General features: G+C 36.7%; 5 protein-coding genes and 1 long non-coding RNA gene across 10 annotated transcripts; 4 read left to right on the top strand and 2 right to left on the bottom strand.

Annotated features, from left to right (window-relative positions):
* Positions 1-168: 168 nt before the first annotated feature.
* LOC125475995 lies at positions 169-2,953 on the top strand. The gene is made up of 2 exons (XR_007257344.1): positions 169-537; positions 651-2,953. It is a non-coding gene; the product is annotated as an uncharacterized LOC125475995 (long non-coding RNA).
* A 6,450-nt stretch (positions 2,954-9,403) lies between these two features.
* On the top strand, positions 9,404-10,225 carry LOC103939725 (uncharacterized protein At5g65660). The gene is made up of 2 exons (XM_009349835.3): positions 9,404-9,773; positions 9,875-10,225. Exons 1-2 carry the CDS (start codon positions 9,561-9,563, stop codon positions 10,019-10,021), a joined length of 360 nt encoding a protein of 119 aa, XP_009348110.2. The 5' UTR covers positions 9,404-9,560; the 3' UTR covers positions 10,022-10,225.
* Positions 10,226-15,511: 5,286 nt separating this feature from the next.
* LOC108866623 (auxin-responsive protein IAA8-like) lies at positions 15,512-20,469 on the top strand. Of its 5 annotated transcripts, XM_048581534.1 has the most exons (8): positions 15,512-15,564; positions 15,698-15,763; positions 16,603-17,051; positions 17,150-17,367; positions 17,471-17,697; positions 17,812-17,950; positions 19,359-19,420; positions 20,067-20,469. In XM_048581534.1, the coding sequence occupies exons 3-8, from the start codon at positions 16,644-16,646 to the stop codon at positions 20,102-20,104; spliced, it is 1,092 nt and encodes a 363-aa protein (XP_048437491.1). In that variant the 5' UTR covers positions 15,512-15,564; positions 15,698-15,763; positions 16,603-16,643; the 3' UTR covers positions 20,105-20,469. The 5 variants fall into 5 exon arrangements, with proteins under 5 accessions (XP_048437491.1, XP_048437490.1, XP_048437493.1 ...); XM_048581533.1 differs by lacking the exon at positions 15,698-15,763 and having other exon boundaries at positions 15,540-15,697; XM_048581536.1 differs by lacking the exon at positions 15,512-15,564 and having other exon boundaries at positions 15,606-15,785.
* A 29,377-nt stretch (positions 20,470-49,846) lies between these two features.
* Positions 49,847-52,856, top strand: LOC103956173 (E3 ubiquitin-protein ligase WAV3). Its single transcript, XM_009368118.3, has 2 exons — positions 49,847-50,659; positions 50,768-52,856. The coding sequence occupies exons 1-2, from the start codon at positions 50,318-50,320 to the stop codon at positions 52,682-52,684; spliced, it is 2,259 nt and encodes a 752-aa protein (XP_009366393.2). The 5' UTR covers positions 49,847-50,317; the 3' UTR covers positions 52,685-52,856.
* Positions 52,857-59,280: 6,424 nt separating this feature from the next.
* LOC125476038 (glutamyl-tRNA reductase 1, chloroplastic-like) lies at positions 59,281-62,474 on the bottom strand. Its single transcript, XM_048581750.1, has 3 exons — positions 62,450-62,474; positions 60,961-61,208; positions 59,281-60,722 (listed from the first exon to the last, which is right to left on the bottom strand). Exons 1-3 carry the CDS (start codon positions 62,472-62,474, stop codon positions 59,592-59,594), a joined length of 1,404 nt encoding a protein of 467 aa, XP_048437707.1. The 3' UTR covers positions 59,281-59,591.
* A 5,154-nt stretch (positions 62,475-67,628) lies between these two features.
* Positions 67,629-70,418, bottom strand: LOC125475993 (glutamyl-tRNA reductase 1, chloroplastic-like). The gene is made up of 3 exons (XM_048581530.1): positions 70,096-70,418; positions 69,309-69,550; positions 67,629-69,070 (listed from the first exon to the last, which is right to left on the bottom strand). Exons 1-3 carry the CDS (start codon positions 70,358-70,360, stop codon positions 67,940-67,942), a joined length of 1,638 nt encoding a protein of 545 aa, XP_048437487.1. The 5' UTR covers positions 70,361-70,418; the 3' UTR covers positions 67,629-67,939.
* Positions 70,419-72,089: the final 1,671 nt, after the last annotated feature.

The following is a 72,089-nucleotide window of genomic DNA, read 5'->3' as shown; positions in this document are numbered from 1 at the left end:
AAACTTCAAAGACCTAGATCACTCTTCTCATTTTCCAAAGGTTGGTTTGCATAGTATGAAATGTACCACAAAAGAATTGGAAAGTACAAAGCTGCATTTGTACGAAGCAATTTCGAATAATCAAACTGTACCACATTTATATTGTAGTACATTTAAATCCACTAGCGTAATTTGCTTTCTTTTATATGTATGGTTAAACAAGAAGATTTGTACTAGAAAGACACCTTTGTTCATGTAGTACAATGGAGTGAAAGTAGTACGCAACTAAGTTCTAAGTTGTGCGATATATTAGCAGTGTAAGGCAGGGAAGTTGTACAGAAATAAGTCTAGAGCCATGACGAAGAGAACAAGTGTTGCAGTATATGCCAAAGCGGTAGAGGGGTTCTGTAGGAGTGACCTGAGATCACATATGGCGCTATGTGTTGCGCTTGATGTGTTCTCAGGTCGCCCCTGCGGCACCTTCTCTGCCACATGAATGCACTACTGTTGATCTGCTGAATGTCCAGTCATGATGGACCCGAGGTGCTACATCAAAAGGTGAGAAAGTTCTATCATGTTTCGGTGTATTGAAAAATGTAAGAAACATTGCTAACTTTACTCTCGACTACATGCATCGATTGTTCTACCACTACTGTAACACAAATTTGAAGCTCATACTGTAAGTACGTGTTGGTGCTCACAAAAGAAAGTCAAATCTATTCCTACCTGGATAAATCAGTGACTGAATCAATATCCTTACAGCTGACTTGATGGCTAGTAGCTCTCCTTCCCCAACTTTCCGAGGATAAAACATTAGTTATCTTGGTAGACTGATGATGTTGCTTATCCAGATTGACTATTCATACTCTGAGCATTATTTGACTGTCATTTGATCTTTATACTGCCATGTTACTATTAAAGTTCATGCCAGAGAATACAGTATGAATTGACTAGCAATCTGTCGTAATCCAGTCAAGCGTATTGTTCAACCATACAACTGAGAAATTTGAGAGTGAAACTACAGTAATAACTCTATTACCCTAATTATTGCACACAGTTAGAGTTTGCTTATTTATAATTACATCTTAATACGTTACTACTCTTCGGGGTGTTATTACTGTAGAGGGTCACCTGAGTTATACAAATGCATAGAGTCACCCTATGAGTTTAATTGGATATGTTATTACTATTGCAGCAGTTTGCTATTATCCCCTATGGAATCAATAGTCAAGTATACAGTCTACAATTTGTCAACAGTATAACTCGTCATATAGCTCTTTCCCACTCTCCCATGTAAATGGGTCTCGAGTTCTTTTATTGTAATGCGTTGATTGAAATATTGACAGTTAAGTCTGAAAAATTGGCTCCAAAAAAAAAAAAAAAAAAAAAAAAAAAACCAATCATTGCAAAAAGGTTTGAAAAAATCAAATGGTAATTTTTTTTAAAGATCAGAAAAACACAGAAATGAAATTTGATATTTGAATTGAATGGCCTATCTGATGTTTATTAAATTCAAATATCAGAATGAGGGCTTTGTTGCAATTTTTGAACATAAAAGTTAAAAAATACAATTTCGAAGGTTCTACTCTGTAAAATGTTAGTACTTCACTCCATTTTTACTAGGTGTACCCGCGTGTGCACCCTCAATTTTCAAATTGACCTGCTTTTACAGAAGTGCTCAAAATTCAGGGGTTACTCAATTTCATGTTTCAAATTGTATTTGAATTGCAGTCCATCACTCCATTGGAGTGCTTGAGTGCTCCAGTGTTTGAATTTTCTTTCAAGCAGTATCTGAATTGCTAGAGTGCTTCAATGTTCAAATTTGAAATTGTTTTCAAATTGTTGTCAGTTTTAGTTTTCATTTTGTTTGTTATATCTTTCACATTTCTTTCATTTTTTCTCATTTATCTCATATATTTTTCTTTTATTTATAGGGCAAAAAAAAAAAAAAAAAAGTAATAGTTAAAAAATTAAGGCAAATGTAAATGACGCTTTACCGCAATAGAGAACACTTATGCGTATGTATTCCTAGTACAAGTTCGATCTCTACTAATTTTTTTTTCCTTATATAATTAATAATTTAACCTACTAATCACTATTGTTTGTCAAAAAAAAAAAAAAATGTTATCAAGCTCTTTTCTTCGAAGCGGTTACCCAGGCCTTGATAGAGTAAAAACTGGTTTGGTATTGTTGTGCTTTGAAAAAAAAACTGATTCTGATGTGTTGTAAGAATAAACAGCTATGAAATAAAGCAATAGAGTGTTTGGTAAACATTTTTGTAACAGTGCTTTTGAAAAAGAAAAAAAAAACAGTATTATAGTGTTTGATAAACTTTCATATAAAACAAATGTGAAAAAAAAACTAGTTTTTCAAAACTGAGTTTTGCAGTTTTGTGTTTTTAACTTTTTTTCACCAAAAACTATGAAAAAAAAACTAAAACTGAATGTTTACCAAACATAAAAAAGCGTTTATAACTACTTTTTCCAAAATCAACTAAGCATTAAACTAGGGCTAAGCACAGTGGGTTATTTGCTCATCTCTAGGACTGCAAGTCTCAAGCCAACCACCAACCACCAACCTCCAAGGGGTTCCAAACTCTGCAAGGCCTCGCTTTGTGTCATAAGTGGAAGTCGATGCAGCTCAATTTATGGAAGTTGAGAGGGACAAGGACCTAATATTTTCAAGACACACCCATCATCCGTGTTATATAATATAAGGATGAGCATTATCTCTAGAATCTCTTTACGGGAATTTTAAGAATTTTCATATTATGACTGTTCATTATATATCATATAGTCAGTTTTTTGTTAAATACTATTGTGTTTAATTTTAATTCAAAAAATTCATGATCACATGATGTACGATAAACGATTAGAATGTGAGAATTCTAAAGATTCCTACAATTTGGGTCAGGACGATATACAAATCCATGTAATATTATATTATAATATAATATAATAATGATTCCACATTATTTTATCTGTAACTTTACAGGACCCACACATTTCTCCGGTTATTAATTAGTAACAAAAAGAGAGGGAAAAAAAAATCTCATTTTTATTGGGTAGGAAAAATACGGTATGAAAAGTAGATTACTTTCTAGGCACCACTCTTTTTCACGAGAAATATTGTAGAATACTCAGAACATGATTTAGCATATAACATATCATAAGAGAGGGACACTTAAAAAAAAAAAAATTCTTCATTTATACTATAATATGTGATGTACCGATTTATCTTTTAGGTACTTAAAAAAATATATCCTCTCTCACAAACCCCATGCATTTGGAGAATGACTTGTATAGAATGATTCCTTGTCACATAGTTTTTCAGTTAATAACACATTCTTATGTATAAGCTTTTTTTTTACATGATAACATATTAAATTGAGATGCTAAAGTTTTTTTTTTCTGGGGGAAATATGGCAACTATGTAATTACTAATTAGCAATGTTATTGATCACACTGAATGTAATAGTGTGGGAGTGAACAAGAATTCGTGAATTATGCTTCTCTTACATGCGGAGGTTGTTGAAATACAAAAAGAAATGGTTGTACAGCAGCCGCTTCAAACACACAAGCATGGTTTTGTATGGAAATGAATCATCTTCGGATCCCTTTCATCAAATTAATCAATTCAAATCTTTAAAATTTAATCCAATGACTACAAATAGAGAATCATTTTAAAAGTTATAATAATTTTAATCATTTGATTAAATTTTAATGATTTGAATTAAATAATTAGGTGGATTTGATAGAAGAGATCCGGATATTTCCGTTTTGTATAACAAGTAATAATGGAAATAATGCAAAGGATAGGATAACGTCTTTTCATACATCTGCTGCAATGTGACAGGTTCTAAATTTCTAATCGAGAAATGACAACCATTTCTTTTTACTTTTTAATTATTAAATTATGCAAATCAAACGACAACAAATATAATTAAACAAGAGATCCCCATTTCTGAAACAGCGCACTTACGAGTATCCTTTCAGTTTCAAGTCTAATGACAACTTTTTTAAAATTTCAATCATTTCTACAGACTATCAGCCAACAGTGGAAAAATCGGTTGGATATTTAATTAGCATCGTCAATTTTATTAGAGGGGCGACGTTTACCTGCACAGTTTATATCCTCAACTAATATTTAATATGATTGATTTTCAGAAATGGTTGACAGATTACTTCTGTTCCGCATCAGATCTAAACTCATTCTAGATACACAAAAGTTTGTTTTGTAAATACACAAAAGTGTGAATTTGGAACTGTGTTTATATAATCTTCTTGTTGGTAAATGAATTTATCTCTTACCTTCCAAAGAAAAAAAAAAAAAAACTCATTCTAGATTGGATGAGAGATGGAAGTTTATTTTTTGGTTGAAAATTTTTTACACTTGCATGTGTGAATAGCTCGACCGTCTCTGAGTAGAAGTAGCTATCATGCTAAAATAGTTTATTGGTTGTATTCTTCTATGTGCTTAGAAATTACAATGCTTACATGGAGGGCATATCGAGTAATTATAAGTTAATTATGTCTTTTTTTGTGAATACAGGCATTTCAACTCGCAAACAATTTCGGTCGAGTGAGTAGAATAGATATGGTGGTGTCTGGTGAATAAACTGCTGACTTCTATACTTGAGGGACTACGACCAAGGAAAGAACATGTCTTGCCTTGGGTTCTAGAACCTAAAGATAAGGTAACCTAGATCACGGCGAAATTCAATAACTGGCTTAGCTTTCACTGTGCCGAACAAGGTTAACTTGGTAACATCTCACTTTGCCGAGAAAGCTATGAGATGACCTCTTTAGGAGAATTGGAAACTCTTCATCTGCCAAGTCTTGAATAGGTACCCAATTAACCAGAAGCAGTGATGTTCACTTGTCTGAATTGAATATGCTCCTAGATCACTTGCTTGTACGACTTCAGTGATATTTACTTATCTGAACTGAAGGTGTTTTCTCAGAAGTGTGAGAAGTGTTTCGCTTAGAGCGTTTGAATTGTTTATTGTGTTGAAGGGGGGTTTTCTCATATTGCGCGATGTCTTATATTTATAAGATTGAATTGCTCAGTCATGCAGCTCTCCCTGATAACACCAATCATTTCCAGGCTGACTAATTTCAGATAAAAAATCATGTGGTCGTTATCATGCTTCTTAATCAGAAGACTTTCTTTTCCAACTTGTTTGTCCATATGCATCCATACAATCATAAAGCAAATTAGAATACAATTGCAATCCTACAACTGAATCATTATCCCGCGTTTTTCCATCCTTATTTGTTTACCAATTCAATTCTTGCTTGCTGACCAACCAATTCAATCCTTTATCCAAACTTTACTCACCAAACCATTAGCAATAGCATGCATGATCTTAACTAAGCTCCTAATTAGGTGGCCTCGACCTCACATTATGTTCCAACCAACACCTTACAAATCTCAACCTATCCCGACTCAATTTGGATTATACCAATATCCTAAATCAAATGTGTTTGCCCTCAAACACCTTGTCCAGGTAATTATCAATAAAATATTAGGATAATGAGCACTCGTGCTTAACCACATGATTACTATACAAAGGAGAAACAAAACATTAGCCATATGTACTGCATCGTGATCGTAATAATTACTTAAATAATGTCGTTTTGATAGGGTGGTGTAAAATGTAAAGGGTTATTATACAAAATGGTACATAAGATTTGCATGATCAATAGAAATGGTCCCTGAGATTGAAAATCAATAGAAATGATCCTTGAGATTGTCCTCTATCCATGATTTTGGTCATTCCGTTAAAAACTCTTTGAATAATTTTCAAAACTTCGTAACTCAATCGACTCTTAACCAAATTCGTCCCATAATATATCAAAATGAAGATAAGAAAGTGTAGAATAAGATTATACCTATTTGGAAGTCCAATGATTGCCTGAGATGGCCGGAAAATAGCCTGAAAGGTGGCTGGTCCTCAGGAAAATTGGAAAACTCGCCGGAAACTGGATAAACTTCAAACGTTCATAACTTCTTCAATACTCAACGAAATCGAGTGATTCAAAAATGAAAATCATACTTCTTGACGAGACGAAGAGAATGGTATCTTCCTTTACTGCTAACTCACCGTGGTTTGGCGGAAAAACTGCTTGAAAGTGGCTAACTCGAAAATGGTTAGCCACTTTGAAAAGGTATCATTCTCTTCGTCTCATCAAATTTTCATTTCTGAATCACTCGATTTGGTTAAGTATTGAAGAAGTTATGAACGTTTAAAGTTTACCCAGTTTCCGACGAGTTTTCCAGTTTTCCTGCGGACCAGTCACCTTTCAAGCTATTTTCCGGCCATCTCTGGCAACCATTGGGCTTCCAAATAGGTATAATCATATTCTTCACTTTCCTATCTTCATTTTGATATATTATGGGTCGAATTTGGTTAAGAAACGATTGAGTTACAAAGTTTTGAAAATTGCCCAAAATCGTTTTTAACGGAAAGACCAAAATCATTGATGATAGACAATCTCAGAAACCATTTCTATTGATTTTCAATCTCAGAAACCATTTCTATTGATCATGCAAATCTCAGGAACATTTTGTATAATAACCCAAATGTTGCATCTTGTATAATAACCCAAATGTAAATGACAACAAGTGGGGCAGACTGGGCAGTAACATCAACGTAGAAATATGACTCTTTTCACTAGCCGCCGCGACCACCACCACGGCTTGTCAAATTACCATCATCGCCATGGGAATTATTCAGAGTCTCGTGGGCTCACCATCATAAGGGCTTCACTAGAATTGAGTTGAGTTCTTTTCGGGAGTATTAAAAACTATCTCCTCGTAAAGACATGTTGGTTGCTATGACATGCTGGAGATACTTTGTGACGCACGAAAATTTGTCACATAAAAATAGAGTATGTGAGGATTTTTAAACATTCGTGTGATTCGTGGCCAAATAATTCTTCAACATCTTCGTGGCGAGCCAGTCATCACGCTTTTAAGCATTATATATCATGACTAAAGTAGGCGTCACATATTGACATTTTATTTTTTTAGGTCATGACCAACTCGTCTCTTAAATTTTTTTAAACAATTTATGATATTAAAAGCGGGAAATAAATATAAGCAATTTACTAAAACTCTAAATGTAACGAAACTTCACTCGTTGTCACATATAATATCTCAGGGTGACAAATCAAATCGTCACATTAGGCAGACTATGTACAAACATAACAAACGGATATGCCCATTTACTCTTACCTGAAATAGACTCTTCCATCACCTCAACACCAGCCATTCACCGATTCTGATTCTCCCTCTTCCGTGACTAAGTTAGTCAGAACCCATCTCTCTCCGTATCTCACCCTGTAATTATCTCTAACCTCTCTCTCCCGATCCGCCTTCTAACGCTTTCTGCCGTAACACCACTAGAAAGGGTGACAAATTAGACTTGCGGAGATTGGCTTTGCCAACAACATAGATTTGGGGGGTGTTGTTGAAGACAATCTCAGACATCCTTTTTGGTGTCGTACCCAATAGTAAGAGTAAGAAGGGACTTAGAGATGACACTCGTGATATAAATAATAACCAATTGATCTTGTTGAATTCAAAGATAGTAGTCATGATTGGGAATTTGAGGAATAGTTTCGTTTTCTTTGGCTTGCGTTTAGGGTCGGCAATTTGAGATGGAGGGAGAAGGTGAGAGCTATCCACAAATTTTCAAAGATTTAGGCCAGTAAGACAGGGCTTCATCTGACGAAGCCATGGGAGGTAATTGGTTTCAATGAGTTGGACAAAGTGGGTGGTGTTAGAGCTAGAGAGGGATGAAAAAACAATGAGAAGATGCAAGAAACCCTAGAGAGCTAAGGGAGAGGGGCCAACCGGAGGGTGGATGAAAATTTTGAAAAATCCTACGATTGGCTAATACCTGGTAGAATTATGACTCTTTGTATTAATCAATGAATAATAGTACAATATGGTTAAAACAATTTCTTTGTGAAAGAAATCCTACACTAATTACAATTGGTAATTACTTGATAAACAAAAAAGGTAACTAAAAAATGGATTTTGGAGTTTACGATCCTACTCTAAACAATCAAAACATAAAGTAACTTATAGGGCAAGTGCAGGTGACATAATATAATCAAGATTCAAGGACTTTAATGTAAACTAAGGCAACAAACATCTCACATCTGAATAATTAGTGTATGTATACAATTCTTATCGTACTTCTTTGATCATTTTCTAATACCTGGCAAGCTAGGTAGCCATAAACTTCTACGGTCAATTCTATCCATGGGTCAGTGCTTTCCTTGTCAACATTTAAGTGCTTATTAGAGGCCTCAACGATACGTAAGTTTATGCAGTGTGGTTCATCAATCATCTCTAGACGATCTAGCTAGCAAGCAAATGATTGATTTGTATAAAGTACTTCTCCGTTGTTACGCAATATCAATCATAAAACATACTATAAAAGACCATTTAATCATTTGTAGATATATATCAAACAAATTAACAGTATTTGTAACAAGTGAAATATTCATGATAAACTCTATTTATTCATCAAATAACATTTATAAAACAAACAGTTTTGATTATAAAATTTAACTTGGTGCTATATTAAAATCTTTTAACTTTCCTTTGCGTATTAGTTCACTTCATCTCTTTTAAAAGAGTAGAGTCGTATATCATCTTATATGTTGTTGTGGCGCATATTTATGATATTTAACAACCTTTGAAAATTAAATCGATGTATGTATGTCAATTCTTTCTCTCAATCAGCACATACTTAGATAAACTATAATAATAAATAAAATAATTGTAACCTTTAAACCACTAAGCCCTAAATTATATATCTGTGTTGATCATCCTATCTAGTAAGACTCATGTCTTGATTAGATTCGATCGCAACACACTTACTATTACTTTACTGGTGTTGATTAGTTCTACTTTATTTACCAACTCATATTTTCTTCCCTAAATTACAAAGGAAAACTAATGAAAAGGGTTTGAAAACTTTGAGTTTTAACGATAATGACAAAATAAAGGGTAAAGTGAATAGTACCAAAATTGACTTTTTAGTGTAAAAATGTGATTTTTTGTTAAAATAAAGAGTACCAGGAGCTTTTTTTTTAAGTTCTCAAATTATAATATGTTGATCATCCTATCTAGTAAGACTCATGTCTTGATTAGATTCGATCGCAATACACTTACTATTACTTTACTCGTTTTGATTAGTTCTACTTTGTTCAAGAACTCATATTTTCTTCCCTAAACCGCCTAAAGAAACTTTTTCCTTTTATGTTTTTTAATCGATGATATTGCATGCTTTTTCAAAACCTAAATTGTGTCCCTTTCCGTACTGAATCACGTAATAGAGTACTAGTAAAGCGTACGAGCACTAGTGCCATTATCACTTGTATATTATACTAAGACCCTATCCACCCACAGACGCACATCTAATCTCCATCTCATCCCCAACAAAATTATCATAAGCGGCACTTACACACACTTTGCATATATAAATCAAAACCCACCTCATCATTCATTACTGCTTTTTTAGGTCATAAAAACCCAGAGGAGAAAGGAAGCAGTAGGCAAGTATGGAGCAAAACGATGGAGTTCCAACTCCATCTCTAGATTTTCCTGTTGGCTTGGCGCTGCTTCTGTTGCTGTTATTGAGCGTCAGTGCCTTCTTCTTGTGTTGCCTACACTGGGACAAGGTTCGGTCCCTATTTCTATCCTCGGTGGAAGAAGGCAGCCCTGACGATCATATCCTACCAGACTTAGATCAGAAACCTCCTCGTCCAAACATGGTACGTACGTACATAAGTCAATCTGTGCCTCTTTTTTCTATAAAAATTAAATTCAAGTTTTGTGTTTTGATTGGTTTTATAATTTGTACCTCATTTGATAGACGGAAAAGCAAAAACAGCAGAAGAGCCTGACAGTGCTGATGCCTGGAGAACAGGTGCCCAAGTTCATAGCAATTGCTTGTCCATGTCAGCCTCCGGTAATGGAGAAGCTTTCTGTGGTTGTGCAGAAGCCTACCCTTTTTCAGTGATGATGCTACTGTATATAACTAGTTACTGAGTAGTGTTACCTCCTCAGTTCAAGTTAGTTTTGTTCTGTTTTTAGCATTTTGGAGTACCCAAAAGTTGAAAATTGGAGAAGTATATATGGTTTTGTACTCGAAACATTATACTGCGGATCAATTACATATAGTTTGAGGCTTGAGCATAACCTTAACCTCCCCTTTTGTTCTTAATTTTGGTTACTTAATTAGATTTTTTTTTTTCCTAAATACATGAAAACCAACCAAGAGGCATTTAGTGAGATATTAAAAGATTTTAATTTAATTTGTAAGGTAGCGCTCAAGGATTAATCAGTTAGAAAGTTAATGCAACATTATTACAAGATTTGAATTTAAGATCACTTATAAGTGAAAAATAATATCATTAGACCATGATAATAAACGGCTAAACCAATAATAACCAAATGATTGTTAAATGGTTTAAATCATGAGATAACACCGTGTTCGTCTACTCTGGTCACAATTAATTATACTTTCAATTTGAGAACTTCGTAATGTTTCTGAGCTCCTTTGAATTTGTAAAACTAAAAATGCATCAGTAGTTTTTCCTTCGAGAGTTCGAAGTTGGCCTAACCGGAACATAAACCATAAGCGAATCAAGTCAATCAACATAATGTAGAAAGTGTGTGGCTGTGAGTTTTCACAGAAAACTTTATCTTGTATTTGGTTTGTTTTCCTCATGTAATAGTTCTATTTTTTAATTGTTTTAAAAAGAAACCATCTAATAGTTTCGCCATAACAGTCTACCATTCCGGGTCATGTAATAATTTTTAGAGTTCCTAGAGGATCTCTGTAAGTTGTGTTTCTTCATCTTTCAAACAAAATCAAAAGGAAAGAGCCCAACCAAGTGGGTTGATAGCGTATTATTATCTCCTCCCCTACTGTTATGAAATGAACAGTTACTATCTCATCCAAATGGTCAAGGCATTTAGCCTGGAATTAGATCCTAAGGTATTAGATACTGTTCTATACGGCTACTTGCAAAGCCCAATTTGGAATGTTTTTAAGGCCCAATTTGCAATCTTGCCCAACACGTGGCACACTAATGAACAAAATCCAACTAAGGAGTTGAAGTTTAGGAGAAAGAGTAATACTGAGTATGGAGATCACATTTTCTCTACCACATCGGTGTACCATATGGTGTGATAAGTGATATATACGTTTTACATAAAGTAATGAATTTGTTTAATGAGTAATGCTACACTAGCCACATACTTGTACTTTTATTTGTACCACCTTTCTAATAGAGGTAGAGTCCACCAATACATGTGGGTCTCATATTTAATAGAGAGAGTACATATGATAGTACATATATGTAGTAAGAGTATCATTTTTTGTTAATTAATTGGATGGTAGTGTTATGCTATTTGACACATCACGTGATACATCTACGCGATACAAACATACACTTTTAACCACTTGAGATAACATGATGAACATCATCATTTGACAATTTTGGTTAGCAACCTTCTCCAAGGTGAAAAGTAAGGTAAACGTGGTCCATCTAAGAGCCTTGTTGCTGCCAAGACAAGTTTAATTTGTACTCTTATGATCATTTTTCTGGCAAAATGACAATTTTGAAGGACAAACATATCTAATGTGCTGCCAAACATTATCATATGACAAAAAAATTGATGTTAACAACGACTTTTGCTTCGTGCATGAAGTTTTTTGAAAGAATAAATAACAAAACAAAAACATGAAGGTGGTGAGATGGTGCTTTCTCAATTTCATGAAGGAGTCAATGAAAATTGTGATATATATATTCTGGCTATTGCCGGCATTTTATCTTTAGAAGTAGTCGTTAGATGAAATTGTAATCGTTGCTTAATACTTAGAAGTTATTCTCTCAAGTTTTATTTTTCTCTTTACCATTTCTGACTTAGGAATGGGAGGCTTTGGTTGACACCCTTTTTTTCAGGATGTTCATTAATTAGGCTAACCGTGTTTATTTTCTTGGAGGTGGAATTTCATCAAATTAGCCGTGTACAAAATTTACATCCACATCTGGCTGTTGGGCTTAAGACGTGAGTCAACCTACTTGAATACCATAAATGGAGTTCACTATAAAACCGATTGACAATATAGAGACTTTTAGTTATATTATTGGACGTTTGAGATCTTTAGTTTAGTTTTGAGATATAATATTTTGAAGTTGTGAGATTTTAAATTTAAGTTCTGAGGTTGTTTAATGATGATTATCTTATAAATTGATAGGTTTACAAACTTTTTGTAATACTTTGATAAGATTGTGAATTTTTCATTTAGTAGTAAATTCATGATAAACCGAAAATCAAACTAAATCAAACTGCAACATTAGTGAATCAATTGCATCAATTTAATCCCTTGTGGTTTGAAATTTTGACAAATCCAGTTGTGCTGTTTATTTTTTCTTTTTTTTGAACAAACTATATTTTCTACATTAAAAATGAAATCGTGAGCTAAATTTCGTAATAAGTTAGCAAAAAGATGAGTTGTTAGTTCGAAATTTGGATCCAAAACCGAGATACTTCAAACCGCGCCCGAATCACCCTTGTCATGGACTAGATTGTACCTTTCACGCGCCATATGGTGCGGGAGCCGAGAAGAGTGTGGCGGGTGAAGAAAGGAGGTTATGTGTCGCGTTCTGAGGCCGGCAATACAAAAATAAAAGGCGCTTTCTTTGTCCCCCAACACATCATTTCGTTTGGCCCATGTTTTTCTCTGTCCCCCTCTAATTCTCTCTCACGCCCTCTCCTCTCCTACGTAACTTAATTACTATTATTGTTATATTAAATGATTTCTAATTATGTAATTCCACTTGCTCGCCTAGTTTTTTTTTCCCAATATTCTTTGCCCATACAGGCATTTACAAAAATAAAATTACAAATTATGATGGAGGTTTCCCACATTTGCCCTTTTATAATGCAAGGTGGGACCCTGTTTGGGTAGGGCATGTGAATGCAGCCTTGGGTGTGGATCCATTGGAAGTCAAGTCATGCATGTGAGTGTGCGAGAAGGAATTACATCACATCATAACACCATTACAGTAATATAAAGACAACTTTTTTTTATTCACATGTTCTAATTTTATTGAAACGATAAGTGATTTTGTACTCGTATTATATTCTTGTTTATTGATATGAGGTATAACGTAGCGGTATAATCGTGTCATATGAGGTGGGTTTATGGTTTTAAAGTAGGAGTTTGGATGTAACATGGGGCAATAAGGAGGGGAATCTCTTGTTTAGAATAGGAGAGAATAGTAGGGAAAGCAATGAGTGGGGTAGTTAAACTTGAATTATGAAATGTTTGGCTATTGTATTTGATATGAAGGTGTTTGCTTTTGGTTTGCATTTCGTAATGACTACATATGTTTCCATGTTTAATGGCAATTAAGCCCTAATGATTTGCTTGTTAAGAACTACAAAGTGTGCACATCTATATAATTTGTTGACTAAATAATTTCATATTTTATTGGGTTTTGCATCGATAATCTTTACAAAGTGAATTATAATATCCGATCATAAGCAAGGAGTTTCGTGAATCGGCAACGAATTGAACTACTTTTGTTTAAGAACTCCTTCACAATTTTGCGGAGCCAAGTATCTGTCTTGAAATAATAGAAGCATATAATGCGTGCTCAATATGTCTATAATTTTTTATATCCATACTAATTTAGAGTAATATTAGGTAGATTTATTAGACCACATTTGCAAACCATGTCACATATGTACCAATAGAAAATAAGCAAGTTAATCAACACTTAAGTAATAATTCAATCATCAACAGAATTCACTATTTCGAATTATACAGAGAAAAAGACAAAAGAAAGTGTGAAAAAAAAAAGACAAAAGAAAGGGAAAAGTGCGTATACAAATAGCAGAAGTTTGTGATAGTATTTTACTTACTCAAGTAATGAGAGTAAACACGTTAATCAATATAAAGTAATAATTCAATCATCAACAGCTATATCATATGATTTACTTTAAATTGACAGTTTCGTAGCATTATCCAACAAAATATGAGGTGTTTTTTTTTTTTTTAATTAAGGGGGATGGCCTCTGGTATCTGGATATTGGAGGGCAGTATGATTACACAGCCATGCCACTAATTCTCAGTTAAAGTTAGAGCATGGTTTAGTGGGTAAAAGTGGTATTTATGCAGCACCCCACGCTCGATGAAAGAAAAGGAATCACTGCCCAGAAATTGTAAGACAGTATGATTCCTCCATATATATCTGTGTATGGTGTTGCTGCTGGTAGTGCTAAGTAGTTGTCAAGCTCAGCAGTGCACACACTCACGCACACATCCTCACGCTCACAGAATATATCTGCTTTGCTTTATTAGGACCGTATGATGTGATCTGATGCGTACCAAAAACTCATCCCATCTTTTATATTTGGATTCAGCCTCAGCATCCGCCATTTGCATGGACTATTGGGCATGCACTCTCTTGTTTATGCTATCCGAATTTTAGGGAAGAGAAATAGGATATTGCATTTTTATAATTTGGAAATGCGTGTAGTAGGTTGGTTCCAGAGAGTTTTTTTAGGAAAAAAATAATTGAAAAGATGCGTAGTATTCATATTTTAAGCGTCAAATAAATAAATAAATTCATGTTGGTTAGTAATGCTTTTGTAAAATAAATTTCAAGATGATGGTGGTGGTAGTAGAGTGGTTGTGGCAATAGTGGGGTATGGGGCAATGATGGTGGGAGTGGTGGTGGTGGCGGCGATAGTGTTACAAGGTGATTGTGTTAACAAAAGTTGTAAGAGATGTTTGTAGCAATGATGGTTATGGTGGCGGAGAAGGTGACAAATGTGGTGACCCTAGTGGATGGTGAAGAATGTGGTGGTGCTGGTGGCGGCGATGGTTGTGGGTGGTGAGACAATGGAGGTGTTAGTGGCCATGATGGCTAAACGATAAGATAATTATGCAAAATTTACTTAAAGACTTGTCAGCCGAAATGATCCATAAAATTAACTTAACTCTTCAATTTGGTCTTTACAATATTAATCAATAAATGTTTTTAGCACATTACAGAAAATCAGAAGAAATCCTAATGGTAGAACTACATTGATGCTTCGCATTCAAAGTCAACTAGAAGATTATCGATTTTTATTCTTAGGAGATAAATTAAGGAGTTAGGTTAATCTCATAATCATTTCAACTATAAACCTTTCTCTGAACTATGTGAAGAGAAGGATTCAAGTAAAGAGATTCAAGCATAGAGAGTAAGATACTATTTTAGTCAACTTAACTAAAATCAGATTACAGACGACATTTTGTCACATTGATAAAAAAAAAAAGTGTTACTTTTACACTACAGTGTTGGTTCGAACCATTATCTCCTAATCTACAACTAATCTAAAAAATATATCGTATGACATAAAAAATAAAAAATAAAAAATAAAAACCGAAAACCAGATTATGGTGACACTTTGTTTTATTAATGTGTGTTATTTTAATACAGGGAGAGAGACACACATCAGACTGCTTCTCTTACTTTGTGCCGTATGGAGGGTCCTTAGGTCTTTCTCTCTCTCTCTCTCTCTCTGACTCTCTGTGACTCTCAGCTTCCTGTCAGCCAAATCAAAGACCTGTTCTTCAATCCAAAATTTGTTTTGCTTTTTCTTCAGCCACTGATCCACCCAGTCGTTTCAGGTATACTCGCCGTAGTCTCCAATCACCTCCGCCGAATCGTTCCATTTTTCCGAATTTTGGTTTCTGGTAATCTTCACTTCCAGTGACTGTGAGTCACAGTGAGTTCTCTTCTTTTTTGTTTGTTTTGATTTCAGCTCTCTCTTTCTTTCTTTTCCCTGGTTTTGGGTATCTCAGACTTTGAAGGGAAGAACTGGTTTTTCATTTTTATTTCTGGGTCTCTCTCTGTCTCTTGTTTTGAAATTTTCTTTTTATTTACTTGCATTGAATTTCCCCACAAAACCCTTTATTTGTTTATGGCACACAGTCATTCAACGCTCATCAATTGAATTTTTTTTTATTTTCTAATTATATATCAAAGTTCTATAACCATTTGTCCTGAAATCTGAAAACCCACCATCAATTTACTTTATTTTATTTTATTTTATAATTCCTGGTTGTGGCTGTGATTTGGTTTCTGAATCTCTGTAGATATGATGATTGCAACTTGATCAGTAGATTACTCTTTAATTTTCTTCAGTTTTCTGACCTGCATGTAAATATTGATAAAATCTTCAGCTTCACACTATTTAATTTTTTAATGTATCCACTGATTAATTGTTATATGAGAATATGCTGAAGTTATCATTGTAAATTATTTTGCGGGCTTGCTTGTAAGTATGGTTCCTGTGCAGAAAACAAGATTATTTGTATTTTAAGGGATGCTTGATTATTTGTATCCACTGATTAATTGAATCTTTCGGCTACTTGTGGCGGATTTGTTTTCTCATCAAGGGTGGACTGCTGTTGTTAAATGCATTAGTTTTCGTTCTTCTTGGTCCTTTTTCAGGATTCTCAGAGTTCTTTTATTTCTGATTAACGTCTGTTTTATGGTCGTTTTTCTGAAGATATTTCATTCCATTTAGCAGGTTTCAAGTATAAATTGAGTGATTTTGCATTGTGAATTGTGATGTCTCCGCCACTGCTTGGTGTTGATGAGGAGGAGGGTCAGAGCGATGTTACATTGTTGGCTTCTTCGGGTTCTATGGAGAGTGTATGCCAGAACAGTTTGGAACTGAAGGAGCGAAATTACATGGGATTGTCTGATTGCTCTTCGGTAGACAGTTCGAAGGTCTCTGCTGTCTCTGATGGAAGTAAAAGTAGTCTGCATTTGAAGGCTACAGAACTTAGACTTGGGCTTCCTGGATCCCAGTCTCCTGAGAGAAACTCAGAGGCGAGGGTAATCTCCACTCAACTTGATGAGAAGCCCTTGTTCCCGTTGCATCCTCTAAAGGATGGCCACCATTCTTCATTGCAGAAAACAGTTGTTTCGGGAAACAAGAGAGGTTTCTCCGATGCTATGGATGAGTTCTCAGAGGTAAAAACAACTGGTTTGCTTGAAGAGAGAATTGGATATGTTTATTTATTTATTTATTTATTATGTCTAGCTTGACGATCACCTGATTTGTGATGCAGGGGAAATATGCTAATTCAGAGGTAAACCTGTTACTGTCACCCAGACCTTCTCCAAACTTTGGACTGAAATCTGGTTCTGCTCTTGAGAACCTTGGGACTCAACCACCCAAAACAAAAGAGGTGGCACCAGCAAAGGTAGTACAAGAGAGGCCTCATGCTGTCAACGAAAGCAGACCGAATCATAACGAAAATAGTACTAGCGGTGCACCTGCTTCCAAGTAAGTGCGAGAAAATTGTCGTACCACTGAAATTTATTTGGCAGAAAATTTGTACTTTGGCCTTGCAAGATGATAATGGAGTCTCAGCTTCCTTATATATCAGGGCGCAGGTTGTGGGTTGGCCACCTATAAGATCATTTAGGAAGAACTCATTGGCCAGTACATCAAAAAACACTGAGGAAGTAGATGGAAAATCGGGCCCTGGTGCTCTGTTTGTCAAAGTCAGCTTGGACGGTGCACCTTATTTGAGGAAAGTAGATTTGAAAAATTACTCTGCATACCAGGACCTTTCTTCTGCTCTTGAAAAGATGTTCCGCTGTTTTACCATAGGTGAGCAGTTGCGAACATTCAATGTTTACAGATGTCTTTGCGAAATATGAGTTTAAGTAGAAAGCTTCTGCATTTTGTATGGATCCAGTTACTGCTATGTTGGTATGATTTCAGGTCAATATGGGTCTCATGGAGCTCCAGGCAGAGAGATTAGCGAAAGCAAGCTGAAAGATCTGCTTCATGGCTCAGAATATGTTCTAACTTACGAGGACAAAGATGGTGACTGGATGCTCGTGGGCGATGTTCCTTGGGAGTAAGTTCTCATTCATCTGCACATTTGTTTTTCTACTAAGTTCATTTTGTTATGTACATAATTGACTTGCCAATGATACAAAAAATCTTAAATCTCAAAAACTGCCCCTTTACAACTTAACTTTTGCATAGGCTGGCAATGGAGTTACATTTTGTATTAAGTAGCACGGATTTACATTACTTTTTTGGTAAGGGTTACGTTAGTTTGGCTATAATTTAAAGGGAGCTGTTATCTGCACTCCGCTCTAGTAAAAAATATAATGGCGGGAGGAGTGCAGGATGAGTATTTTTGAGTGCTAATAACATACTCAATATAAAATCCGAATTGATTTTGAAATTTTGCAAGTCAATGAACTAGTGAAGGTTTTTTTACTTTTTTTTTTGTTTTGTTTTTGTTTTTTTTTTTTTGAGCAAAATGGTGGACTTTCATGGATAGGTAGGTATTTTCGTCGATTGTTTATACGAGCTTCTATATGCTGCATACAGCATGCACGTAACTTCTATGCGCACATTAAACTTGTTTTATTGGAACCCTAGATTAGGACATCAGTTTGATATAACTTGGGATGGCTTGAACTTGAATAACATGTGGAAAACTTATAAACTATGACTGATGGAGGTGAAATGTGATATTGTAATGTGTAACCCATAGAACTTGATGTTAGTCGTTATTTATCGTCATTGAGGGGGACTCTTGTTAAGCAATGCAATTAAAGTATATCTGAAGCATCATAAAGACGTGAATGTAGATGTAGTTGCATTTACCTTGTCAACCATCAACTTATATAGATGTAGATGCAGTTTACTTCCTTTGTCCGCCATCTATTGAAGTGAATAAGGCAGCGTCACCAAGAATGGCATCGTTGTTATAACTATGAGTTATAAGCCAACATGTCAAGATGTTAGTTTAGATATTCATAGGCATAATTTTCCAAAAATTCAGACAGTCATAATAATTATTTTATTTCTGTAATATATGGAAACTCTTATTTGCATCGTAATGAGAGAGAAAATTAGCTTTATCAACTATTGAAAACAGGTTTTGCATTATAGCGCAAAAAGGAATACAAAGTTCTGCCATGCTATAGTTATCAAGGAACTTCTTAACCATTAATAAGATAGATTGTTTCTTATTCTAAGGAGGTGATCTGTTTTCTTTTGTAGCGCTGACCTCTCATGGTCATAACTAGGTGTGATTGTAATGTTTCAAAATGTGGGCATCATGGTGAGCTTTAATGTGTTGCCATGCATGGACGGTTTATGTTACGATGTGCCGCATCTATTTATTTACCATTTTGCTTTGATGAAGTTAAAATATGTTTAAGTGTAATGTTGATTTTGAATATGTACCAGGGCTTTTTAATATTTTATTGCCTTAAAGTCTGATTCAAAATATGGACTTTTGACAGCATGTTCATTGATACCTGCAAAAGGATGAGGATTATGAAGAGCTCTGATGCCATCGGCCTAGGTGCGCATATTATATTCTATTATATTCCATGGATTATCATTAATCAGGATCACAGAATTAAGACAGCCCTTCACTTTCCCCTACGATTGAGATTTGCACTTTACTGATTTTATTCCATCTATAATCCCAAAGAAAACATAGGTTATCCAGGGAGTTTAGTTTTGTCTGTAAATTCGGAACGTTTCCTTGTTAGGATTGCAATGGTCGAACTAATTGGGTGCTGATTATGGTGTTAGTTTTCATTAGTACATAATTGAAAACAAATAATTAGGATTGAAGTTTCAAATACTACAGGGTAACAGGAAGGAGTACATCCAGTATGCTGTTTTATTTATTCAAGTTTTATTTAGCAGATAAGCACAACAAAGTTCGCTCTCATTTCACCTGTATGTTTCGTAACTTCAGCCTTCTAAGATTTTACACTATCGATCTTAACCACATTTAGATTACAAAAACTAAGTTTCTTTTATAAGAAATTGGGCCATGCTTATTGCTTAATTATCGTTTCTTGTGATATGCTCCGTATTCAACCTTATTCTAGTATGTAGAGGGGTGCAGGGTACATCGGTGAGTTTGAATATAGCATATGCATATTCCACAGTATCCTTGTCGTCTTTGTATTTATTTTTGTTCATTTTATGTACAGCACCAAGGGCCATGGAGAAGTGCAGGAACAGGAACTAGCCGGTAATATACATTGTGATGTCTTCCATCCAACAGTCTGGAATGAAGGCAATGCCTAAAACCACGGCAACCAGATAAATCGGAGTGCAAGGATTTGTAGATCTTTGGGCTGGACGGGACATCACAGGTGGCTGGTCTTACTATCTTAATACTACATCTGTGTTTTTTGTTTACCGTGGATTCATGTTTCCGAGCGTTCTGTTTCTAACTTATTTACGTTATCAAAGCTACCGAAACTCAATCTCTGCAGTTGTATGTGCACAGGTTCCTGTTCCCATACAGGATCCTTAAGTTTGTAAAGTGCCAATTGTTTGTGAACCTTTTGTGATGAATGCGTGTGAGCTAAAACTTCCAAGTTTCTGTCATTCTGCCTCCATGTATTCTATCCCCTCCTATCCCAGGGCATTTATCTGTTTGGCCCCACTCGAATTCTGAGACCGGACGAAGACCGGTGTTCCGCGGCTTTATTATTAAGAACTTTGTATGGTTTATGGTTTGTGCTTGAATTATTCAGATATTGCCCGTATTAGTAGGTAGTGTTTACCGGAAAGGTTAGGGGGGTCATGTTCATGTTGCGGTGTTTGGATTTATTTGTGTAGTTTATGGTTGAGAAATTGCAAATGGGGCCAAACGGCCCAAACCCGAACAACTAACCATGAATGCTCCTGGGCAACTTATATCTGGTATTATTTTGTGGTGGTTGGAATTCTATTTTATTTTTTGGTACAACTGATATTGGGGGCATGCGGAATCGAACTCAGGACTTTGGAAAGCCTTGGTTGAAGGACTGGTTTGGATAAGATAAGTCCAATTAATTTGAGTATAAATCCTGTCTATGGTGGCGTTAAATGTATCATGGATCGTAGGGACGGGCATGGTCCGGTTTGATTTGGTTACTCCTCAAGTCATGTATCGAATTGTATAGTATTTTTGGTTTGGTTTGGTTCTTAAAATATAAAAAAATTAAAAATCAAGAAAAACACTGAACTAAACCGGACCGACTCAGTTGCGGTTCAGTTTGGTCGGTTTTTGGTCATGGGTTTGACGTGAGGTGAGCGGAGACGAGGGAGGTGATGAGGGTCGGATCGGAGTCTCAGGCTGCGTTCGAAGTCAACAACCGAACCTTAGACATGGGTTCGAAATCAATCCAATCTAATACCCAAAGCCTAATCCAATTCAATCCAAGCTAGTCCACCAAACACACTGTGGAGTGTGGGTGCAAGAGTGAATGCTCTGAAGTCTAAACTAAAGTGAACTAAGTCATGGTTTTGACTTCAAAAAGAGAACTCTAAGTTGTTCCTTTCCTCATGCACAAATATGCAATCATCTTGTAATAATATTGAACGTTTCGATATAATCTTGGCTTCTTAAAATTCGTTTCAGCTGAGTGGAGTGCATATCTTTGTTTCTCTTTATCTTCTACACCAGTAGCTCATGCATTAATCAGTTTAATTAATTGGTGCAACCACCAGAAGCCCACAAATATTCGTCTACGTCGCCATTGGGTTATATACGATTCAATTGATATAATTATATTATAATTTGAAGTCGTGGATTGTTTTAATAGATTATGTTGTCATACACATGATTGAACTAGGGGCGGAGCTGTGAAGGGACTGGAATGGTCTCAGGCTTATCCTGACATTTTTCTACATAGAAAAAACCTCGATTATCCATATGATTTCTAAAGATTTTTCAAGGTATTAGGGCCTATCTAGATTTCCTTCATTGGGTTCAATTTGAGGCTGGTGGCTATTATTTAGCTAACCAACGTCCCTATGAGTTTTGAGACTCAGGTGATCAGAATAGGGAGAGAGAGGGGAAGTAGGCAAGAAAACTGGTTTTTAATTTGTTTTATTTTTTTTATTTTATTCCTTGAAGTCTTTTAATATAATTACTTTTGCTATTTCTATTTTTTTTTTTTCCCTTTTCCTCTCCTCCTTTCTTCCTTTGTTTAAAGGGTCTTTCATTTGAATCTGAGTCGAGGTACTTGGCATGGAGGTTGATTGAGGAAGAGAATGACAAGAACGACGTCATACCAAATCCAAATGATGATGATCGGTAGCTTAGGACACATCTAATCTTTATTTTTCTTAAATAAGAAAAGCGTTTTAGAGTGAGACTTTGGACTACTTCTGAGCCAAAATTCTAATTCCGTCACTAAATTGAACTGTTAATTAATTGCAGTAATTTTTATATATATAAACACAGGATTTTGAATGGAATACTCAAATAAATACACATTAAAATAAATAAATAAATAAACCTCAATTGTTCTGGTGATAGATATCATATTCATTCATGTTTATCAACTTCTGACGGCCTATCCAATTGATCTAGCCTTATTCTGTCATATTATTACCTGCCTCCAAATCCATATATGCCCATTCCTCCAATTACTAATGCCAAAAAGGAAAACACCCTTTTGAATCTTTGATGCAGGTCCTTTGCCCTCAATTATTTCCATCACAGGCACAACTGATCATGTGCTCGTAATCGTTCATATACTTTATTTTATTTTATTTGACTTTTATTATTTGTTTGGAAGATTTCCTTCACTTTTCCACAAAAGGAATATTTGCTCCTTATGCTAAAGTGATGGAGATACTTAACATCTTTTTATCATAGTTAGATGAGTTAGCATCTACAATTAAATAGCGAATAGAGACAAATCTTAAAATTTAAATTCATCTAAATGTGATAAATAAAATGATAAGCATTACCAACACTTGAGGGTAACGAGCAAATACGTATCATACCCAGATTACCTTTCTTAGTGCCATATCTTGGATTAGTTCGCATCTACAAATAACCCAAAAAAATAGTTAAACCTTTTTGAGAAGGAAACGAATATCAGTCAACAAAGCAAACCATGGAAATTTTGGTCGGTTTGACCACAATTAAACGCACAAAAAGGTTAATTAAACATTTTAATTCAACTGATCTCATCTGATAAAATTGGCCACTGATTAATTAAATAAACAAATCTGAGATGTAAACATGTGAAGTAGATTAGAGACGATTGATTATCTGCATGCAACAATATTCTTTGGTACTTTCTGTTTATATATAACAATATTACTGGGGAGTTGGAGTGGTTAGCAAATGTTCGTTGGAATTAAATTCAACAAAGTAAGATTGCATTTGAAGATTTTCCGTCTTAATTATTATCATCAATTTTTAATTCCCACCATCAACTTTCATAATTGCTGCTTTAGACTCTCATGCATGATTCTCGTCATCTGATTTTTCCTGTACTTGTTATATGAAAAAATTATATAACACTACAGTCTACAAACAGCCACTGTATAACACATTGCATGACTGTATATACTGAGTGTTCATTTGAAAAGCATTTTAGTTTTAATTTTTAAGTTTTACTTCTTGTAGTTGAGATATAAAGAGCGTTTATAAACGGAAGGGGTGAAGAAGGTTGGTGAGAGGAAAGAAAATAAATGAAGATGAAAACATCTTAAAACGAAAATTAAAAATTGAAAACCAAATAGTTATTTAACAAACCATATATGTGTGTGTGCAATTAAGGTTAGTGAAACCAAATTTGTTAAATCATATAACGTGATTGTTGATGATTGAATTATTACTTAAGTGTTGATTAATGTGTTTATTATCTATTGGTAAAACATCACATGATTTACAAATTTAATTAATCTAAAAATTAGGTCTACCTGACATTACCGTGTGTCTAAGTATGTATGGAAAGATGGCAGTGAGTGAGAACAATATTTCGTATGTAGAGAGACATGGTGGTTTTAATTTATATAGAAAATTAAAGCAGCCTACTGCATGCATGTTGCTCCTGCATCAATGCCATTATCTTCATGATAATTTATAAAACCAAATGCTCAGTTGAGTCAATTTTGTGACATGCCACCACAAGCAGCTAGACAAAATTAACAACTCAATTTTGTATTCGAGAATACTCCCGTATATTTCATTATTCTCTGCAGGCAAGTATTTTAATAATTAGAATTTTTATAAGAACGTACTTAAAGACTAACTTAACAAGGAACTCAATAATGGAAGCGAAAGAAATTCCCCACAGGCCAGATAATTAGGCTTTCACCGACCCTCGTTCTCAAGTTGGTGCATAAGAGCATTTTTACTTATGTTAGATTGACATGACTAGATCCTAATTCCCCAATCCAACCCAAAACACACCTCCACCTATTTTTGGGTCGCCAAAGCTCATCAGTCATGACTGGTGCTGTGTCAATTTTGAGTAAAAACCCAAATCCTTGGCGCTTACGTCAGGGAATCCACTTTTTTTTATTTTTTTTTTAATTTTTTATGCACCAGGGGCGTGCGCCACACTCGTCCAACTGGAAGAGTGGCAAAAAAAAATGACGCCTGGGGACCACCACAATAGTCAATTATGCTTCGAACGGTAACTTGCCAAGTGGGCATCTCAAACGTCCATTTCAAATTCTCACTTCAATTTAACGGTTCTTTTTCATTCCGTAGTACTAATTTTTTAAAGATTGACTTTGCAAAAATTAATTAAAACTAAGGTCGTTTAGTTATTGAACTGTATAAAAATAAATAATAAAATTGGTAAAACCTTACGAACCATCTATGTATTTGCTACAATAAATTAACTAAACGACCTTATTTTTAATTTATTTTTTTGCAAACATGATATTTACAAAGTGATTCATAATATGAACAGTTCTGATCGTAAGCACAAAACTCTGGATTCGAACACGAGGAGTTTTAAGTTAGAGTTCCTACCCATCCTTTAGTAACCAATCATTCTTCTTTATAAAAGTCAAGTTGAGTATGCAAGGCAACTTGAAATTGATAGGAGAGGCCGCAAAACTATGTCCAAGAGGTAGACGAAAATGCATCCCCGACTACTTAAAGCTTTTTCGAGGCACGAATGAAGAGAAGTGACAAGGAGAAGAAATCTTTTCCGTAATGACGGACCTAGCACCTCGAATCTTAGTGAAGACGAACCTAGCACCACAAAATTTGTTGAAGACAAGCACCACAAATTGGTTTGAAAAAAAAAAAAAAAAACCTTAAAAAAAGTAAAAAACATAACTCAACAAAGCATGAAAAAATAAACATAATCCAAAAAAGCATTAAAAACACGATCTCCGAACCATTTACTGCTTCACTCTAGCCCTCTAATCTATAAGAGAGAAACGTAAATCTAATGAGAAGTATGTATATCTTTGATCACATAACAGATATATACATAAATAAAAGAGATACACGCTGCGTTACAAATAACTTTTAACTCTAATTTACCAAAAGAACTTCATCAAAACGAGTTCATGCAAATCTTATTGTTGTCTCTCGTCACATGACGAGCTTCATGAACTCTTGATATTCAATTTTTTTTTATCGTAATTCATTTACATGGACGGGCCCCCGGAGTAGGGTCTTGTTGATCGTACGGACGCATGCTATATATGATTGGACGGTGCATGCAGAAAGACCACACACATTGACATGAATCTTGTGATTAAGGTTGGAGATTCCTTAGCTTAGCTGTTGTAAATATGAGTGTTGCAACTAGTTTCCTCCATAGCCCGCGGCAGTACCCAGATGGTCAGATATCAATGTGACCCCATGTTTATTGGAATCTCAATTGCTACATACATTGCTAGGTTGAGGTTGATATAAGAACACGTTCCTCCCTAAAAAACCACTTCTTTCATCATTTATGATGATAACTGTGTTGTTAGATTTAGAGACTGAACCAAACAATTGTTCACTTGCATGGCTTCATTTGCGTAATTAACGGCTTCATTGAGCCTGACAGACTTTAAACTACTACCTCATATGAATAGTTTAGAAAAAATGCTACTAAGATAGCATTTTTTATACATATTTTAGTGTACTATTTGAAGTGGCAAGTAATATATAAATTTTATGTCAATTAATAAGTTTATTTCATTTGAGGTTGGTTATAGATACACAAACGTGGTCGACAGTTATAATTTCTATAGCATTATTCATAATTTAGTATCGCTGGGTGTGTTCCATTAATTAATTTGATATACTGAAATTTGACTACAACAAAGCATTTAAACTTGTGTGATTAAGTAATTTGGGTTGAGTTGGTGAAGTAAGATATCGAGTAATTTTTTTCCCGATTCAAGGAACGGGAACTGGATACAATAGTTGATTCATTTTTTACAAGAAGTGATAGTACATTCTTTAGATACCAATACATTGATCTAGGCAAGTGGCTTTATCACAATGGTGAAAATGAATTGTGCCTTTACATGACAGTGGGAATTCGAACTTCAATGGCCCAATCTAACAAGACCTATCGTTTGACAAAAGAAAAATGCATTGATTTAGAGATGATCGCACAAATATGCATAAAAATGAACTCGTAACCGTTAACACAAGAAAGCACCCTTGTACTAGTACAAGCATTCCGGTATAAATCCACCACAAAGATGGCAGATGCAACAAACCTATACCGAAGCATCCGAAATGTCATTCCCAACAAGCGAGATCATATCACTCACTAGGAGGAAAGATTGGCGCCGACCTCTTGCTCCGGCTTGGGGGAGAGAGAGGACACTACAATATATCCTTTATTGTACTTAATCACTCTACCTTCTGAAATTGAACGTTGAAACAACAATTAATGAACCGTCGACAAAAGTTGATCTTTCACTGTGATATATATGATGTAAATGTTTCTAACACAAGAACTGTTAAATCCTAACAAATATTTAATTCCCGCCATCAGTTTTCATAATTGCTGCTTTAGACTCTCATGCATGATTCTTGTCATTTTATTTTTCTTTTATTTTTTTTAACAAGCGATATTATCTACACTAACGAGTAGAGAAATGAATCTAAGACCTCTCACTAACAAGTGAAGAGAAATACTTTTATACCGTAATACTAAGTGACTATTTTTCCTCTACTTATTATATGCAAGATTATAACACTACTTATTCTCTATCTATGTAAGGCACGTTGGATGCCTACGTATACTTAGGGCTCATTTGATAACAATTTTAGTTTTAACTCTTAATTTTTTTACTTCTTGTTCTCGAGATATAGAGAAAAGTATATAAATATGAAGGTTGCAGAAGGTTACTGTTAAGAAGACTCTTTCAAACTCACCTTACAATTCAATGTTAATTTTTATACCAACATCATAAAACATTTTGTCAAAAACATGAGACGACAGAGAGTCCATAGAGAATCCAACTTTTGACTTAGTCTCCTTACCATTTCTCAAATGGAGAAGAAAACATGAAAGGGAAAACTTCTTAAAACGAACTGAAAACAAAATAGTTATTTAACAAATCATATGCGTGTGCATATGTATATATGGAAAGATGGCAGCTGTGAGTGAGAACAATATTTCGTATGTAGGGAAACAAGGTGGTTTGGAATTTTGACGGAAAATTCAAAGAGCCCACTGCGGGCATGTTGCTCCTGCATCAATGTTATGACCTTCATAATAATCTAGGTAAATGACAAAAAATTACTTTAACTATTGGTTTTACGACACTTTCATACCTCATCTTTTTAAAATGACAATGTCATACCTTATCTTATAAATTTGTGCCAATGTCATACATCCGTCAGTTTTTCTGTTAATTTCTCTGTTAAGTGTTGACGTGGCTAGAAGTGGGGCCCACTCATTAATCCAATTAGATTAAAAAATTATTAAATATATTTTTAATAATTAAAAATTAAAAATAATTTTTTTTATATTAAATCTCTCTCTCTCTCTTGCCTATCTTTCTTCTATGCATCCCCAAAACCCCTTCCCACCTGACCCCCCCCCACCCCTTCCCACCCGTCCCCCCCCCAACCTTCCTCCACCACCCTTTCTATTTACTCTCACTCTTTCTCTCTCGCCTCTCTCTCTTCTCTCTCTTTGGGCAAGTATGGGGGATCCACCCCTAACCCACCCCCCAACCCACCCGAAGTCTACTTCCTCCCCACTTCTCTCTCTCACCGTGCCTAGACCCCTCCAAACCCACCTAGATTTTTTCATCCGTCCTCCTTTCTAGGATCTACCTACAAGCTCCGACCCACTTCCCTCTCCCACTCCATTGCCCACCGCCGATCCGCTGTCGTTGCCGTCTCCGAAGCTATCAAGGAGAAAGGGAGAGAGGGAGAGCTATCAAGGTCGGGGCCGACGAGGCTGCTGTTGCAGCGTGAAAGGGAGAAAGGGAAAGAGAATACGGGAGGAAAGAGGATGGCGGATGAAAAAACCCAGGTGGGTTTGGGGGGTTTTGGGCACGGCGAGAGAGAGAAGTGGGGAGGAAGGAGACTACGGTGGAGAGTAAAGGGAGAGAGGCGAGAGAGAAAGAGAGAGGGTGGTGGAGGAAGGTTGGGGGGACAGGTGGGAAGGGGTTGGGAGGACTGGTGGGAAGGGGTTTTGGGGATCCAAAGAAGAGAGAAGCGAGAGAGAAGGGGGTGGAGAGAGAGAGATTTAATATATATATATATATATATAATTTAATTTTTTAATTTTTAATTATTAAAAATATATTTAATAATTTTTTAATCCAGTTGGATTAGTGAGTGGGCCCCGACTCTAGTCACGTCAGCACTTAACAGAGAAATTAACAGAAAAATTGACGGAGGTATGACATTGGCGCAAATTCGTAAGATGAGGTATGACATTATCATTTTAAAAAAATGAGGTATGAAATTGTCGTAAGATCAATAGTTGAGGTAGTTTTGTGTAATTTACTGTAATAATTTATAACCAAATACTCAGCTGGGTCATTTTGTGGCATGCTACCACAAGCAGCTAGACATAATTAACAACTCAATTTTGTATTCGAGAATACTTCCGTATTCTTCTCTACAGGCAAGTACTAACTTTACAAGGAACTCAATAATGGAAAGGAAAGAAATTCCCGGCCGGCCAGATAATTAGGCTTCCACCGACCACCTTTCTCAAGTTGGTGCATAAGAGGCATTTCTACTTATGCTACTGAGATAATATTTTTTAAACATATTTTAGTATACTATTTGAAGTGGCAAATAATATATATTATTGACATAAGTTTATTTCATTTGATGCTGGTTATAGATACACAAATGTGGTTAATTAATTTGAGATACTGAAATTTGACAATTACAAAAGCATTTATACCTGTGTGATTGAGTAATTTGAGTTGAGTTGGTGGAGTATGATATTGAGTAATTTTTTTCCCAACTCAAGTAAGGGGAGCTGATCAGGGAAGATGAGTTGATTCCTTTTTTATAAGAAGCGATAGCACATTCTTCAGTCACAAATATATTGTTTTAGAGATAATCGCACAAACATGCATAAAAGTAAACTTCTAACAATTGTCACAAGCAAGCATCTCCGTACTAGCACAAGTACTTCGGTATAAATCCGCCACAAAGACGGTAGATGCAGCAAATCTATACCAAAGCACACTTAATGTCATCCCCGACAAGAAAAACTACAAAAATCATCGCTGACAAGCGATGCCCCATCACTCGCTAGGTGAGACATCACTGACTAGCTAGGAGGAGAGGCTGGTGCCGATCTCTTGCTCCGGATTGGGGGAGAGAGAGGACAATATATCCTTTATTGTACTTATCCACTCAAGCTTCTGAAATTGAAAGTTGAAACAAAACCATCGACAAGAGTTGATCTTTGACTGTGATATATGAGGTAAATGTTCTAACACAAGAACCGTTAAATCCTACCAAATTAATAATGCATGTTTGGAGGAAAAGAATGTCATTGGAAAACACTTTTTTGTATGTCCTTTGTTGTTCAATCTGAGAAAGGGTGCGTCCCTTCCCCCTGCCAAAGAGTATGTTTGATTTTTTTTTTTTTTTTTTTAAAAGAAATTTATACGTAGATGGTTTGGTTCAAGAAATCACCAGATTTTTGTTAATGATGATTAATTACTTGAGGATTGTAACCATTTGAATTAATATTAGGGTTTCTTTTGTTCAAGTTCTCGCAGTGAAACGTCCAAGCGGGGAAAAAGAGTAAGTTGCATAGTCAGTCGCAATTCCAATCCTGATGTATATTTTGTCTCACTTAATTTTCTATGGCTTGAATCAAGTTTTCTCCTGCTCGGTTATAATCATTTTGAAGCATTAATATATTATCAATTTCCACTAGAAAAATTATATATAATGAATAGTAATGTTGTTATATTTTGTTTATTACATCCGCAATGCTCAAAAACCTCGAGACCCAACCAGCAATAATGTATTCATGGAATTCGTTGGACTGGCTGCTAAACTGGATTAGAATACTAAATAATCATGGTAATGATGAGAGCGGCATGTTATATATAAATATAAGCTTAATTCTTTTTAAGATCAGCAGTCATGTTACTAATTAATTAAAAATATGAATGATACGATATTACATATGGTTGTTAGGGGATTATTGTAATTTTATTTTTTTTAACAAATAATATTATCTATACTAAGAGAGGCAAGGTGGACTTAACCTCACAATGAGTTAGTAATTATGTTGTTCAAATTCGTTTTTGACGAAAATCGAACCTAAAACCTCATACTTACAAGTGAAAATAAATACCATTATACCGTAATACTAAGTGGTAGGAGATTATTGCAATTAGTTTATCACGTATGTGATCAGTTGGAACATGTGCCCCAATAATTAATTAATGGTAGCATCTCACAGGCCAATTAGAAGGAGATCCTCACCCAATTATTTATATATTTTTATCAAATATTTCAGGTCTTCCTCTTAATTAATTGCTTATTGTTTAATTAAAATAGATCCATCACTTAATACATACATCACCCATGTGCCTCTGTAACCTTACCAACCAATTACTATCACCTTGAACTATATATTCCAAAACCAACTGCTAATATCTATTTTAAAAGTCCCTTCAATAAGACAATGCCAACCACCTCTTAATTGTAGTCGCCTATAACATCAAAGTTATGACTTATTCAATAAGGTAGTGCTATCCACATATCCATTTTTATCTTTTATATTTTTTTATAATTTTTAACCTTCGAATCGAATGAATTAAAGAAGATCTATCTACACACCTCTTTTTCTATATCACACCCTCTCAATTTTTGGCCGTCCGATCGAATGAATTGTAGAAGATCAAAGGGCAGTAATTAACAAATGGTGTGTGAGAGAAAAATAAGTGTGGAATAGCACCACCATTTAATATTATAGATAGAGATGCTAGCAACTTTCTTACTTCTCTTTATACTACTAGTATTCTAAAATTTTTCTGTGTGTTAATGAAAGATATGTGACATGAGTAAAAGTGAGAAGGTTGAGTTAGTTGGCAAAATTAGGAATAACTCATTTAAAATGTCATTGTGAATTTATATTTTCACCTTTAATGTTCCTCTTCTTCATTTTGTTCTTTAATACGTCTTTGATCGCGCTACTCGATTCAATGACTATAGACAAGAGAACTAAGTGTAGAAGGTAGAAATGAAGTGAAGAAATCACTTCTCAAACTCGACAACATAATAATTAATTTGGGATTAGAAGCTAAAACTAATTATTAAATAATCAGCAACCATGCTATATTAATTAGACAGGTTCAGTGGACTAATTCAACAGGTTATGGTGAATGTATTGTGATGGGATCTCTCGATTAACAAGTTGCTGGACAACAAATCCAGAGCTTGGAGTTTGCAAACTGATGGGATATTTTTCCGTATGGGTTGTCCAATACTATCTCATGTGCTATATGGGAGGTTTTCCTAAACTCCAAATCGTTCTTTGTAATATTCTCTTCTCTTGCTCAAGTTGTCTAGTAAATTTGCTACACAGTTTACTTTTATTCATCATCAATATTTTGTTTTAAAGTTCTTCTATAAATATAGTAATTTTTACCATGCGGACTGCGAATATACAATTATTTTATTTACATAATCCCTGATTTTATTGATTTAAATCCAGTGCGATGTTAGTCATGAAGTTAATTAAAATTGATGATAGGAAACAAGGCCGTAAGACAATTGACTTTATTTTAGGGAATTATTATTAGCACTCCAACAATCTCATTCTACACTACTCACAAGTGTATTTTTTCTTTCCATCTATAGAAAGTTTGGAGTGCCAAATGAGATTTTTGGAATGCTAATAACAATTTCCTTATTTTAACGTGAAAAATTAGTAGTATATTAAGAAAATCACTATTTTCCCATGTGGTAGTATGCATATATACACTCTTGTAGCTAAAATTATAAGTGTGTGATGAGATGCTAGCTAGAATAAATGAAGGTTTCATATTTGCGAACCAATAATCCTCGATTATAATGTAAGACTTGTAAATAACTCATGTAATCTAAGGTTTTTTGGTCATACAAAATCTAGCCATGGATCAATGAAAAGTTTACTAATTAGTTATATATCAATGACTTTTTTTATTTTAGACTTGATTAATGTAGTATTTTTATTAATTAGGTTTAGATCAATTAAAAATGTCACAATTATTGCATGCTTATATACATACATATTAATCTTACCTCTCTGCCCAAATAAAATCCGACAACCCTTTATTCAAAGTACACAAAACAAAACAAAACAAAAAAGGGAGAAAATTTACTGAAAATTGTGAGTTCAAAACCACAACTTGATTTGAACCAAACCACTCGGTCGAGTTCAAACCACCACCACGCATTTACCGTAAATTTACTGAAAAATAGTGAAAAAAAAAAATCAGTTTATCACTGAGACATTTCTTTTAACATTTGATAGGTTTGTTGTCGTTAATGAAACATGTTGCGCACATTTTAATAGTTATTGATATATGCCGAGACAATTTTTATGAGTGATATCTTGTTGAGTGTTGTCGACGCAACCTATTAAAAATATATGTCTACCATTGGTAAGTACAAAAAAGATTCGTATTTAAAAGATCCTTGAAAAATCCTTTCATATATGCTTCCCGAGCTCCGAATGATCTTGGAACTATCTTAATTCCAATGTGCATCTACCACTTCCAATAGGCACCAAATATTATGCTTAATGTATCTATTACATAAATTTCAATATTTAAGCTACTCTAACAATGCTCACTACCATTTTAGAGTAGTGAGCATCACTGCTATTTTAACTATTTTAAACTACTGAGCAAAAATACACTGTGATTTCCTACTCATGAATATGCGGTCAACAGCTTTGACTGAACCGACTTAAGTTGTGCCACGTGGCGACAGCAAAACAAATTCCAAATGATGGGACAATGGTGACGTGGTATCCCACATAGTATATATGCTGGTGCCACCTTGGCTAATAGAAGTGGTCCACGCGGGAAGAACTTGGGTTAAAGCCACAAAAACTTCGCTGCCTCGGTATTCACAATCGTGACTGACATGCATGGATGCATTTACGTGTTGGACCGCAGCATCCGAGAATTTTTTATTGTACTCCGCACACCGACGCTACATTAATTGTCATAATATAGAAGAATTTTTTTTTAAATTATTAAATTTTTAATACAAGAATCTCATTATTTATAGACAAACATGTAATGTATTATTCCGTGTTTTAAAACACTGAAAAATCTCTCGCTACATACGTAGGAACAAAAGATCCCACTGCCCGACGCCTAGTTGCCTTTGATTTAATTAAGGAAGAAAAATTTTATGGTCTAGGTCATCGGAAGAAAATCCTCTATGGATATTTGGGAGAATTCTAGGGATCTTAAAATCCTAACCGTTAATCTGGTATTATTTATGTTTAATTTTAAATAGAAAAAGTGAGATAATTTCTGACATAAGATCCCCACAATTTGGATCGGGTGGGATCCAAATCCTAATCCACCATGTTTAACTTTGAAGATAATTGGAGTTTGAACATAAAACTAATGCAACCATTATGCATGGTATTTTTATTCTCTCCCTTTATTACATAATAATTTTGTTTTGGAATATCGTTAATTCTTTTTTTATTTATTCAATTCCATAGTTAGAAGAAAAAAGAAAGCTGGAAGGGACCAAACATTTTTGTTCTTTATTTTTCTGATGAGGGGCAGAAAGAAGTGATTTGAGTGGCGAGCGCCAAAGTTCTGCGGTGGATAGTAATTTTTAAGTTTTTAACATCCATTTTGGACGTAGAATACTTTTTTTTGGAAGGAAAACAGTGAGACAAGTTCAACTTGCACGTCTTTCAGAACGTAAGATGGATTTTGCCATTTTAAAACCATTAAACAGTTAAAAATGGCTTTATCTTGTAAACATTTCTAGTTGAAGTGTGATTATGTAAATCCTAAATTAGATTTGATTCTAGTTATCCTTTCCTATTACAACTTGTATTACTTGGGGAAGAATGAATATCTTCTCTCCTTTTACTACTATAAATAAAGGCACAATGTAGGAAGGATAATAACACACATTCCCCTACAATTCTACAAACACATCTCTCTCAATTTCTCTACCCTTGCCGCCAACCCCCTTTAACCTTGTTAGATAAAATAAACCACAACACATTATCAGTATGCTCTTACCACTGCGCTTAGGAATCTGACGTTGAAGTATTTTTCTACATCAAACCAGTGCATCCATATCATTACGCAATTAGGTTCTTTCAAAACAACTGTTTTTATCTCGATATTTTTGCAGCCCTGATAGCATGAACATTCACCATAATGCATGACCTAACTTTACGTTTTTCAAATTTTAGATTATACATAAATTGTGTATGCATTATATTCATAATTATTGAATTATGTATTTTGATATTTGCCATGAATTGCATCAAATATATGTACATGCATTATATTATTGAATTGCATAGTTTTCAATTGAATTATATATGAATTAAATTGAAAAAAAAATTCGATTGGAAAAGCTAGGGTTCTTACTATCCTATCCATGGCGATGGGCCACACCGTGCAAGCCCAGCCCAATATCGATCACTGGCCGTAAGCCTTGAACCGAAATGGTGCACCACCGTCCCAACCCACAGCCTGAAGCCCAAGTCTCCCATGTTGGTTTTCCAATGAAACACGACCGATAGTCTTGAAAATTGGACAACACCCATCGTTTTTCATAACGATTTCTTGAAATTTCAGAATAATTTCATTTTTTTTTTTCGAATTCAATTGACTTCATTTGGTTCTCTCTCCTCAATGTTGAGATTTCATCTCCATCAACAAACACTTGGTTTTACGACTAACCATGGCTTGCCTCAACTTGGAAACGCCATCTGACACGACACCGTCAACTAATTCTGGCGTTCTTCCCCGGCAAAGCACACCCAGCACGCATTGGCTGTTATTTTGGTCCAACAACATAGCCCTTTGGGCTTTGGCTTTTCACAGACTAATCTAAAACCAAAACTTGGTTTTGGGTTTGTATGCCAAAGCCCGCTGCAAACAAATATTACACACAGCAAAGTTGGTTCGCTTGAAGCCTGTTGCGACATAACCATTTAGTGCCCTTTAGTTGGTTACCAGATACGAACCCAACATATCGCATTTGCATGTATTTGGTTGTGCGGTATATATGCCAATCTCACCGCCTTTATGTAAAAAAATGGGGCATCATCGAAGGATGGGAATCTATGTCAGATATGATTCTCCTTCGATTATTCGTTACTTAGAACCTTTTACAGGCGATCTGTTTACCGCTCGTTTCGCTGATTGTCACTTCTATGAGACATTCTTCCTGTCGTTAGGGGGAGATAAGAACGTCAACGTTCCTGAAGAATGACGCGGATTATCATGGACGATTCCCACTTTGTCTTATTTAGATCCCCACACCGCTTAGTCTGAAACTGAAGTGTAGCGTAGATTAGATCTCTAGAGCATAACTTAGAGCATGCTAAATGCTTTCACCGATCTACTGTGCATGCCAAGATCACATATTCTAGCTGCAAATATGCCTATAAAGATGGATGTACCAAATGTACGACAGACTTCCCTCCTAGAGGCTTGGGATGCCAATCTTAGTGATCAGCATACATTAGCGGCTAGCCAATCATCTGCCCATACAAAAAAGCGTGGTAGACCTCTTGGTTCAAAAGATTCATACCCTTCGAAAGAGGAAACCCACGGCACAAGGTCCTGAAGAACCTACCGTGAATCCGACTATCGCTTACTCATTCTATCTAACTCATGAGGAAATTCTAGATTATGGAAATGTCCTTGAAGAGACAAAACCTCATCCCAAGAATCGTGAGATTTCGGTCTATTATGCTAGTTTAAATGATGTGTGGCGTAGAAATGAGATGATTGTCGACGATGCATTAACATATGCAATAGTTACTGAGATCACGTTGAGCGATGACATTGAACCGCATTCTGTTGATGAATGTTAACGTAGAACTGATTGGTCAAACTGGAAACAAGCAATCCAAGTCGAATTTGATTCACTTGCGAAACGTAAGGTGTTTGGACTTGTAGCTTATACTCTTCCACATGTGAAGCATGTTGGCTACAAGTGGGTTTTTGTTCGCAAATGTAATGAAAAGAAAGAAATTGTGCTTTAAAATGCTCGTCTTGTTGCACAAGGCTTCTCACAATGCCCTGAGATTGACTATGACAAAACTTATTCATCCGTTATGGATGTGAGTACTTTTTGCTACCTTATTATTTGGTAGTTTTCGAAAATTGGATATGCAACTGAGGGACATAGTAACTGTGTATCTCTATGAGGATCTTGATATAGAAATCTATATGAAAGTTCCCGAAGGACTTACATTAACTGGTTCAAATATTTCCAAACCTCGGAACACTTTCAATTCGACTGAGGCTTTCACTTTATGGTTTGAAGCAATCTGGAAGAATATGGTATAACCGTCTGAGTGAGTATTTGACTAGTTAAGGATATGTGAACAATGAACTATGCCCTTGTGTGTTTATTAAGAAGTCATATTCCGGATTTTCAATTGTTGCAATATATGTCGATGACATGAACCTTATCGGAATTCCTGAAGAGCTCGCGAGAACTGTCGCGCACCTAAAGTCAGAATTTGAGATGAAAGATCGAAGCAAGACTCGATACTGTTTCAGTCTCGAGATAAAGCATTGTTCGAATGAAATCCTAGTACATCAATCAAACTACACCCAGAAGGTGTTATGCCGCTTTAATGAGGATAAAACGAAACCTTCGAGTACTCATATGGTTGTTCGATCGCTAGATGCAAAACGAGATCCATTTCGTCTGAAGGAGGATGATGAAGAGATTTGGAGCCTGAAATTCCTTATCTAAGTCCGATAGGTGCTTTATTGTACTTAGCTCAATGCACTAGACCCGACATCTCCTTTGCTGTTAATCTTGTAGCAAGATATAATAATGCACCAACACACAGACACTAGACTGGCGTCAAAGACATCTTCTGTTATCTTAAAGGTACTATAGATTTGGGCTTGTTTTATCCCTACAGATCCTCGAGTGATGCCGCACCAGTTGCTTCTTGAGTCGATTTTTGCCTTATTGGTTATGCCGACGCAAGATGCTTATCTAATATGTACAAGGCGCATTCTTAAACGGGTTATGTCTTTATTGTTGGAGGCACTGCAATCTCTTGGAGGTCAACTAAACAGACCTTAGTTTTCACTTCGTCTAACCATGCTAAAATTCTCGCCTTACATAAAGCAACTCAGGAATACTTTTGGTTGAGAGCAGTAGTGGGCCATATTCGAAGCTCCTGCGATCTTTATTCTGCCGTTGATGTCCCGACGACGATCTTTGAAGACAACGCAACATGCATCGAACATCTCAAGAAGGGTTACATCAAAGGAGACAACACCAAGCATATTGCGCCGAAGTTCTTTTTTTTTCTTCACATCGACAACAAGAGCATCAAAAGATTGAAGTTATGCAAATCCGTTCACAAGACAATCTGGCCGACCTCTTCACCAAATCACTGCCGAATACGACGTTTCAGAAGCTTGATCATGGAATTGGTATACTTAAACTTTTTGAGCTGTAATGTTGCTATTTCTTTTTGGAATTGTGTCAAACTTAGGGGGAGTATCCTGAAGATACTTGCTTGATCTTAATGTACTCTTTTTCCCTACGATTAAGAGCATTTTTCCCACTGGGTTTTTGCTACCTAACTAGGTTTTAACGAGGCACCCACCTTAGGCTGGTCATATCCCTAATGACGTCTCGTAGACGTTTCTTTTGACTTTGCATTCCTCACGCATTTTTTCTTAGACTATGGATTTTGTCCCTACTCGGGTTTTTGCCATAGCCTTAGGGTTTTTTAGTGATACTCATTTACTAATGCAAGTTTCTACCTTATTGAGAATAAACATTGTTCCTTAGAATCTGTGCTGACGAGTCGACTTCCTCAACTTCTGCATAATGCTGAATCTACCTTGAGTATTTACACACTCAAGGGGGAGTGTTGTAAACATTCCTAGTTTAAGTGTGATTATGTAAATCATAGATTAGATTTGATTCTAGTTATCCTTTCCTATTACAACTTGTATTACTTGGGGAAGAAGGAATATCTTTTCTCCTTTTACTACTATAAATAAAGGCACCATGTAGGAGGGATAACAACACACATTCCCCTGCAATTCTACAAACACATCTCTCTCAATTTCTCTACCCTTGCAGTTGGTGCCCTTTAACCTTGTTAGATAAAATAGACCACAACACTTTAAAGTTTTTTGGGTGTTTTGAGTAAATTTATAATTTTCTTTTTAATCTTTGCATTTAGGGTTTTCCTAAAGGTATAAGCAACTTTTAGGGTTGTATTCATTAAACTTTTCATCATATTATCAAATAAACATGACTTTGTATCAACGTTTTAAAATGCGGAGGCGTAGGCGAGGCATTCCATGGATAGCCCCACCTAGGCGTGAGGTGAGGCGAACGGCACCTAAATAACTAAATATATATTGCATATGTAATTATATGTTCTTCTTAATATAATACTTTGTAAAACAAATATAAATATAACTAAGCCAAAGATAATATCTTCTTCTTCATTACTAAGTGTAGTTGTACTTGGAAATTATGTCATATAGTCTTAAAATGTTGCAATTAGTTATTTTATTGTAAACAATTATAGTGAACTTCAAGAGAAATAAGGCTGAGTAGCCACCATTATAGGGAGTTTGAAAGGAAATAAAGGCAAATGTTGCAATTATAGGCAATTCAAAAGGAAATAAGGGCTAAGTGGAGCTATTATAGGGAATTTAAAATGAAATAAAGATTGAGTGGAGCAATTATTATAGGGAATTTAAAGGAAATAATGGCTAGGTGGAGTAGTTATAGGAAATTTCAAGAAATAATTCTTGGCTAATCAAAATGCTAGGTGGCAGAATCTAAATGGGCAATAATTAATGAAAAAAAATATAAAAAAAAGTTAGAGTTAGACTTTGCCACTAGGATTTGGAGATAGAAACTTTCTCTCTTTCTTCTTCCTTGAAACTAGAACAACGCGTATAGGAATGGCAAAAACAAACGAACGGCAGAAATAAACCTGAAATTGGAAGGGAAAAAAAGCCCAACTAAACACCTGAGCGCGCCTTAGCTGCCTAGACACACCCTGACGCCTCCTTACGCCTACCCTCACAAGACACAGGCGAAAACCCAGCATCCCCACCTCCAACGACACCAAAGCGTGCCCCGATGCTAGTTTTTTATAACACTGGTTTGTATCAATTCTCCGGACTCCCAGATTTCTATCAAAGGGAAATCATTCGTGAACCCTTAAGAGCAACTCCAGCGTTGGAGCCCTCCCCCCTGGCAATACACTATTCAATCCACCTAATGAACAGTAATTGCCCTTAATGAACAGTAAGTAGCCCTGGCAATAGATTTTGCATCTCCACCGTTACACTTCTATAGCCCTGGCAATAGGCAATAAAATATTAGTATTTTTTTTATTTATAAAATTAATACAAAATAATTTTAAATGTAATATCGGATAAGATTTTTAATCGTTGTCGGTGCGCCACGTGTCATTATCCTAAGTATTATTAAATAATACAAAATAAATAATTATAATATGGATTTCTGATAAGATTATTAACCAATCACGTCGCGCCACGTGTCATAATCGGTTCACAATCTTTGAGGATAGATTTCCATCAGATTTTAAACGAATGACGGCATGCCACGTGTCATAATCTGTTAACAATCTTGGATGATAGATTTCCATCAGATTTTTAACGAATGACGGCATGCCACGTGGCATTATGCAGAACCTAATCCTTTCTGAATCCTCTATATAATCCACCATCCATCTTCACAAATCTCACACCAAAATTCTCAAGATCTCTATCATTATTCATAATTTCTGCTTCCTTATTCACAAAAATCAGTTTCAATATTCATAGTTTCTGTTTCTTTCTTTCAATGTCTTCTTCTTCTTCCTCAAGGATGATGTGGGAATTGAATCAGGAAGAGGAAGACTTGTTTAACCAATCAGAATCAATGTTCAATCACCAGGGGGTAAGAAATGAAAGGGAAGAAGATGAGGAGCGTCAAATGAGAGATGACGACGTAAGAAGGGGCAGAGCCTCACATTCCCGTCGAGTCATCCAAGCTGCGGCTCAGATCTGCAGGCCCAGGCGTTCTGGAAACCTTGATAGAAGCAGGCAACGACGAGGTATGGAACTCTTGGATGATTATTTTGTTCCTAATAGTGCATTCCCTGATACGTACTTTAGACGTCGTTTTAGAATGGAACGACATTTGTTCAACAAAATCATGATTGTTGTTTGCAACCATGATTCTTATTTTGTGCAAAAAAAAGATGCTTTTGGTGCTATGGGTCTACTGCCGGAGCAAAAAATTACTGCTGCCTTGCGGATGCTTGCATATGGAGCATCTGCAGACCAAGTGGATGAGATAACGAGGATAGGGCAATCAACCATTCTTGAGTCCCTGATGAGATTTTGCGGAGCAATCGAATCTATCTACACCGCTAAGTACCTCCGCAAACCCACACACATGGACTTGGAGCGGCTGTTGAAGAAGGCAGAGATGCGTGGCTTTCCTGGGATGATTGGAAGCATTGATTGTATGCACTGGACGTGGAAAAACTGTCCAAGTGCATGGCAAGGCGCTTACGGGGACAGAAAAGGGGCAAAAAGTATCATTCTGGAGGCGGTGGCATCTTTTGATACATGGATTTGGCACGCCTTTTTCGGGGTCCCGGGAGCTCAAAATGACATCAACGTCCTTGCCCAATCCCCAGTGTTCAACGATGTCCTGCAAGGAAAGGCACCAAAAGTTACATATGAGGTCAACGGACGTATGTACGACGGGCCATACTACCTAGCTGACGGCATCTACCCGCGCTGGTCAACATTTGTCAAAACAGTGCCACGTCCGCGGAGTGCGAAGGAAAAACACTTTGTAAGCTGTCAAGAGGGGTGCAGGAAGGATGTGGAGCGTTGTTTTGGTATCCTCCAAGCTCGCTGGGCGATCGTCAGGGGTGCTGCCAGATTGTTTGATGTAGAGTCGCTTCGATCCATCATGATGACGTGCATCATTCTTCACAACATGATTGTGGAAGATGAGTACGATTATGAAGCTGTTGATGAATATGAGCCAGACCCGATGAACAATTCAAGAACACGTATATATTGTGCTCATGACGCCACCGATGACCCCGTGCAACATGAGCCATTACAAAGGGATGGACGTTACAATGAAAGGCTCATTCAACGATATACTGCATTTCAAATGCCAGACATGCACAATGCCCGACAAATTGACTTGATAGAGCACCAGTGGGCATTGAAACAAGCTGAAGATAATTAAGTTCATTTTAGTGTGTTATTTTGAATTTGGTATGTTTATGTTATTTTATTTGGTGTGTTTTATTATTTGGTATGTTTATGTAATTTTTTTATGTTTATGTTTATGTAATTCTTAGTATATGTAATTCTTAGTATGTTTATGTAATTTTTTTATGTTTATGTTTATGTAATTCTTAGTATATGTAATCTATGTAAAGGACTTTTAATTAGAATGATGGACTTTTAATGGACTTTTAACAACATAAATAACTTACCAAATTAAATAACTTACCAAATTAATTCTTAATATAAATAACTTACCAAATTAATTTGAATAAATATTCATGAACATGGAAACAACATAAATAATACAAACAATAAATAATAAATTACAACCCAAAGTGATTGGAAAATTATGGGCTCCGATTACAAAAAGTACTCTATTCATCATCACTTAACCAATTTGTGCTGCTAGGATGATCTTCTCTTACGGTGCTAGAACCACCTTGGCTTGCTATTGTTTCTCTTGCACGCCTCCTTCGCACCACGTCCGCTTTCTCTGACTTCCAAAAAAATTTAGAATTTGGAGACTTCCCTTCTAAAGACATGTTCATAATCTCACGATCTTGTTGAGCTCGTCTTTCTTCTCTAACATATTCCCTTTCTTGCCTCAGTAGCTCTCTTTCTCTCTCATTAGCATAAAATTCTCTCTCAACAGCTGCTGCTTTTGATGCCTTATCAGCCTTATCAGCCTCATCTTTCGCCAGTTCCCTCGCCAAAGTCAATTCACCTTGGCGAGTAAGTTCTTCCATGAACTTTGCATAATCGTTCTTGGAAGCACTCCCTTTTCTCTTTGTAGTCTTCTTACCTTGAGGCCTAATTGGAAAACGGGTCGAACCCGACGCTTGTTCAGGGAGGGGCGTTTCGGGCACTTCTTCTGCATCATCTGCTCTCTCATGATCGGGTGTAGAGTGTAGAGGGGTGCTGTTCATGTGCACTTCTGGACCAACTGGCACAACTCTAAATTTAGGACAATCTTTGACAATATTCCAACATTCCCACCGGTTGAATGATTTATTTTTGCTTTTGGTTTTGGCAGCATACCAAGCTTGTGCTTGAAGTTCCTACACAATAAAAATAAGTAACAAATAAATAATACAAATAAATAATTATAATGAAAATAAGTAACTAGCAAATATATACATATATATATATATAAGTAACAAAGATAATGAAAATAAGTAAGAAGGCTTCAAGTTTAGTAAATAATGAAAATAATTAACAAATATATATATATATATATATATATATATGTCATGTTAATCATAACATGGGGCTAGAGTTCCAAGTTTAGTAAATAATTATAACCTTAAATATACACATTTTTTTTCTTAATGTAAGTGATATTATACATTAATTTTAATGAAAATAAGTAACAAATAAATAATACAAACAACATAATTATAATGTAACAAATAAATGTAACAAATAAGTAACAATAACATAATTATAATGTAACAAACAACATAATTATAATGTAACAAATAAGTAACAATAAATAATAAATTTTGTACGTAACAAATAAAGAATACAAACAATAAATAATAATATCTTGTTACCATATCCGAGTAATTTTCCCCACTTCGAATATTATTACTAGCTTGTGCCAAAGCGTCTCTCCACGTACTAAACGATTGGCTAAGTAATTTCCAACGACTGGACATCGATTCTTTGGTTCTTTTCCCACCAATTTTCTCAAGATAATTGGTATGAATAAGACTCCACATTTCTCGCAACTGCATCTCATTACCCGTAAGCGAACTATGAGTAACTTCAACCCAGCTAGTACACAACGCAACATCTTCAATAAGCGACCAATTCGTACCTGCACCAGTGGTCATTTTGTTGAAAAAAAATGGATTCAAACTTTGAGACAAAGAAAGGAATGTGATTGAAAGTAGTTGAGAAAATATGAAATTGTTGTGAAGGTAGATGATAATGAGAAGGTATTTATAGAAAAGTAAAAACAATTTTTTTTACAATTTTTTTCAGATTCTTCAGATATTTTTTTGAATTTTTTACACTTTTTTTTTAATTTTTATTCAATTAATTAATCTCTGCCGTTGGATATAAAAAAATTTGAATTCCAACGCTCCAGATTGTGCCACGTGTCACAACGGTAACTTTTCAGATTTTTAAAACTATTTTTTCATTTATTTTTTAATTTATAAAGCATTTTAATATCCACCGTTGATCTCAGATCGAACGGTGGATATTAAATCTGACAGTTTTATATTTTTTTACCGTTGAGATCTAACGGTCCACATTAAGTGACCGTTAGGATCTAACGTACCGTGGGAAGCCACGTGGCTTCCCAACGGTAACAGACAAAACTTTTTTTTTTTCTGATTAAAGTGTCAGGACGCGCCCCCACGCGCGGGTGGGGTGCACGCGCCTGACACAAAAAAAATTAAATAATACGCTGACGCCACCCTGGCGTCAGCATGGCGTCACTCCCACCCCGGGCTCAAGGCCTGTCAATTCCTCACGGGCCTGGCCCTCGGGCCTCCCCCGTCCCCCGGCCTGCGTCACGCTGGACGCCATCCACCGGCCCTCGGGCCTTTGTTCTGGAGCCAGTCCCCCGAGCAATATGCTACGGTGGGAGTGCTCTAACAACTTAACAAGATACTTCTAATGCGTCAGCATTTTGGTTCCCAATAGAAAACTCAAAAAAATATTATAAAAATCGCATGTGAGCCACTCCTCTAATAGAGTTGGAATAGACTTGTATCGATTATCTCTACAATATTATATAGATGATTTACATGTGACTTAAAAAACGTAACATCATCCCGAAATTAAAGAGAATATGCTTGAACCAAACAAAGTCCAAAAACCTCATCTTTCAAAAAATCCCAAGCTGTTTAGCCAAATATTACAGCAAAGAAAATCCCCAGACCAGTGAAATTTGTTCTTCCAAGAGGTTGAGTGATGCCTCCCAAAACAAAAGTAGGGTGAAGCAGCAGTATAAAAAATTACCTACATTTGTAGCCCGTCAATCCAGAACACTGCCAAACAAAATACACAGAGAATCATCTCCCACAAGGAAGAGATCCGCAGAAAACTAGTAAACAAACGTTAAAGCCGCTTTACAGTTTTAATCTGCCAAACTCTGATTTGAAAAGATTTAAGTTGGTAATTTAAAAATGATTAGGTACTAATTAGATTAGGTTTGAACGCACTTTATTCCTTGAGGAGTTGACATTGACAAACCCATTCAGCATCTTGAAAAAAACGTCAGCAGTGAGAAACTTAGGGTAAACTTAGGGTTAGGGTTAACAGCATACGTAGTAGGACTAGTCGGAGTCCCACAGGGACCCCACGTGAGTGTCGAAATTATTGACCTTTGATGACTACTTCTGTCAAACATTGCTGTCCAAATCAACCTGTGCCACTCTGTGATGCTTTTTTGGGAAGGTACGAATACTACAGTCATCCCCTCATGAGTCATGGCTCTCCCTGCCAACCCAGAAGTTTATCTAACCCGGGAAAAAGGTACAAAAGTAATTCAATTATTACAATTTAGTCGGAGAGCTTGGGTTTTTGGGAGTAGGCAGTAGGCCCGTCTATTTGAAAAAAATGACACAAAAATAAAAAGTTTCGAATTAAAGTGTTAACAAATTTGATCGTCGAATCTAGATATTTACTGCCACAGCTTTTTCATGACTCACTTGCTCGACATGATTTGTTAATGAAGATGACGAGTTTGAAATAGCATAACTCGTTAAGATAAAAAATATGACACGATAACAACAAAACATGACAAACAAGATCCGTTCACCGTGCCCAAATTGAGAGTACATTAGATGATGCTAACTTCAAAAAGTAGTAGGATATGAAGGTAAAGTTTATATGGAAGTAACTCGACTCTTTATAAGTATTTGTTAAGCACCTTGTATGGGACTCTCATGCCTTCTTACGTGCAAAAGTTTTCAAATTTAATAGGTAAACAAAATTAAGAATTCAAGGCATAATTTGTCAAATCTAGACATTTAGTGTGACAATTTTTTCATGACTCGCTAACTCGACATAACTCATTAATGAATTGGATTGTTATTTAGTTACTTTTTAAAAATCCATCAAGATGATGAGTTTGACACAACACAACTCTTTAAGATAATAAATATGACACGATAACAACAAAAGATGACAAACAAGATTCGTTCGCCGTGCCTAAATCGGGAGTACATTAGATGATGGTAACTTCAAAAAAGTAGGATATGAAGGTAAAGTTTACGTGAAAGTAAATCGACTCTTTATAAGTATTTGTTAAGCACCTTGTGCGGGACTCTCATGCCTTCTTACATGCAAAAGTTTTCAAATTTAATAGGTAAACAAAATTAAGAATTCAAGACATAATTTGTCAAATCTAGACATTTAGCGTGACCGTTTTTTCATGACTCGCTAACTTGACATAACTCGTTAATGAATCGGATTGTTATTTACTTTTTAAGAATCCATCAAGATGATGAGTTTGACACAACATAACTTATTAAGATAATAAATATGACACGATAACAACAAAAACATGAAAAACAAGATTCGTTTGCCGTGCCTAAAGTGGGAGTACATTAGATGATGGTAACTTCAAAAAAGTAGGATATGAAGGTAAAGTTTATGTGGAAGTAACTCGACTCTTTATAAGTATTTGTTAAGCACCTTGTGTGGGATTCTCATGCCTTCTTACATGCAAAAGTTTTCAAATTTAATAGGTAAACAACACAGATAGGTGACAATGTTTACTTTTAACTCTTATACGATAAGCCACTCAGTACTACAGTTTGGTGATATTTTTCTTTACTGGCAAGTGAGATGTCTTAAGATCGAATCTTGTAGGTGGCGAATTCTATATCAAATTATGTTACTTATTGTGTGGTTTAGCGGAACTCATCGTTGTACTTAAAAAAAAAAAAAAAAAAGGATGAAGTTTTGTTGTTGCTTTCTCCTTAAATGCGAAACAAAAATATACTAGCATAGTAGCATTCCCCTCGATTCCCTTCTACAGTGACAGCTACTAAAAATTAAAAATTAAAAAAAATTAAAAAAAATTAAAAAAAGGAAGAAGAAGGGTTAATCTGGAAAGGGAAGAAGAATCATTCGACGACTGCAAAACAACTTTGGAACCCACGAGGAAGAATGATAGAGATGATGATGATACAAACCAATGGGAAAAAGGTTGAAAACTTAACCTTATTGAGATAAAGAATAAAGAGAGAAAGACTTACAAGCATGCGTATATGAATTGGTGGGATTCTTTTGGATAACGTTGTTTTTTCATTAGAGTCAAATGTTAGATTGAATTTTAATGCTAACCCTATGATTACCTTCATGTGTACAAAGTTAAAGGTGGAGATTATGTACCAATTTGTCCACGATTTTCTACCCATGTACACATTCACAATAATGTGAATTGATTTACTTTCTATACAATAAAAAATGAATGCACCGGCTTCACCAGCATTAGTTGAATTAAGGGCTCTCGAATGTCTAAGTTAGATTTAAAAATAAATGATAATTTAAGAGCTTAAGATTTCTCAGCAGATGAACTGCCTCTAGCTCATGATTGAAGGCTGTCTTTCTATACCAGTAGGGTTGAGCATGATGGTCGATTCGAGTGGTGCAAGTGGTGCTAAGAATGGTGTTTCGAGACAATAGCGGAATTGTTGGTTTGAGAGTCGTTATTTTTTTTTTTTAACAAACGATATTATTTACGTTAAGGAAATATAATGAATTAATCTCATAATGAACAAGTAATAATGTGATTTAAATTCATTTTTTACAAGAATCGAACCTCATATTTAAATTCATGTTTGACTAGAGGAGCCATCACGAGGGACGTCATACTAGATATGCTTGGTAACATTGATGATTGTGCCACAATGATTCGGTTCGTTGTCCCATTCTATTGATCATGCGGAATTTGATTACAATTAACCAACCATGTAATTTCCTTATCAATAATGCTATTCTTACCATAATTTTATACCATATTTCTTTACCATCTTAGGTGGCAGATGAGTTAGACAGCCACATCATCTAAATTAATTAGCATTTAATCAAAATTTTAATCAATAATTAATAAAAAGATTGTTGATTAAATGATAATTGTGGTATACGAGGAGTCTCCATCTTCCACCTAAGATTATTTAAGTGTTTTAATTAATAAAAATATTGAAATTATGACGTAGCTTGTCCAACTCATCTGCCACCTAAAATGGTAAAGAAATGTGATATAAACTTATGATAAGAATAGCGTTACTCTTTCCTTATTAGGCATTGTTGTGCTTAAGAGTTGTTTAGGATTGGAGCATGATTCTCTCCCCTCTTAATTTCTTTTTTCCTCTCTCACCTTTTATTTAAACGATTGGGATTAAGTCATGTTAATATCTTATTTTAAATTTTTTTATAAAGAAAAAAAGATAAAAATAAAAGTGTGAGAGGAGAAGAGGGAATTAGGAAGGGAAAAATCCTACTTCTTTAGGCTTTACTAGGCCTTTTGGGTGCAATAACCCAAGGTCATAACACGTGAGCTGAGCAAAGGTAGCCACGCTTTGCAGCTCATATATCGAGGCACCAAATGCCGGATGGATCATACTTGTTGGAATCAAATTCGCGCACCATTGCATAGGGAGGAGATGTACAAACTCGACCACTTGTAAAATAACAAACAATCGTAAAATAACCTCGGCACTAGTGGGATGCCAACCAAAGGCTCTCCAATAGTCACGTTAGTGAGCAGTTTATGAGACTCAAGCAATAGGCAAGAAAATAGAGTATGCGATAATTGCGTTATTAGAGATAAATCCTAGAATGGTGTATGCATACCAGTCAAGAAAGATCTTTTAGGATATAGAATTTTAATTAAACCATGAGAATCTCATAGGATATTTAGGACTAGATATTGTATCATCTTAGGAGTTTGATTACTTATAACCGACACCAGATCCCTAAATTGTAGGAATCTCTAAGAATATAGAAAACATGGTTGATTCTATACTGAGTCAGGTTTTCATACCTTGCGGAACAAGAATGGTCAATCTCAGCGAAGTTGATGGACTTTGCCCCACTTATCTAAAGCAAGGTGATGGTGGCATCGCTCATTTGTCTGTGCATCTCGAAAGCAATTAAAGTGCACTTGGGGAAAATAACTGAAAGTGTTTTTGGTAAAATTGATATTGGGTTTTAAATGCACTTAAATTGTTTTTTGGAAAAAGCATTAGATATGTGTTTCTTGCAGGAAGCACTTCTAGTTTTTTTTTTTTTTTTTTTCAAAATCGACTTGGATTTTTACTAAGGATTGATTTAAAAAACATTTTCACCAAAATCCAGTTCAGTTATTTTATAAACACTTTCAAACGAGTCGTTTGTGGGGTGCTATGACTACAATTCTCTGTGACTTCAAATCAATTAAAATATTAATAAAATAGATGAAAACAATAAAGGTATAAGACTTGTTTCTTTAAGCATCACATGTTTATTTTCCGTTATTCTGAATATAACGTGATATTATAGATATCTTTTCAATAATTCGAATTGTCAAATCCAGAAAAGGGAAAGCTAACTGGATGAGTATTTTCGTTTGGATACGTAATCCAAATTAGCAATTTATAACCATACCAGACTTCTTACTATATATATATATATATATATTAACGGATTCCACAGCCCTACCTAATATCATTCCATGTACAACATTTTCCCCTCTTTTACCACACCACCAACTCTCATTCCATGTACTCCATTTTTCCCATATGCCACCGTCACATTTCTACTTATCCGACCAAGGGTCAAATTTGAAATGACATGTCATCTCCATAAGGATCACGTTACCCAAAATTTACCATAATCTCTTCTCTTACAAAGAGGATGAAAAGGAAAAGTTTTTTCAGTGTGTCGAATGAAGAATTTTTTATTTTTATCAATATGCCAAAAATGCAAAAAAATACAAATAAATAATTAAATAAATATTGGATTTCAGAAAATCTCTGAATCTGATCACGTAAAGGAGACTTAGGAGAGAGAGACTGAGAGAGAGGAGAGAGAAGCAGTAGATCTCTAGTCTTTTGGTTGCAGACATCTATTTGGTGCTCTCAATACAGGAAAAATAAAACAAATAAAAAGCCAAAGCAGTAGGGAAGAGAGAGAGAAAAAAAGAAGTCCACAGATCAGACCCAGAGCAGAGAGGACCTCTCTCTCTATCTCTATCTCTATCTCTCTCCTCTCTCTCTCCCACTTTACCTTGTTATTAATCCCAGTACTAGTTTGTCTCATTGCTTTTTATTTCATTTGATCCCATGCTCTTTCTTCTCTTCTTCCTAAATCCCATCTTCCCCTTTTGTCTTCTGCCCTCCTCTCCGTATCTTCTTCTTCTTCTTCCTCCTTCTCTGTTCTACAAAAGTTAAACAAAAGCTAGATTCATATTATATTTACATATCTTATATAATATTGTTTTGCTTCTTTTTATGATCTTTTATTTTTTCTGGGTTTGAATTGATAAATGGCAACTGGTTGGAGGCGAGCTTTTTGCACTACAATCCCTCGAGATCCAGCCGATGAATCCATACTCTCTGAAAAGATAAGCCCCAGCTCAAGTCCCACTCCCAGAAGCTGCACCAGGCTTGGCTTCTTCTCCGGTGGCAGTAACCCTTCTACCCCGAGATTGCAAACCCAGCAGCCCCAGCAGCAAACCCAGGTTGGCGACCATGAAAATCCCAGAAAACTTGAGTGCAAAACCACTACTCCAAAGAGTAGTAGAACGTCGTTTCTCTCGAGCTCCAACCCGACTTCTCCTCGATCCCCTCTCAAGCTCTCCCTCTTCCGTAACAGCTTCAAGTTTCGAGTAATTAACTCTCTTATTAATCATTAATCCACCCATTAATTTGTTAATCATTTTGTTGCCCAGTTGATTAGAATTTGTTTCATTTCGATGTGTTTTGAACTACTGCAGAGTAGCTGCGGGATATGCCTGAACAGCGTCAAGACTGGCCAAGGCACCGCCATTTACACGGCGGAGTGCGGCCACGCCTTTCACTTCCCTTGCATAGCTGCCCATGTCCGCAGCCATGGCATCCTTGTCTGCCCCGTCTGCAACTGCACCTGGAAAGACGTCCCTCTCCTCGCCATCCACCAGAACCTCAACAACAACAACAACAACAACAACAACGCCCAGAACGACGTTGTCCGAAGTCAAACCACCCCAAAGCAGAAACCCAAATCCAAGCCAGCCGAAGTCGAGAAGAAGATAATAATGGAGTCCACGCCACCACCCAGAGCCTCGTCCAAGCCATTGTACGACGACGACGAGTCTCTTCTCTCTACAACGTCTCGGATCATCCCCATCCCGGAAGCCGACGACGAGGAGGACGAAGATGACACCGTCATATACCCCGAGACCGACGACGTCCAAGAGTTCCAGGGCTTTTTCGTCAATCCAAACTCTTCATCTTCCGATGCTCAGATCAACGGCAGAGATTTTAGAACCAATAATAATGTTCAGGTGCGGATTTTGCCCGAATCCGCTTTGCTCTCTTCGGGTCGGGGCTCCGACAGTTATGCCGTGGCGTTAAGGGTGAAGGCTCCGCCTCCGTCGATTTTAAACCCGTCGCACCGTGCACCGATCGATTTGGTGACAGTGCTCGACGTCAGCGGAAGCATGACCGGCGCCAAACTCCAGATGCTGAAACGCGCCATGCGTTTGGTCATTTTGTCGCTCGGCTCCAACGACAGACTTTCGATTGTTGCTTTCTCGGCTACGACGAAACGGTTGTTGCCGTTGAGGAGAATGACGGCTTACGGTCAACGTTTGGCTAGAAGAGTCGTTGACCGGCTTGCGTGCGGTCAGGGTTCGAGTGTGGGTGATGCCTTGAGGAAGGCGACAAAAGTGCTTGAAGATCGGAGGGAGAAGAATCCGGTTGCCAGTATCGCGCTCTTATCGGACGGTCAGGATAGGGCGAAAAATTCGGGCAATCACCGTCAAGGTTCCGGCCACGTGTCGTCCACCCGCTTTGCTCACATTGAGATCCCGGTTCATGCCTTCGGGTTCGGCGAAACCGGCGGCTTTAACCAGGAGCCGGCTGAGGACGCGTTTGCCAAATGCGTTGGGGGATTGCTGAGTGTGGTTGTCCAGGACTTAAGAATTCAGCTGGGCTTCGATTCCGGCTCGGCTCCCGCTGAGATATCCGCCATCTATTCGTGCAATGGTGGGCCAGCAGTGCACGGCTCAGCTTCTGTTCGGCTCGGCGACTTGTACGCCGAGGAGGAGCGGGAGCTGCTGGTAGAGTTGCGGGTTCCTCGCTCACTAGGAGTTCGTGGATCCCGACACGTAATGTCCGTCCGGTGTCTCTACAAGGATCCTGCAACTCAAGAGATTGTGTATGGTAAAGAACAGGCACTTTTCGTGCCTCTCACGGATACCGTGAGATCGTCTACGGGCCCAAAGATCGAACGGCTGAGAGGGCTGTTTATTACAATTCGCGCGGTAGCCGAGTCGCGGAGATTGGTTGAGCACAATGACTACTCTAGTGCGCATCATTTGCTTTCATCGGCTCGGGCTCTGCTCATGAAATCCGGCTCAGTATCAGCTAACGAGTACGTGCGCGGCCTGGAAGCTGAGCTCTCAGAGCTGCATTGGAGAAGGCAGCACAAGATCATGGAGGAGCAGCAGCAGATGATGATGATGATCCAACGGCGGAGAGGCGGCGTGGAAATGGACGTGGCGGCGACCGCTGTAGTGGATGAAAACGGGGAGCCGCTTACACCGAGTTCGGCTTGGAGAGCGGCTGAGAAGCTGGCTAAGGTGGCAATCATGAAGAAGTCGCTGAATAGAGTGAGCGACTTGCACGGCTTTGAAAATGCTAGGTTTTAGTTCTTGTTTTTAGAGGGAAAATAAAAGCACTTTTTCTTTTCGTTTTTCCAACTTTTAGTTGATAGGGACAAGGCCGGTGAAAAATGTACCCCCACCAACACATGCACATTCATTTGGGTGGATTTAGTTTGTTGCTTTTTTCAGTTATTTCGGTTGGACAGTGATTTTTGCACTTCTGTTTTCTCATTTTGCATTCTTCTCATTATTCCTATACATTAAGGGCGTGTTTACGCACCCATAATCAGAATGAAACTTCGGAATCTGATTCTGATTACGGATAATTATTGTGTTTACCACGATTTGGAGGAATCAACCGCATGTGGAATCCACATGAAAAATGAAATTCAATTCCTGAAATTGAAGGAATTGGACTCCCTCCATGAGTGAGGTATTTGGATTCCGGATGGTGAAGGAATCAGGAATGCACTCTAGTTTCCTATTATGCCATCTTATTCACAGATGCTTCAGCTTGGCGTTGGAGTTGGAGGAAGATAACTGGGAAGATGAATTTGGCTAGTCAGCTTGACATTGGAGGAAGACAACAAGATGGCGATAGGAGTGCTCGGAGCGTTGCCTTTGCTGATGCATGCAATCATGACGGCGGAGAGTGAGCGGACGCCTAACGACTCGTTAAGCAACACAAGAAGGTGCCAACTCTGTTGGCTAGGTTCTTAAAATGTTAATTTTTTTTCCACGGGGAAGATGAATTTGGCGAGGTTAAAAGCAAGAAGCCGTGCTGAGGAGGTGGATGAGGACAACTGTGGATAAAGACAACTGTGGGTTTTAAATGCCCTTCGGAAATTGTTCTTCTTGATCCTAGATGGCGTTGTTTATTTAGTATCCTTCAGGTCCCTGCGATTGATGTATTGTATATAGGAATGCAATTTGGAACTTCGATAAGGAATTAAATGCAATGGGAGTGGTTGTTGATCCTCCTGGAACGGTTAAGATGTTTGCTAATCAGTTTAATTCCCTACTATCTTCTTCTAGCTTGGCTGCCGCTAATGTGATGTTGTTAGGTTGCATTAGAGAACTGAGGCAAACTATGCTGTTACAGTGCTCTGAACTGGAGTGGTTGTTGTGTGAGAAGTGGTTGAAAACACGGCATGGTTACAAGACTCCTGCTGAAACAAAAAAGGCATTTTAGTAATCATATTAATTCTTATTCCGATTCAGCTGAATTAGTAAACAACTTTTACGAACTCAAGTTCATTTCTATTCCAATTCCTGAACATTTAAGTAAACAGCTTCAACGGGAATTCAATTCTGATTCCTCTTCATTTCAATTCCTCCTCAAATCAATTCCTCCACAATCTAATTCCTCCAATTTTAATTACGGCTATGTAAACAAGTCATAAAGGTAATGAACAAATGAGTAGCTTTTGATTTTTGAATGACAAAATAGATCCTTCTAGGAGATGTTATGGTTGTTGAAGTTGGCAATTCTTTTTTGCATTTTTTCTCTTCTTTTTGGCAAAATGAATGGTTGTTTGCAGTATTTCTTTCTTCGGTTATAGAGGAAGATTTAAATTCAAGATCTCGTTCAATATTATGAGAGGAAAATACCATAGGATTAAAAATTACACTACAACACAATTCTTCAGTCATAGCATTACATTATAGCACTTTTATACAAGTTCTATAAGTACATAATGGGCTTCACTATCTCTTAAAACCATATGAACAAATTGAAGAGATCGGCTTAAACTAATTAACTGACTAGGAATAGAATAAAAATGCAAGGTACATTAGGATTAAATAACGAGTGGGATATAAAGTTTTAAGGAAAAAAAAACTAAATTTAATGAAAAGTATTTTGTTTACTTGGTGGGTCTAAATTTTGTTTATTTTGTTTACTTGGTGGGTCTAAATTTAATGAAAAGTATTTAGTTTTAAGGAAAAAAAAACTAAATAACGAGTGGGATATAGGTTTTTCTGATTTGGACTTCAATTTCTGTATTGAGCTCTGTCTTTTGTTTATTTGGTGGGTCTATTCCTTTGCTTTGTGCTTACTATTGTATTTGGATCACTTTTGTGTAATTTTTTCGATGGTAATGAATCTTATTTCCTTTGCCCCCAAAAAAGAAAAAAAAAAAAAAACTAACAAATGCTAATTAATCAGATTTCTCTAATGAATTTGTGAAATTAACAAATTCATTTAGCTACCAAATAATATAGGACCCTTTTCTAAAAATATACCAATGCAATTCATCTGAATTAATGCAAACTACCAATGCAATTCATCTGATTTAATGCAAATTACCAATGCAATTCATCTGAATTATTGCAAATTTAATGAGAATATTTGAATATTTGATTAATTAGCGTACCATTTTTGTGTGTATGTGTATATATATATAATGGAAGAAGGTCATATGCATCAAACTACAACAAATCAAAGAAAATGGTGGGAGCTTCTTGGCCTCATTACCCTCCTTGTGTCAGCGAAGGCTGTACAAATGCTGCATGTTGTGGTCAAGGTTTGTTCTTTCTCTTTCTCCAACACTTTACGGTTCTAACTTTATATATATATATATATATATATATCAAATACAAACTTACAAATTTGAACGTCGTATTGACTGTTTCCAGAATTCAAATATGTTTGGCCTGAGCTAGTTGGAAAGCCTGCATCGGAGGCGGCAGCGACAATCAACAAGAACAACCCAGCTGTTACAGTTCTCATCTTAAAACCTGGATTCCTTAGATTGGACAACTTTTGTTGCAACCGTGTTTATGTTTTCACTGATGAAAAAGGCATTGTCTCGGAAGTACCTACTGTCGGATAGAGACTCGAGAATTATCCCGTCATCTAGTCCTTCAAAATAATATGTCTATCTTCTTATCGCATTTATAATAATTGTGGAAATTTCTACTACGTCCATTTACGTTTATTCGATTCCTTTTCAAGTTTTAATTCAAGATGAGACCTTTTTTTTTTTTTTTTATGATAAACGATATTATCTACGTTAAGGAGGATGAGTGACCTTAGTCTGACAATAGACTAGCAATAATGTGGTTCAAATACGTTGTTCTAAAAATCTTCGCATAGCACTGATTAAGCCTTGCTTAGGCTTTAGATTGCTGGCCACCATCCTGATTAAACCTTAGAAGTACCTACCCGGACACCCGCCTAACGAGCCTAGGTTACGACTCACTTTGACAAAAAATAAATAACTTTTATTTTGTATTTTGTTTCTTCATTAACGCTTTTTAGAACCTTGTATCCGGGTGATCACCTAAGGCTCCTCATCGGAACCTTCAGTGTTTCACTAATGAGAGACAACAGGACAATAATTTCGCCAAATTATGATTACAATACACATTACTCACAAATGACTTTTAATTACAAGAATTGACAGTATTACACATATCTCGTAATTTCGATACAAAGCCGAACAGCCACTTACGAACATGTGGTGGTAGACATATAAACAATTCCCAGAGAAAAATCATGCTACGGTGTCTTGCACCAGTGAATGAATTGGAAGATCCCCCAGCCGGGACCAACACAATTTGTCAATCGAGTTGCGGGTTACACGCTCTCTAGGAGTTCGTGGATCCCGACACGAAATGTCCGTCCGGTGTCTCTACAAGGATCCTGCAACTCAAGAGATTGTGCATGGTAAAGAACAGGCACTTTCCGTGCCTTTCACGGATACCGTGAGATCGTCTTCGGGCCCAAAGATCGAACGGCTGAGAGGGCTGTTTATTACAACTCGCGCGGTAGCCGAGTCGCGGAGATTGGTTGAGCACAATGACTACTCTAGTGCGCATCCTTTGCTTTCATCGGCTCGGGCTCTGCTCATGAAATCCGGCTCAGTATCGGCTGACGAGTACGTGCGCGGCCTGGAAGCCGAGCTCTCAGCGCTGCATTGGAGAAGGCAGCACAAGATCATGGAGGAGCAGCAGCAGATGATCCAACGGCAGAGAGGCGGCGTGGAAAGGGATGTGGCGGCGACCGCTGTAGTGGATGAAAACGGGGAGCCGCTTACACCGAGTTCGGCATGGAGAGCGGCTGAGAAGCTGGCTAAGGTGGCGATCATGAAGAAGTCGCTGAATAAAAGCACTTTTTCTTTTCATTTTATCGACTTTTAGTTGATAGGGACGAGGCCGGTGAAAAATGTACCCCCACCAGGCACCAATACATGCACATTCATTTGGGTGGATTTAGTTGGTTGCTTTTTTAGTTATTTCGGTAGGACGGTGATTTTCGCATTTATGTTTTCTTATTTTGCATTCTTCTCATTATTCTTATACGTGAAAGATAATGAACAAATGAATAACTTTTGATTTTTGAATGACAAAATAGATCATTTTAAGAGATATTATAGTTGTTGAGATCGGCAATTCTTTTTAGCATTTTCTCTTCTTTTTGGCAAAATGAATAGTTGTTTGTAGTATTTCTTTTGTCGGTTATAGAGGAGGATTCAAATTCAAGATCTCGTTCAATATTATGAGAGGAAAATACCATTGTATTAAAAATTACACTACAACACAATTCTTCAGTCATAGCATTACATTATAGCACATTTATATAAGTTCTATAAGTACATAATGGGCTTCACTATCTCTTAAAACCATATGAACAAATTGAAGAGATCGGCTTAAACTAATTAACTGACTAGGAATAGAATAAAAATACGAGGTAAATTAGGATTAAATACCGAGTGGGATATGAGTTTTAAGAAAATCATTGAACCGTCGGATAATGTTCTTGCCAACGGCTCCTTTGCTACCTCTTGTGTGGTTTTTCCGTCATCTTAATTTTTTTATTTTTTATTTTTTGGTCATGTTCTCTCACCATTCCTTTCATTCACTTTCTCTATCCGTAACTCTCTTTTCTCATCTCCTTATGTATTGAGCTGTCTTTTGTTTACTTGGTGGGTCTCTTTCCTCATCTCCTTATGTATTGAGCTGTCTTTTGTTTACTTGGTGGGTCTCTTTCCTCATCTCCTTATGTATTCGGGTCACCTTTGTGTAATTTTTTCGATGGTAATCAATCTGATTTCCTTTGACAAAAAAAAACTAACAAATGCATGCATTCGTTCCTTAAAACGGTAAGCTAATTGATCTTATTTCTCTAATCAATTTATGAAATTAACAAATTCATATAGCTACCAAATAATATAGGATCCTTTACTAAAAATATACCAATGCAATTCATCTGAATTAATGCAAAATAGCAATGCAATTCATCTGAATTATTGTAAATTTAATGAGAATATTTTATTAATTAGCGTACCATTTTTGTGCATACACACACATATATACACACACACACACATTGGAAGAAGATCAAATGCATCAAACTATAACAAATCAAAGAAAATGGTAGGAGCTTCTTGGCCTCATTACCCTCCTTGTGTCAGCGAAGGATGTACAAATGCTGCATGTTGTGGTCAAGGTTTGTTCTTTCTCTTTCTCCAACACTTTACGGTTCTAACTTTTTATACATATATATATCAAACACAAACTTACAAATTTGAACATCGTTTTTACTGTTTCCAGAATTCAAATATGTTTGGCCTGAGCTAGTTGGAAAGCCTGCGTCGGAGGCCGCAGCGACAATCAACAAGAACAACCCAGCTGTTACAGTTCTCATCTTAAAACCTGGATTCTTTAGATTGGACAACTTTTGCTGCAACCGTGTTTATGTTTTCACTGATGAAAAAGGCATTGTCTCGGAAGTACCTACAGTCGGATAGAGACTAGAGAATTATCCCGTCATCTAGTCCTTCAAAATAATGTCTATCGCATTTATAATAATAGTGGAAAATTCTACTACGTTCACTTACGTTTACTCTATTCATTTTCAAGTTTTAATTCAAGATGAGACATTTTTTTTTTTAAAAAAAAAAAACCATATTATCTACATTAAGGATAATAGGTGAGCTTAGCCTCATAATAGACTAACAATAATATGGTTCAAATACGCTTTTGGCGAGAATCTAACCTAATTTTTTTTTTACAAATGTAGAGAAATACCACTAGACTGTAGTATTAAATGGCAATTCAAGATCAGACTTGTGGTGTACTTTTTCTCATATTTTTATTTGTTGAATAAATCCTAAAACATGTAAAATATTAATGGTGTGATATACCATTCGTTTAAAAGAAGATATGTTTTTTCATTTAGGTACCAAATAATAATGTGGTCATACTGATAATTCTACGACTATTAGAGTTGAAGTCAAAGGATTAGGATTCCTGAAGATTATGGACCTGATTTCTAAGCCTTCTTAACTGAGGCAGGGCAATAAACCTTTGAAGAGGCTATCCAGGCACTGTTTTAAAAATCTTCGCATCTGCTTAGGCGCTAGATTGCTGGCCACAGTCCCGATTAAACCTTAGGTGTATGAGAATTAAGAAAGGACGCCTAGACCTACCCAAGCATCCGTCTAACGAGCTAAGGTCACGACTTTCACTTAGGCAAAAAATAGATGACTTTTATTTTGCATTTTATTTTTTCATTAACGCTTTTTAGAACCTTGTATCCAGGTGATCACCTAAGGCTCCTCATCGGAACCTTCAGCGTTTCACTAATGAGAGACAACAGGACAATAATTTCGCCAAATTATGAATTACAATACACATTCATCACAAATGACTTTTAATTACAGGAATTGACAGTATTACAGATATCTCATAATTTCGATACAAAGCCGAACAGCCACTTACGAACATGTGGTGGTAGACATATAAACAACTCCCAGAGAAAAATCATGTTACGGTGTCTTACACCAGTGAATGAATTGGAAGATCCCCCAGCCAGGACCAACACAATTTGTCTATAGAGTTGAAGATTACACAAGAAGGAACACGAAAATGACAATGTGAGGATGTTTTCCCCTTATTTGAGTTTGAGGAAGTCGATGTGTCGTGAAAGAAATTTGACATTGTAGCGTTACTTCTGGGTTTGTTCCACCTTAGCTCGAATTTTCTGTTCCAATACAGATATTTCTGTCTCGAGGCTGAACATTCTGTTAAGAGCGTGCATGTTCTCAAGGGTCTCACTTAGAGTTCGACTATCACTCCCATCGCATCTTAAGTGCTGCATCGGACCATGAAGGAGCTTGTTCACAATTCCTCGGCTAAGATCATCTACGGCTCTTCTTGTTTTCTTTGATATGTCGTCGCCCATTTTTGATAAACATTTTTCGAGCTCTGCAGCTCTTATTCTTTCAGCATAAGCTCTTAATTTCTTGATCGTAGGTACTGTCTCCAAAGAATCCCTCCAAGCTTCAAATTGTTTTGATTCTTCAGTGATAATTTCCTGAGCTTCCATTGCTTTCCGCAGACGATCCTCTTTGTTAGCAGCCACAACCTCCTTAAGGTCATCAACATTGTAAAGTCGAGCACCATCAGCATCTGCAACACATGAACTCACGTTCCGGGGGACGGAAATATCAACAAAAAGCCTCAAACCGCCAGTGTCTGGACCTACAGCAGGAAGGTCCTTCACATTGTCTTGGAAAAATAATGGGGTTTCTGATGCGGTGCTAGTAAAAACCACATCTGCCTCTGCTGCACAGGTAAGCATATCTGTAAGAGGCTTGTAAATGATCTCAATACCATGCAGCTCCTCGCGGATAGATGCCACTCTCTCCTCAGTCCTATTCACAACAACCATCTTTGTGCAACCTTTTGCTACCAAGTGTTTGATCACAAGCTTTCCCATTTTGCCCGCACCAATCACCAACATTCTTGCCGTAGCATGTGACGATGCAGGAAGCTTCATCAAGGCAAGTTCAACAGCAGCAGAGCTTACAGAAACTGCCCCAGCTGCAATGTTAGTTTCAGTTCTAACCCGCTTTCCCACAGTGATTGCGTGCTTGAAGAGCCCACTGATGTTTCTACCAAAGCCAACAACTCCTTGACCGACTTTAACAACTTGTTTCACCTGGGCAAGAATTTGACCTTCTCCGAGGACAAGAGAGTCAAGACCTGCTGATACTTCAAAGAGGGGCTGAGTGACATCGTTATTATAGAGTAAAAGCCGATGCTGGCATATCTCAGAAACAGGGACTCCACTCGTCTGCAAACAAAAGCAAAAAGTGTCAGGTAATGTTTTAGAGCAAGAAATAAGCAGGAGAAAGGAAACACCGTACAAGCTCAAACTATAACCCGCAAGGAATTGAGTGTAATTTTTCGTTTCAAAGAAATAAATTACAAATAAACAAACAAAACATTTTCTCAAACGTCAAATAAGATGATTGATTAATCCATGCTACAAAACATAAGCCAAAAACAACATATAAAGAAAGGAAAAGTACCTTTGACATCCACTCGGTAACTTCTTTGACACCACGATGCTGAGATAGAGCTACAACGTATATCTCCATTCGGTTGCAGGTGCTAAGAACAGCAGCTTCTTCTATGTGATTTAAACCACACAGCTCCCCTATGGCTCGAGGCCATTCTGCTTCTGGAATGGCTAGTTTTTCACGCACTTCAACCGGTTGGAGTTGGATGAGGACAACTGTGGGTTTTAAATGCCCTTCGGAAACTTGTCTTCTTGATCCTAGATGGGGTTGTTTATTTATTATCCTTCAGGTCCCTGCGATTGATGTATTGTATATAGGAATGCAATTCGAAACTTCGATAAGGAATTAAATGCATGGGAGTGGTTGTTGATCCTCCTGGAACGATTAAGATGTTTTCTGATCAGTTTAATTCCCTACTATCTTCTTCTAGATTGGCTGCCGCTAATGTGATGTTGTTAGGTTGCATTAGAGAACTGAGGCAAACTATGCTGTTACAGTGCTTTCAACTGGAGTGGTTGTTGTGTGAGAAGTGGTTGAAAACAAGGCATGGTTACAAGACCCTTGCTGAAACAAAAAAAGGTATTTTTGTAATCATATTAATTCTTATTCCGATTCAATTGAATTAGTAAACAACTTTTACGAACTCAAGTTCGTTTCTATTCCGATTCCTGAACATTTAAGTAAACAGCTTCAACAGGAATTCGATTCTGATTCCTCTTCATTTCAATTCCTCCTCAATTCAATTCTTCCACAACCCAATTCCTCCAATTTTGATTACGGCTACGTAAACGAGCCATAAAGGTAACCAACAAATGAGTAGCTTTTGATTTTTGAGTGACAAAATAGATCCTTCTAGGAGTATGGTTGTTGCAGTTGGCAATTCTTTTTTGCATTTTTTCTCTACTTTTTGGCAAAATGAATGGTTGTTTGCAGTATTTCTTTCGTCGGTTATAGAGGAGGATTTAAATTCAAGATCTCGTTCAATATTATGAGAGGAAAATACCATTGGATTAAAAATTACACTACAACACAATTCTTCGGTCATAGCATTACATTATAGCACTTTTATACAAGTTCTATAAGTACATAATGGGCTTCACTATCTCTTAAAACCATATGAACAAATTGAAGAGATCGGCTTAAACTAATTAACTGACTAGGAATAGAATAAAAATACAAGGTAAATTAGGATTAAATACCGAGTGGGATAAAAAGATTTAAGGAGAAAAAAAAAAATTTAAGGAAAAGGATCAGTCCCAACCTGTTTTATTTGGATTAAGCTGCACTATGTGGTCGAAGACAATTACAAGAATAGTACATTTTACATGTTTGCCTCTATTGCACAATACACAAGCCCACCTAGCTCATTCATCCGAGAAGATCACTGAACCGTCGGATAATGTTCTTGCCAGCGGCGCCTTTGCTACCTCTTGTGTGGTTTTTCCGCCATCTCGTATTTTTTTGTTTTTTGTTTTTTGTTTTTGCCTTGTCCTCTCACCATTCCTTTCATTCACTTTCTCCATCCGTAACTCTCTTTCCTCATCTCCTTATGTTCAGCTATGGTGGTGGGTCGTGTATATCGTTGGTCATGTTTGACTCTTACCTTGATCGCTTGGCAATTAATGTTCTCAGGCAGCGGCGGCGGCAAGGAGATAGCTTATGTAGCTAGAGTTTTTTCTGCTGTTAGGGTTTTTCTGATTTGGACTTCAATTTCTGTATTGAGCTCTGTCTTTTGTTTACTTGGTGGGTCTATTCCTTTGCTTTGTGCTTACTATTGTATTTGGATCACCTTTGTGTAATTTTTTCGATGGTAATGAATCTTATTTCCTTTGCCCCCAAAAAAGAAAAAAAAGAAAAGAAAAGAAAAAAAAAAAACTAAAAAATGCTAATTAATCATATTTCTCTAATCAATTTGTGAAATTAACAATTCATTTAGCTACCAAATAATATAGGACCCTTTTCTAAAAATATACCAATGCAATTCATCTGATTTAATGCAAAATACCAATGCAATTCATCTGATTTAATGCAAATTACCAATGCAATTCATCTGAATTATTGCAAATTTAATGAGAATATTTGAATATTTGATTAATTAGCGTACCATTTTTGTGCATATATATATATATGTATATATATAATGGAAGAAGGTCATATGCATCAAACTACAACAAATCAAAGAAAATGGTGGGAGCTTCTTGGCCTCATTACCCTCCTTGTGTCAGCGAAGGCTGTACAAATGCTGCATGTTGTGGTCAAGGTTTGTTCTTTCTCTTTCTCCAACACTTTACGGTTCTAACTTTATATATATATATATATATATATATATATATCAAATACAAACTTACAAATTTGAACGTCGTCTTGACTGTTTCCAGAATTCAAATATGTTTGGCCTGAGCTAGTTGGAAAGCCTGCATCGGAGGCGGCAGCGACAATCAACAAGAACAACCCAGCTGTTACAGTTCTCATCTTAAAACCTGGATTCCTTAGATTGGACAACTTTTGTTGCAACCGTGTTTATGTTTTCACTGATGAAAAAGGCATTGTCTCGGAAGTACCTACTGTCGGATAGAGACTCGAGAATTATCCCGTCATCTAGTCCTTCAAAATAATATGTCTATCTTCTTATGGCATTTATAATAATTGTGGAAATTTCTAGTACATCCATTTACGTTTATTCGATTCCTTTTCAAGTTTTAATTCAAGATGAGACCTTTTTTTTTTCTTTTTTTTTTTTTGTTTGATAAACGATATTATCTACGTTAAGGAGGATAGGTGACCTTAATCTCAAAATGGACTAGCAATAATGTAGTTCAAATACATTGTTCTAAAAATATTCGCATAGCACCGATTAAGCCCTGCTTAGGCTCTAGATTGCTGGTCACCATCCCGATTAAACCTTAGGTGTACCTATCAAGACACCCGCCCAACGAGCCTAAGTTACGATTCACTTAGACAAAAAATAAATAACTTTCATTTTGTATTTTGTTTTTTCATTAACGCTTTTTAGAACCTTGTATCCAGGTGATCACCTAAGGCTCCTCATCGGAACCTTCAGTGTTTCACTAATGAGAGACAAGAAGACAATAATTTCGCCAAATTATGATTACAATACACATTACTCACAAATGACTTTTAATTACAAGAATTGACAGTAATTTCGATACAAAGCCGAACAGCCACTTGCGAACATGTGGTGGTAGACATATAAACAATTCCCAGAGAAAAATCATGCTACGGTGTCTTGCACCAGTGAATGAATTGGAAGATCCCTCAGCCGGGACCAACACAATTTGTCAATCGAGTTGCGGGTTCCACGCTCTCTAGGAGTTCGTGGATCCCGACACGTAATGTCCGTCCGGTGTCCCAACAAGGATCCTGCAACTCAAGAGATTGTGTATGGTAAAGAACAGGCACTTTTCCTGCCTCTCACGGATACCGTGAGATCGTCATCGGGCCCAAAGAACGGCTGAGAGGGCTGTTTATTACAACTCGAGCGGTAGCCGGGTCGCGGAGATTGGTTGAGCACAATGCCTACTCTAGTGCGCATCATTTGCTTTCATCGGCTCGGGCTCTGCTCATGAAATCCGGCTCAGTATCGGCTGACGAGTACGTGCGCGGCCTGTAAGCCGAGCTCTCAGCGCTGCATTGGAGAAGGCAGCACAAGATCATGGAGGAGCAGCAGCAGATGATCCAACGGCAGAGAGGCAGCGTGGAAAGGGATGTGGCGGCGACCGCTGTAGTGGATGAAAACGGGGAGCCGCTTACACCGATTTCGGCTTGTAGAGCGGCTGAGAAGCTGGCTAAGGTGGCGATCATGAAGAAGTCGCTGAATAGAGTGAGCGACTTGCACGGCTTTGAAAGTGCTAGGTTTTAGTTCTTGTTTTTAAAGGGAAAATAAAAGCACTTTTTCTTTTCATTTTATCAACTTTTAGTTGATAGGGACAAGGCCGGTGAAAAATGTACCCCACCAGGCACCAATACATGCACATTCATTTGGGTGGATTTAGTTGGTTGCTTTTTTAGTTATTTCGGTTGGACGGAGATTTTCGCACTTATGTTTTCTCATTTTGCATTCTTCTCATTATTTTTATACGTGAAAGATAATGAACAAATGAGTAGTGTCACATCCCGGCCCGGGGCGGATCACTTCCCGGGCCCGCTCCACCACCGTAGCACGATATTGTTCGCTTTGGGCTTACCATTCCCTCACGGTTTTGTTTTTGGGAACTCACGAGCAACTTCCCAGTGGGTCATCCATCCTGGGAGTGCTCTAGCCCTCTTCTCGCTTAACTTCGGAGTTCCTACGGAACCCGAAGCCAGTGAGCTCCCAAAAGGTCTCGTGCTAGGTAGGGATGAGAATGTACATTTAAGGATCACTCCCCTGGGCGACGTGGGATGTTACAAGTAGCTTTTGATTTTTGAGTGACAAAATAGATCATTTTAAGAGATATTATGGTTGTTGAGATCGGCAATTCTTTTTAGCATTTTCTCTTCTTTTTGGCAAAATAAATGGTTGTTTGTAGTATTTCTTTTATCGGTTATAAACGAGGATTCAAATTCAAGATCTCGTTCAATATTATGAGAGGAAAATACCATTGTATTAAAAATTACACCACAACACAATTCTTCAGTCATAGCATTACATTATAGCACATTTATATAAGTTCTATAAGTACATAATGGGCTTCACTATCTCTTAAAACCATATGAACAAATTGAAGAGATCGGCTTAAACTAATTAACTGACTAGGAATAGAATAAAAATACAAGGTAAATTAGGATTAAATACCGAGTGGGATATGAGTTTTAAGAAAATCATTGAACCGTCGGATAATGTTCTTGCCAACGGCTCCTTTGCTACCTCTTGTGTGGTTTTTCCGCCATCTTAATTTTTTTTTTTTTTTTTTTTTGGTCATGTTCTCTCACCATTCCTTTCATTCACTTTCTCTATCCGTAACTCTCTTTTCTCATCTCCTTATGTATTGAGCTGTCTTTTGTTTACTTGGTGGGTCTCTTTCCTCATCTCCTTATGTATTCGGGTCACCTTTGTGTAATTTTTTCGATGGTAATCAATCTGATTTCCTTTGACAAAAAAAAACTAACAAATGCATGCATTCGTTCCTTAAAACGGTAAGCTAATTGATCTTATTTCTCTAATCAATTTATGAAATTAACAAATTCATATAGCTACCAAATAATATAGGACCCTTTACTAAAAATATACCAATGCAATTCATCTGAATTAATGCAAAATATCAATGCAATTCATCTGAATTATTGCAAATTTAATGAGAATATTTTATTAATTAGCGTACCATTTTTGTGCATACACACACACACACATATATATACACACACACACACACACACATTGGAAGAAGATCAAATGCATCAAACTATAACAAATCAAAGAAAATGGTAGGAGCTTCTTGGCCTCATTACCCTCCTTGTGTCAGCGAAGGATGTACAAATGCTGCATGTTGTGGTCAAGGTTTGTTCTTTCTCTTTCTCCAACACTTTGCGGTTCTAACTTTTTATACATATATATCAAACACAAACTTACAAATTTGAACATCGTTTTTACTGTTTCCAGAATTCAAATATGTTTGGCCTGAGCTAGTTGGAAAGCCTGCGTCGGAGGCCGCAGCAGCAATCAACAAGAACAACCCAGCTGTTACAGTTCTCATCTTAAAGCCTGGATTCCTTAGATTGGACAACTTTTGCTGCAACCGTGTTTATGTTTTCACTGATGAAAAAGGCATTGTCTCGGAAGTACCTACAGTCGGATAGAGACTAGGGAATTATCCCGTCATCTAGTCCTTCAAAATAATGTCTATCGCATTTATAATAATAGTGGAAAATTCTACTACGTTCACTTACGTTTAGTCCATTCATTTTCAAGTTTTAATTCAAGATGAGATATTTTTTTTTTTAAACGATATTATCTACGTTAAGGATAATAGGTGAGCTTAGTCTCATAATGGACTAACAATAATATGGTTCAAATACGTTTTTGGCGAGAATCTAACCTAATTTTTTTTTTTTACAAATGTAGAGAAATACCACCAGACTGTAGTATTAAATGGCAATTCAAGATGAGACTTATGGTGTACTTTTTCTCATATTTTTATTTGTTGAATAAATCCTAAAACATGTAAAATATTAATGGTGTGATATACCATTCGTTTAAAAGAAGATATGTTTTTTCATTTAGGTACCAAATAGCAATGTGGTCATGCTGATAATTCTACGACTATTAGAGTTGAAGTCAAAGGATTAGGATTCCTGAAGATTATGGACCTGATTTCTAAGCCTTCTTAACTGAGGTAGGGCAATAAACCTTTGAAGAGGCTATCCAGGCACTGTTTTAAAAATCTTCGCATCTGCTTAGGCGCTAGATTGCTGGCCACAGTCCCGATTAAACCTTAGGTGTATGAGAATTAAGAAAGGACGCCTAGACCTACCCAGGCATCCGTCTAACGAGCTTAGGTCACGACTCTCACTTAGGCAAAAAATAGATGACTTTTATTTTGCATTTTATATTTTCATTAACGCTTTTTAGAACCTTGTATCTAGATGATCATCTAAGGCTCCTCATCGGAACCTTCAGCGTTTCACTAATGAGAGACAACAGGACAATAATTTCGCCAAATTATGAATTACAATACACATTCATCACAAATGACTTTTAATTACAGGAATTGACAGTATTACAGATATCTCATAATTTCGATACAAAGCCGAACAGCCACTTACGAACATGTGGTGGTAGACATATAAACAACTCCCAGAGAAAAATCATGTTACGGTGTCTTACACCAGTGAATGAATTGGAAGATCCCCCAGCCAGGACCAACACAATTTGTCTATAGAGTTGAAGATTACACAAGAAGGAACACGAAAATGACAATGTGAGGATGTTTTCCCCTTATTTGAGTTTGAGGAAGTCGATGTGTCGTGAAAGAAATTTGACATTGTAGCGTTACTTCTGGGTTTGTTCCACCTTAGCTCGAATTTTCTGTTCCAATACAGATATTTCTGTCTCGAGGCTGAACATTCTGTTAAGAGCGTGCATGTTCTCAAGGGTCTCACTCAGAGTTCGACTATCACTCCCATCGCATCTTAAGTGCTGCATTGGACCATGAAGGAGCTTGTTCACAATTCCTCGGCTAAGATCATCTACGGCTCTTCTTGTTTTCTTTGATATGTCGTCGCCCATTTTTGATAAACATTTGTCGAGCTCTGCAGCTCTGATTCTTTCAGCATAAGCTCTTAATTTCTTGATCGTAGGTACTGTCTCCAAAGAATCCCTCCAAGCTTCAAATTGTTTTGATTCTTCAGTGATAATTTCCTGAGCTTCCATTGCTTTCCGCAGACGATCCTCTTTGTTAGCAGCCACAACCTCCTTAAGGTCATCAACATTGTAAAGTCGAGCACCATCAACATCTGCAACACATGAACTCACGTTCCGGGGGACGGAAATATCAACAAAAAGCCTCAAACCGCCAGTGTCTGGACCTACAGCAGGAAGGTCCTTCACATTGTCTTGGAAAAATAATGGGGTTTCTGATGCGGTGCTAGTAAAAACCACATCTGCCTCTGCTGCACAGGTAAGCATATCTGTAAGAGGCTTGTAAATGATCTCAATACCATGCAGCTCCTCGCGGATAGATGCCACTCTCTCCTCAGTCCTATTCACAACAACCATCTTTGTGCAACCTTTTGCTACCAAGTGTTTGATCACAAGCTTTCCCATTTTGCCCGCACCAATCACCAACATTCTTGCCGTAGCATGTGACGATGCAGGAAGCTTCATCAAGGCAAGTTCAACAGCAGCAGAGCTTACAGAAACTGCCCCAGCTGCAATGTTAGTTTCAGTTCTAACCCGCTTTCCCACAGTGATTGCGTGCTTGAAGAGCCCACTGATGTTTCTACCAAAGCCAACAACTCCTTGACCGACTTTAACAACTTGTTTCACCTGGGCAAGAATTTGACCTTCTCCGAGGACAAGAGAGTCAAGACCTGCTGATACTTCAAAGAGGTGCTGAGTGGCATCGTTATTATAGAGTAAAAACCGGTGCTGGCATAGCTCAGAAACAGGGACTCCACTCGTCTGCAAACAAAAGCAAAAAGTGTCAGGTAATGTTTTAGAGCAAGAAATGAGCAGGAGAAAGGAAACACCGCACAAGCTCAAACTATAACCCACAAGGAATTGAGTGTAATTTTTCGTTTCAAAGAAATAAATTAAAAATAAACAAACCAAACATTTTCTCAAATGTCAAATAAGATGATTGATTAATCCATGCCACAAAACATAAGCCAAAAGCAACATATAAAGAAAGAAAAAGTACCTTTGACATCCACTCGGTAACTTCTTTGACACCACGATGCTGAGATAGAGCTACAACATATATCTCCATTCGGTTGCAGGTGCTAAGAACAGCAGCTTCTTCAATGTGATTTAAACCACAGAGCTCCCCTATGGCTCGAGGCCATTCTGCTTCTGGAATGGCTAGTTTTTCACGCACTTCAACCGGTGTTGTGTGAATACTAAGTCCGATGACCACAATGCTGCTTCTTTCCTTTGTGTACCCTGAGAAGAACAATTGTGGAACTTTAGTCAGACAACATTACAAAAACAAAAAACAGTACGCAAAACACGTTCTTATATAAAGTATGCAAATAACCCTGAATCATGAACACAATCAAACCGAACATTATCCGAATAAACACAATCAAACAACGGTCATCAAAAGCATCTGAATCATAGAACCGCGACGATTAAAAACAAAGAACATCCAGAACCGCAACGATTACGGAAACATTGTATGGTTGTGATTTCTCTTGTACTCAAAATTCATACCGAAAAGATGCTTGGGAAAGTGAGAAACTTTCTATGACGCAATTCTAAACCCAAACAATCTCCAAATTTAAGCACATATATATGGGGGAAAAAACCCCATAAAAAATACACCAAAACCCATCATGAATTCACTTATTTAGAACAAATACATTCACAAAACCAACAATTGCAAGCAGAAAATTCAATTCCAATACAAACCCATTAGAGAATTCACACAATAAAGTTCATAAATTCAATAGAAAAAAAATCGCATTAACGGGAAAAAAGACACGTACTGTCAGAAGCAGAGGTCTTGAGCTGCTCAAGAGCGGAGACATTGGAAGCGACAGACTGAACCACCGCCGCAGAAGCATCAGAAGAAGCGGCCACTTCGCACCGCACTCCTCTCTGAATTTGGAGCCTTCTAGTCCTAATGGGCCTCACAGAACCCACCAAAGAAGAACCCGTAGAGACCCTGGACGACGTCGTGGCAGCCGACGACGAAGACAATGACAGCAAAGCCTCCAACTTTGCTCCGGCGAAACTGGTCGACATCGCCATTGACCCAAACCAGACGGCGTTTCCAAACGCTCAAAAAAAAACGAGAAGAGTGAAAGATTGGAAAAGTGTGTATTGGGATTAGGATTGGAGCAGTGGAAGGAAGGAATGCCGGGCGTTTGATTTGGATTTTTGGTTTCGAGAGGGGAGAAGGGAGAGGAGTGGGGGTGGGTTTAGACTTTGGTGGGTATACAAAAGAATTGACCCTCTCACTCTCTCTCTCTCTCTCTCTCTCTCTCTCCTTCTGTGTGTGGGAGTTCGGACTTTTGGTATGTTTGGGATTGCTTTACATTCTGATTGGTGGAATGGAACGCACGTTTTATCCACACTCCCCTTCAACCTTGTGTGGACCCCATCTATTCATCTATTCCGCTTTTTTGTTGATAAGATTTCGTCCAAAAATGAAAGATAATACTTGCATTTTGTAGATAAATTCTTGTTACTTAGTACTCTTGTAAGTTAGAGATTTTAAATTTGATTATTATCGAAGGAAAATTTTAAATTACATTATTACTAACTCATTGTTAGGTTTAGCTCACTTCCTCATTCCCTTAATAAATAATATCGTTTGTTATATAAAAAAAAATTACATACAACTCTTCGTTTCATAAAAACAAAAATACAGACAACTCCAACAAAATGAAGACCTAGTGCCACTACCTATATTTGAACTCATTAACCACCTAGCTTTAATTCAAAGTTATAACATAATTTTTACTAGTATTATGATTTAATAGTATTTAATACATTATTATCTGAAAATAATAATTTATGTGATTATATATGTTTAGTGCAATTAGCATATGACCGTCCAGGTAATATTTAGGTAGGTATGTACTTATTATTCCAAAGGGTATAAATGGAAACAAGTTCACTACTGACAACAATTAAAACCAAAGTGGGGATCAAACTAAAGATGTTATATTGATTCTTTCGAAGTGACTTGATGCCTTTTTCCGAAAACATTATGTGGAAATAATTTTACCACTTATATTAATCTTACTTGGCTCCGTGCCATCCGTTGGATTAGACGTTACACTCATCAGCACAATGGAATCCATCGGCCAGGAACTCGGAAAGAAGCTAGATAGGACCCACAGCAGCAGGCTGAAACTGAGAGGGATAAGATTGGAGGAGTTGAGGTGTGAAGATATGTGAAAGAGATTGCTTTCTGAGATTTCAGGCCTCTGTTTGCCACAACTTTGGTTTCAAATTAAGTCCTACGTGGAGAATAAACATGCTCACACTTTTGGATATCCAACTTTGTGGTTTTCATAATTTAACCACCATCTATGTATAGTGTGACTCTATACAGTTACTGCATAATTATTGTGAAGAAACGACATAACAAAGCCACAACAACTCGTCGAAGCGACATGACACATTTATTACTCAATGTATTAGTCGAGCTTTTTATTACTCAACCACATCATCCTCTAAGCGAGACACATTATGAGCTATATTTGATAAGGATAAATGAAAGACATTGGAATATTGTCCTCTAATTTTTCACATTAACTAAGAAATTAGTATATGCATAAAGAGAGAAAAAAGGCATACTAAGAAATTAGTATAAAATTTGACCTTATGTTAGAAAGTATACCAGATAATAAAAGAAAGAAAAAAAGTACCGATCGTTCGTTTTTGCGTGAACAATAATTCAGAATGAATACTTTAAATATATGCAAGTTACTTCACATCGATGATCACGAATGATCGAACGTACCATTCT

The sequence above is a fragment of a genome, unplaced genomic scaffold (genome assembly GCF_019419815.1).
Source record: "Pyrus x bretschneideri cultivar Hongxiangsu unplaced genomic scaffold, Pyrus_bretschneideri_v1 Contig17, whole genome shotgun sequence".
Taxonomy (NCBI): Eukaryota; Viridiplantae; Streptophyta; class Magnoliopsida; order Rosales; family Rosaceae; genus Pyrus; species Pyrus x bretschneideri.
This window is presented reverse-complemented; position numbering and strand designations above follow the sequence as displayed.

Excerpts from the sequence above, each read along its gene's own strand:
- LOC108866623 (XM_048581534.1), top strand. The coding sequence starts at position 16,644 with ATGTCTCCGCCACTGCTTGGTGTTGATGAGGAGGAGGGTCAGAGCGAT. Across the intron at positions 17,951-19,358 it reads GTGGGCGATGTTCCTTGGGA|CATGTTCATTGATACCTGCA; the intron begins GTAAGTTCTCAT and ends GACTTTTGACAG. Across the intron at positions 19,421-20,066 it reads CTCTGATGCCATCGGCCTAG|CACCAAGGGCCATGGAGAAG; the intron begins GTGCGCATATTA and ends TTTTATGTACAG.
- LOC103939725 (XM_009349835.3), top strand. The coding sequence starts at position 9,561 with ATGGAGCAAAACGATGGAGTTCCAACTCCATCTCTAGATTTTCCTGTT. Across the intron at positions 9,774-9,874 it reads AACCTCCTCGTCCAAACATG|ACGGAAAAGCAAAAACAGCA; the intron begins GTACGTACGTAC and ends CTCATTTGATAG.
- LOC103956173 (XM_009368118.3), top strand. The coding sequence starts at position 50,318 with ATGGCAACTGGTTGGAGGCGAGCTTTTTGCACTACAATCCCTCGAGAT. Across the intron at positions 50,660-50,767 it reads GTAACAGCTTCAAGTTTCGA|AGTAGCTGCGGGATATGCCT; the intron begins GTAATTAACTCT and ends GAACTACTGCAG.
- LOC125475993 (XM_048581530.1), bottom strand. The coding sequence starts at position 70,360 with ATGGCGATGTCGACCAGTTTCGCCGGAGCAAAGTTGGAGGCTTTGCTG. Across the intron at positions 69,551-70,095 it reads CAAGACCTCTGCTTCTGACA|GGTACACAAAGGAAAGAAGC; the intron begins GTACGTGTCTTT and ends TGTTCTTCTCAG. Across the intron at positions 69,071-69,308 it reads TTACCGAGTGGATGTCAAAG|ACGAGTGGAGTCCCTGTTTC; the intron begins GTACTTTTTCTT and ends TTTTGTTTGCAG.
- LOC125476038 (XM_048581750.1), bottom strand. The coding sequence starts at position 62,474 with ATGGAGAAAGTGAATGAAAGGAATG. Across the intron at positions 61,209-62,449 it reads GAAAGTGAATGAAAGGAATG|GATCAAGAAGACAAGTTTCC; the intron begins GTGAGAGGACAA and ends AACCCCATCTAG. Across the intron at positions 60,723-60,960 it reads TTACCGAGTGGATGTCAAAG|ACGAGTGGAGTCCCTGTTTC; the intron begins GTACTTTTCCTT and ends TTTTGTTTGCAG.